The 72,089-nt window shown below is 42.9% G+C and overlaps 1 protein-coding gene across 1 annotated transcript; it reads left to right on the top strand.

The window, feature by feature from the left end:
- The first annotated feature begins 18,646 nt into the window (after window positions 1-18,646).
- On the top strand, window positions 18,647-42,140 carry LOC148521952 (protein kinase C delta type-like). The gene is made up of 9 exons (XM_088474317.1): window positions 18,647-19,040; window positions 34,240-34,340; window positions 35,188-35,358; window positions 35,552-35,643; window positions 36,478-36,540; window positions 36,754-36,892; window positions 37,334-37,606; window positions 38,925-39,324; window positions 41,889-42,140. Exons 1-8 carry the CDS (start codon window positions 18,647-18,649, stop codon window positions 39,201-39,203), a joined length of 1,512 nt encoding a protein of 503 aa, XP_088330443.1. The 3' UTR covers window positions 39,204-39,324; window positions 41,889-42,140.
- Window positions 42,141-72,089: the final 29,949 nt, after the last annotated feature.

Below are 72,089 nucleotides of genomic sequence, written 5' to 3'. Positions count from 1 at the left end.
TTTTTAAGCTGTAGAGAATTTGTATTTTTTTTAAGCTAAACAGTGTATAACACACACACAGGATCTGGTCTGTGATTGAACATGATCTTCGTGGGCTGTACCGGACAAAATGGACCCAGCAGGGATCTGTGTCGTGTACTATGTGTTTCCTGTAATGTGCTGGGGGATGGGGCTGGGAGCTGAAGTACTAAGAAGATTGTGGGGAACTGGCTGTGTGGGAAGGGACTGAAAATATCCTGGCTATGTACCAAGGGGAACTTCCAGGGACAGCGGGTTCGGTAACCACTGTCCCTGCGAGTTATATCCCCAGCATTAGGAGAAGTATTTCACTGAGGCTCCTTATATAAATAGCAGCACCATTACAATTATTATATATAATTTTTAATTAAATATATACAAATTTATATCCTTATGTCTTCTTTTTTGTAATCATATCAATTATTATATTTATGCTTAATTTTATTTATTTTTTTGTACATGCACCAGAGGTCTGAGATGGTAGTACATTTAAGGATTTTTTGGCCACTTTGTGAAGAGAATAATAATAATAATCATGTATTATTATTATTATATGCACTGGAGGGACAGAGCTTGAGTGATTACAATTGTCGTCATATTCTGCCCATCTTGTTTCCATCCTAGAGGCTTTTCACAATGCGTAGCACATGGCACTGTGGATTTATTCTTAAATATTGCATCCTTAGTAGCGCTCACATGCAAAGTTGCTCAGTTGTTCTACTACCTGACATACCTTTGTGCCAGATTACAACAAGTATATAGGGCATGTGGGTGGTCTCATGGCTTATGAGAGCTCAGAAGCATATATTGTAATGGGACCCAGAAATTGTGGAGTAGGACCCCAAATTTCTAAAGTGAGGGGTCCCTGGGACCCACATTTGTTTTCGCTCACCGCGATCACTGCTTAGGATGCTTTAGACATTCACACCGCTGCCCTTACAGCTCCCCAGAGCATCCTCAGGATGCTCCGGGCATTGCTGTAATCACCTGTGATTGTGGCCCCGCCCCATGTGACATTACGCGGAAGGGGCATGGCCTGCACCAGGTGCGCGAATAATGTTCTATATATTAAAATGGCCCTCGGCAGAAAAAAGGTTCCCCACCTCTGTTTTAAAACATCCAATGTAAAAATATTTTAGAGCTTTTTTGCTGTACTTACCTGAATTATAACGAGAACACACCGCATTTTGCTTTTGTAAGCTGCTGAACGTAACTTTTGAACGCTGAAATATGTTTCTGTATATTAACCACTTAACTGACAACTCTTTTTTCTAAAAAAAACGCTCAGAAATTGCCTTTTTTTATGAGTGAATTAGGTGAAGAACATGTATCTCAGCTTATCCAAAACAATTTCATTATTAAAAAAATATGTTTTTTCTTCTTTGTTTTCTTTTCGAATCGCCACTATCGGAACATCGAGAACATTGGGAACATCACGACCATCATGACTTTCCTTTTCCCAGTGGCTTCAGCCACCAGGAACACACTAGAGGGCTGAGCGGTGGTTAATTTACTTTTCCCCAGTGACTGCTAAACTCTGCAGCCACTGGGAGGGTCCTGCTGTGCTGACTGATCAGCAGCGATCGGCAGCAGGTCAGACACTGGGAGGTAGGGTGCAGGGAAGCAGAGGGACCAGAAGGTCCTTCTGAGAGCAGCAGCTGCAGAAAATGTCTTCTCCTGCAGCCGCCCACACTGTGTATCTGACTGGTTGTGTCGTTTGTGACCAGATCAGATAACGGACAGCCTGGTGTGGTCGCAAAGGATGCAACTATGCAAGGCAAGTGGTTGAAAGAGAATAATTAATATTAAGGTTGAGGGCCGGATACAATTAGCCATTTTCGCACTATTCACCAGTTTTGGTGCGATATTTACACGTATTTTCGCTATGCGCGGTCCCATTTTTCACCCTATCCAAATACAAAACACACAAAAACGCATATTTTCGATAATTGTGCATAGCGAAACTAGTGAAAAGTACAGCACATTTTGGGGAAATCAGTCTGTACCCCATAAAAAGCCTAACTGACATAGAAAATCAATATAGAAGTGTATTACTAGCCCTAATAAAAGTATTTTGGGTACTTAAATAGTGTGAAAAGGTTGTTATATGCATATTTGCATAAATGTGGAAAATTGATAAAAAGCAATATTTATGGGAGAAAATAATTACTGCAGTTAAATTGGAAGTACAATAAAATGGGTGTTAGTATATTTATGTGTCTATAAAGTGCAGTTTTAAAAAAAAGTTCAAAATACACCTTCTGCAGCAACCTGCAATCCTAAAAACACCTGTCCCATCCATACAGCCCCCCAAAATACCTGACCCAGTACTTTAAACCTATTTTCTAAAATTTTTTACATTTTCATTCCCAAAGAGTTCTGAATCAAGTCCCCACATTTTTTAGCCTAAAATAGGGATTTTGCACTTTTTTTCTGCTGCTCTGAGAGGGTGAAAACTTTTCACCTGTTTCGGTCTATGGAGTTTTCGCACATGCGTACACTTCGGGATTGGATAGCGCGATACGCACTTATATGCGAAAATTTCGCAACTGCGATCGCTTTTCACCAAAACGTGACTTTTCGCTTCTAATTAAATTCCCCTCTAAGTATTTATAGGAAAATGCACTAGGTGGATAATATTTAGGGTTTTATTTCCCATTACAGTCTGCCTGGTGATCATAAAGGTAATGAGCAGCTTTGATTGTCGTACACCTGTGAGAGGCTGATAAAATGGTGTGTCAGTGTGCTAGACTCCCACTACCTAGGGGAAGCAGGCTGGCAGGACTGCAGAGAGACACTGCTATTTGCATGTACATTCTGCTTTTTTTTGTGTAAGTGGAACATTAGGTCCTTCTACCTTAGAGAGGGAGTGCTCTGTTTAGTTTAGAGCTAGATAGGCCACGATTTATTTTCATGTTTTGTTTTTTTATGCTGCTAAATAAAACTAGGTGTGGGCTGGTGTGCTGTTGATTAGCACCCCTAACCTATTCTTGTGAATATAACAGTTCTTATACCCAAAGGTGTTTCAGTAGGATGAACTACTGACCTTAGGGGCATCAAGTTAATATGTCGCACCACAAGTAAGTGCAGCGATATGCCGCACTAACGGTACCTCCGGACAACTCACATCCCCAAAATGAAATAGCCAGCGCTCATAGTACTGCAACATTCTCAAACTTCTCAAGTCTCAGGGGGGTGAATCAATTAAGCGTGCTGTTGTTAGCGCCGGGAAGGAGTTCCCAGAGCTATTCAATTCAGTGCGCTGTTAGGCCGACTAAAGGATTTCTTCTTGCACCCTCCTGAGGGAGTGAGAAGAAATCCAACTAAAGTGCCGAGCGCTAGGCTGTTTGCCGGGCTTAGCGCAGCACTAACAGTCTCGTTGACGGCACCTTAAATGTAGAATGCAGGTTCTCGCAACTAAACACACAGGTTAAGTCACAAGAACCAGAATTCTCCAACCTATGTTGTAATAGTCAGACTAAACAACGCGCTGAATTGAATACTCTGGGACTAACTTCCTGGTGCTATTCACCTCGCGCTTAATTGAATCGCCCCTGATGTATATTATCATTGGAAGCAATTGTTTCCATATTTAGGCACCTTTTTGAGGATTGCACTAGCATTATAAAACTAGTGCAACACACAAAATTAACATCAGTGAGTATGAGTCCTTAAGCTGGGTACACACCTTATGACGGTGCAACCCAGCGATGCGGCGAGTGATGTAAAGCTAGAATGCAGGCGCCATGCACTCTGCATGATCCACAGTATGACAGCACAATGTATTCTTACATGTAACTACACAACGTCATTCATTGAATCATCCCTTCTTATGTGCAGCGTAGCAGATGGGATGATTCAATGAATGACAGCCGGGAACAACAGATCGGTCGTACATACTACAGGTTGAGTCTCCCATATCCAAAATGCTTGGGACCAGGGGTATTTTGGATAACGGAATATTCCGTATTTTGGAATATTTGCATATCATAATGAAATATCTTGGGAATGGGACCCCAATATACACACAGAATGCATTTATGTATTATATACACTTCATACACACAGCCTGCAGGTAATTTTATACAATATTTTCAATAATTTTGTGGCTCAAAGAAAGTTTGTGTACATACATGAAATTAATTTATGTTTCATATACACCTTTTACACAGCCTGAAGTTAATTTTATACAATAGTTTTAATAATGTTGAGCCTTAAACAAAGTTTGTGTACATTGAACCATCAAAAAACAAAGGTTTCAATATGTCAGATATGCTAAAAATATTCCGTATTTCGGAATATTCCGTAATTCGGAATATTTGGATATGGGAGACTCAACCTGTATATGATTTGTGCGATATATCATTCTGATCCGCGCTGGGACGATATATCATATGATGTATGTATCACATGGAGTGTACCCAGCTTTAGACTATACAATACCACTCCTATTTAGGTGAGCTTATAATGTTGGAAAATGGGTTAAGAGAGCAAATCCCATTTAGTATTACAGGAACAATGCTAAACTGAAAATGATTTCACCAACAAAAAAGGAGGAAAAACAATTGAATGAAAGAATTTGCTGGATAACGTGTGATCCGGGTTCTCAGAAGGTTCAGATGAAGTTTGATAAATGTGGTGGACCATGAAATGGATGCCAAAGATTCTGTTTCATGTACTTATGTTGGAATTACAAATAGCTTAATTTAAAAAAATTATATTTTAAATGAAGTAGATTGTTATCAAAGGTTGTTATACAACGAATATTTCCCCATGGTCCATGGTGACTGCTTGGGGGAAAAAAACAAACTAAAGACGAACTGTAAAGCGCAAATAATGAAAAAGAGAATGCAGCACATACTTGTCTACTTTTGTTTTCTCCTCCCGGGGAGGAGAAGCTCGGGGAGGAGAAGCAGGTCGGTTGCAACGGGGCAAGACGTCCCTCTTCACGGTAAATTGCCGCGATTGGTGCAAATTTAAATATTCCTGAAGAATCACGCCATTAAGCCCCGCCCCCTACATGGGGACCCTCGATTGCCACAGAAATTCTCCCCATTCTGCCCACTTCACTAGGAAGTGGGCAGAATGTGGAAGAAATGCCTCCTCTACCAGGGGTGCGGGGGGTTACTCCAAAAATCGGGAGCCTCCAGTGACTTTCGGGAGAGTAGGCATGTATAATGCAGCATTGAAAGCACGCCACCAAACTGTCCAGTCCCTTTTCACATTATTATTATTATTATGCCTTCCCCCAGTTTGACCCCACCCACCTAATACATTTGACCTGTTTAGATCACAGCCTTGACTATTATTTACCTTGCTGCTACTCCCACCAATAACCAGGGAGGAGGATCTGCAATGCAGCAGTCAGTCAGCAATAAGTAAATGCCATATGGCTGATGGGGCATACAGATAACTGACTGCCAGCACTCCTGCTAATCCTACAGCCGCTGACTCTCCAGTTTCCGTACTGTAGAGATTCTTCAATACGGCTTGCAGTGGCGTGACTTAATGTGTAGATTTAGAGAGCAGTGTTACACCCACAGGAATACAGTCAAGATAACAACATATTAGGGACATTTCCAATCTGGATGGGTATGAAGATATTAAGATTGCGATTGTGGATAACCTGGGGATTAGCTGGTATGTGGTTGGCTTCAATGAGTCCGCATCAATTCTAACAAAGCAAGGACAAGGCATGGTGGAATAGGGGGCCCGTGAAGTCCCATGAATGATGCCATATGGGACATCAGAGGCCGAAATTAAATGGTCTGGTTACTTACACTTACAGACCATTATATTGAGCGCACCTACCTAATACAGGCTTGGGAAGTTATAGATTGGTGGGCTGGACACACAAAGGAGTACATGCACTATACATATCACTTCTTGGTATGTACTAAAGGGTTTTCTCTGCCTTCTGCCTGCTAGAGTTAATAGCAGGCTACAATTTCGTGCTGCAAATGGGTCACTTAGCCCTGCCATAGGCACCTCATAGGAAGGGCTAAGTAAACCAGATGTTACTAAGGAGAGGTCACGGGATGCCGGCGGGCGAAATCCCAGTGCCGGAATCCCGAACCGTGACCAGAACCCCGGCGCCGGAAACCCGACATCACTTGATATGTCCACACCAGAATCCCGACAGCTGGCATATCGAACGTAAGTATAGCGAGGTGGGTTAGGTTTAGGTCGCGGGGGGGAGGGTCAGGTTTATGCACCACCGGGAAGGGGGGGTGTAGGGTTAGACTGTGGTGGGGAGGGATAGAGATAGACTGCGGGTGGGAGAGGGTTAAGTTTAGGCAACATCGGGGAGGCGGGTTAGGGTTAGGCACTAGGGGGAGGGTTAGGTTTAGGCACCAAGGGGAAAGGATAGGTTTAGGCACTAACGGGGAGGGTTAGACATAAGCTGGCCACACATCTAAAGATTATCTGTCCAACCAGCCAACTTGTTGATTGGTTGGAATGAAAATCTGGTAAGGTATTAAAGCAAATGACAATCAGCAATTTGCTCCCAAACGCTGGAAAATGGACCAAAACTGTTGTTTGTACAAATTGTTTAGATCAAACATTTAACAAACTTGTCTGACCGACCATTTTAATCTGTTTTCTGGCATTTAGGAGAAAATTGCTGATCATCATTTACTCCTATTCCTTACCAGATTTTTATTCCAACCAATTAACAAGTTGGCTGGTTGGATGTAAGTTGGTCTAGTGTGTGGCCAGCTTTAGCCTGCAGTGGGAGGAGGGTTAAGCTGGCCACACATCTAAAGATTATCTGTCCAACCAGCCAACTAGTTGATTGGTTGGAATGAAAATCTGGTAAGGAATGAAAGCAAATGACAATCAGCAATTTGCTCCCAAACGCTGGAAAATGGACCAAAACTGTTGTTTGAACAAATTGTTTAGATCAAACATTTAACAAACTTGTCTGAACGACCATTTTCATCTGTTTTCTGGCATTTAGGAGCAAATTTCTGATCATCAGTTACTCCCATACGTTACCAGATTTTCATTCCAACCAATCAACAAGTTGGCTGGTTGGATGTAAGTTGGTTTAGTGTGTGGCCAGCTTTAGGGTTAGACTGCGGGAGGAAAGGGTTAGGATGCAGGAAGGGATGGTTAGGGGGGAGGGTTAGGATACTTAGTGAGCCCGTCTGGATTCTGAGCATTGTGATGTCACTGTTGGTCTTCTGACTGCCGGCTGCTGGTCTCCTGTATGTATTCCAAGGTCACTATTACTGTCAGCTGTCTTCTCAAGCGGCACCTTTGTCACAGCTAGTTGCCAGTATCTGCTTCTCCACACCTGATAAGCAAGAAGAGAGCTCTTGTTAGTTTGGCCGCTTGATAATAAAGCTTTTACAAAAAAAAAGAACTGCAGTGCTGTAAGGCAGGGATAGCCAACCTCGTTCCTCTTGAGCTACCAACAGTTCACGTTTTCCAGACCACCTAGTAGGTGCACAGGTGTATTCATTACAAACTAACACATTTGAAAAGATCCACAGGTGGAGCTAATTATATCACTTGTGATTCTGTGAGAAGACTTACAAAACATGCACCAGTGGTAGCTCTTGAGGACCAGGGTTGGCTACCACTGCTGTAAGGGACTCAAGGGAGAGCAGAGGTGAGAGTCCACACGCTACGCTAGTATGCATCTGTGCAGTCACCACCGAGGGAGTGACTTTTCATTAGGGATGTTTTCCTTTCGAAGGTAGTGTTTTCACCAATGGTGTGGAAGAGATGACCATCCAATGTCAAAATAAAGCTGAACTCAGCTGTTTAACATGCGCAAACAGTGATATTAATATTTTTTTCCATTGAATTCTTGTGATGTGATGCTTTGTCTAAGGTGAAATCGAATCCCAACAAATAAACAGAGTAGTGGCAACCGACAGCACATGTGTCCACTTATAATGAATGTAGCTACACATCAGATGCATATAGCAATACTGGGCCTGATTCAGACCCGCTCGCAAGCGCTTGAGCGCTCGCGAGCGGGTCGATGGTGTGCGCAAGCCCGTCGCGAGAGAGAAAATCTATCGCTCCATGACTCACTACAAAAGGGGCGGCTGTTGATGTTGATTGATAGCTCGCCCCATTTTGTAGGCGTGGTGGGGGGGTGGCTTCACAAATGGAGGCGTTCCCAAGCGAACGCCTGCCGTTTGTGGGCGGCCCCACTGACATCACCAGTGATGTCAGTGAAAGAGCTTCAGGCTCTATTAGAGCCAGAAGCTCTCTGGGGCTTGTGGACACGAGACCCTACCACAAGGGTCTTGTCGCAAGCCCGATGGTCGCGATGGTCTTGACCATCACGACCATCATCCTGGCCGCTGGCAATAGCTGTGGGTGGTCCGTCTCTGAATCAGGGCCACAGTTTGACACATAATAAGTAAACTGACACTCTCTTCTGATGGGTATAACCAATTATAGGACCTGATTCAGGGATGTACATTCATCCAATGATAAACGTACATCTCTGATGGTTAGGGTTCTGCTCCTGCATGAGGCTTGTTCTCTGCACATGTACAGAATGGGTCCTGCGATTACGCTCGCAGACCCACCCCCCAAGCCGTAGCATGACTGACATATTTTCACTATCCCCAGCAATAGCTGGTTAGGATGGGATCCCAACATGCAACATTTTCCGAGAGGGACGAGGCCAGGGGCTGCATCGGCTGATGCTGCTTCCTGACCTCCGAAGTGAACAGCACCTGGTCAGGATGCTGCCGTTTGCCGATGCGGGTTTTGTATCGCGGCAGATATTTTAATTTTAAAGAAAATACTGCACTTCCGGGAGGGAGCTGTCGGGCAACCACACGAGGGGAGTCTCGCGGTAAAATGGGGCGTGTCACGGGAGAAAAGGGGCGTGGCTTGGATAATGACACGTCATTGGGGACGATGGCATTGTGATGCAGGGGGCGGGGCTACGATGACGCGGATTGCGTCACTGGCCCCGGGATTTATGCAGGCGGATCGCTGGGGCCGGGAGACTTGCCTGCCTTTCCAGGAGGGCCAGGAGTGGCACCGGATTTTCGGAAGGCTCCCGGCCAAGTCTGGAGGGTAGGTAAGTATGTCACATGGGGTTGGATATAGAGAAGCTGAATTTCTCACATTGGAGGCAATACGGATGATCTGCACCTAGCATAGGATGGTGAAAGCTCCAATAATGCAACCAATGGAGGTGTCTAAAGACTTACAGGGGTATTCAATATGGGAGCGATAACATCGTTTTTGCGTTAATATCGCAATTATGACATCATTATCGCAGGTTTTAGTTTTACACCCTATTCAATTTCAAAGACTTACCGCAGTTTTGACTAGTCTTTGATAAAAAACGGTGATAACTTTTCACCATTGCATAGGTGTCGAAAAAAAGTGCAGAATTGGGGTTTAGGGGTGCAGGCTTAAAAAAAATAGCCTGAACCCCTGAGATTGACATTTAAAAGAGAACTGTGTCAAAAAAAGTTTTTTTAAAAAATAGGGACACCCCAAAAAATGTATTTAAAAATTGGGGTGCAAAAAAAAAAATGTGAAAAAATGTTAAACAATAGGGAAATAGGTTCAGGGCTATTCTGCAAGTATGCGGCAGGTGTTTTGAAGAATAGAATTATAGCGGCAGGTGCACAAATGCAGAATTTTTAAAAACTTACTTTAGGGACATCAAAATATGCTAGTACCCATTTTCATGTACCCCAAATTTGATGGGACCACTTAAAAAAACGAAAAAAATAACCTAAGTGCTCTTCTGCATCACTTCTTCAATGTCGGGAAAAAAACACCTGCTGCGGCTATTTAAATCCCCGACTTTAAATTAAAGGCTAAAACGGGGATACCCATAGTGTTCCCCCTTGTTTTTACAACTTTAGGGGGGTCTTACAATTATTTTAAGGAAAAATTCGTAACTTTACGCAAATCCAACTTCGGAGTTTCCTGTTTTCGTTCATTTTATATTGATTACGGGGATAAGCGGGAGCGCGCACCAGACTTTAACGCAGGAAAAAACTCAGATATGAAACGTTAACTTCGACAGTGAAGTTAACGTTTCATATTGAATGCCCCTCTTACACTGACAGTGGGCGTCTCAGTACTTGCATATTCAGAGGCATATCTGTACACCAGGGAAGGGCATTGTAATGTCATTAGCCTAAAGTCACAGATGCAACGGCAGCAAAAGACACAAGGACAGCTGCAACTCAGGGGTAAATTTACTAAAGTGAGAGTTTTTAGAAGTGAGTTTTAGAAGTGATGTTGCCCATAGCAACCAATCAGATTCTAGCTATTATGTTCTAGAAGGTGCTAGTTAAATGTTAAGTAGAATCTGATTGGTTGCTATGGGCAGAATCAAGCCCCATGAGAATGGATCCCGCACCCCTTGACAGACCCCTCCTCTTCAACAGACCCCGTCCCTATTAGGGCTGCTTCCATAAATTTCCTGAGCTGGTTTTCCATCCCAATCCGCCCCTGCATCCATGCACTGTATTGCATCACATGAGTCCTAGTGCCACCAGAGAACTAACACTAGATGCTCTATTCATTTATAACGTTGGTCTTCCTGCAGGGACTTGAAGCAATTATCTTTGTGAAGACCAGCGTTTCTGCATGACAAAGTAAAGCTGGGTACACATTAGATGATTTTTTTAAACGATTTGGCTGATTCCGACGGATCAGAACGACAAATTGTTCAAATCGTCACCTGTATATGCACTATGCTCGCTCCTGTGGCGGCGGCCATCACATCTTCAGGTCACCCCTACGTGCAGCTCAATCTGACAATCTCGATTCCCCGCAAATTATGCAGTGTGTATGCACTACCGGACGACCAGGCGATATGTTAACATCATATAATTAACGATCTAACCATCAGACAATTAAAAATATCATTCAGTCGTTTGGTAGATTGCACAGTGTGTATGCACTATGGGCCTGATTCATTACGGATCGCAGTCTCACTGCGAAAATATGCTAATGATTGCAATCGTAATGCCGTCACAGCCAAACATTAGGATGCCCACTTTACCTTACACACATCCGTAATGCTTGGCAAGTCTGCGAAACCATCGAACTTCCAAACAGAAGATGTGACTGATCTGCGCACTGGCAGTGGCAATGCTTCTAAATAATAGTTTAAGCATCAATATGTGCTTCTCAGATAGGCTGAACACTACATACAACACCTAAATTACCATACTAGGTCATTAGCATATACCCAAATGTCATAGCTCATACTAAACTCAATCTCCTGTTACAGAACTTCAAGAATATGAACCTTCACGAAATGTTAGATCCTATACAGTTATAAAAACTACCACATTGTCCCCCAATAATACATTTCTATTTGATCATTCTATAATCATGTGAACACATGACACCATATTCAGACTCAATATACATACATAGAAGCAGGCCCGGCAACAGGGGGTACTAAGGGTACACCCGTACCGTGCCCTGAGGTTCAGAGGTGCAGAAAATGATGGGGCCACTGCAGCAACTAAATTTGATATACAGACTGACCACACTGGCCGGCCGCACAACTAAGCAAAATAAAGCCAGCCATGCATACCTCCCAACTGTCCCGCATTCAGTGGGACAGTCCTGTTTTTCTGGGACTGTCCCGCTGTCTCACCCGCGGGCCGCAGTGTCCTGCGGTGGGGGGGAAGTTGGGGAGAGCACATACCGATGCTCTGAATAGCAGCGGGTGTGCAGAAGGTGAACAGATGCCGCATCTGTTCACCTGTGTAGGGGGCTCCCCAGCATCTCGAAGACTGCTGGGCACGCCCCCTATAATGACATAAACGGGGTTTGCTGTGAGGCTCCGCCCCATTTCCAATAAACGCCACCCCTTTTTGTCGTAGCTCCGCCCACTTTTCACGCACGCGCCTAGGGTGCGCTAAGTGTCCCTCTCTGTGGAACACAAAAGTTGGAGGTATGAGCCATGGCACCATCTCTCAGCCCCCCTCCGAGTATCCTCATCACCTGGTTCATGCTGTGACTATTAATGAATGATGCAGCAGTGACATTACAGGCAATGCTGCCCCTCCCCCGGCAATTCTGTCCCTGCCTCCCTCACACGCAGGGGAGGGATGTGTTGGTGCTGGGTCAAGCGTGGTGGGTTCAGGGGTGGTGGTGTGTGCGTGTGTTCGAGGGGGGCTCCCCAGAGACATCAGTGTACTTGGCCCCAAGATTTCTGTTGCCGAACCTGCATACAAGATGTATAGTAGGTACAGTCAATAGGAAATTATACACAAGAATAATGTATTAGTGATTGTGTGGTTCTGTTCTAGTTTCTAAAGGTAATGCTGGAACCTGTAGTTCCACAAAGGCAAAAATAATGCTAGGCCTATCCCATCTAGAACAAGTAGATAGATAATTTCTGCTAAACTACAAGTTCCAGAGATATCTCAGCAGCGCAAGTCAGGTACAGTCCTATACATACAGTATATAAGCCCCATATCCCCAGCTTGCTGCACTATTACATACAGACTCTCACTATAATGCCCAGGTCGTTCTGATGTGTACCCTGCCTTAAGGCCCCCATACATCAGAGATTGATTGCAGCAATCGTGCAATTTGCAATCGATTGTGTATAAAAATATTTCCCTTTTTCAATCGATTGTGGCAATTCTGCAATCTGCAATCGATTGAAAAAGGGAAAGATTTTTTATACATAATCGATTGCAAATTGCACGATTGCTGCAATCAATCTCTGATGTATGGGGGCCTTTAGGCAGCTGCCTAAAAGTGCCAGCCCCTGGAGGGCGCTGCTGAGTCCACCAAACAAAAAAAGGATGTCTCTGAAATATACAACCTTCTGGTGACGGCTGCTGGTCTAATTAGCCGCCGCTATCTGCCCCAACTCCTGTATGACCTTTTCACTCCAGGCTGCCAGCAAGTCTCTGCCGTGCATCTATTTATGTATGTATGTGTGTATGTATGTATTTATGTATGTGTGCATGTATGTATGTGTGTATTTATGTATGTATGTATGTATGTATGTTAGGGATGTGCGCCGGACCATTTTTGCCGAATTTGGATTTGGTTCTAATTCGTCGTCCGGCTTTGGATTTGGATTTGCCAAACTGCGGTGACTGGCTTTGGATTTGGATTTGGATTTGGATTTGGATTTTTTTACAAAAATTGACAAAAAAAGCTAAAATCACATAAATTGGTCTTTTTTTTCTTCCTAGAGTATTATTAACCTCAATAACATTAATTTCCAGTCAATTTAGACCATATCACAGCTTATAATATTGTTTTCAACATTATTGGCCAAAGGTTGCAGTGAGCTGACTGGTTACTAAGCGACAAAGCAGCGGCACAACGACACAGACACCACAGTATAAAGCACATCTATGACACATTGCCACACAGCAGTGGCAGAAATGAAAAGTAGTGCACCCACCCAGTGGGGTACGGCCAGCAGAGTCACAGTACTTGTTTACAAAGTGGGCTACGGCCCTAGGAGTCACAGTGCACAATCTTATTAGCATTACACCGCACATAGGGCCTGATTCACATTACACCATAAAGTAGTGTCTCTTATTTATGTTACGACACACAGTAGTGCCCCTTTTACACAATGCCCACAGTAGTGACCCTTTTACACAATGCCCACAGTAGCGGTGTCCCTTACACAATGTCCCCCAGCAGTGGTGCCCCCTATGCAGTCCCCTTAGTAGTACGGTCCACTATGCAGTGCCCCCAGTTGAATGCTCCCCAGTAGTATGCCCCCCATTAGCAGGCCCCCCCAGTAGTATGTCCCCCATTAGCAGGCCCCCCCAGTAGTATGCCCCCCATTAGCATGCCACCCAGTAGTATGCCCCCCCAGTAGTATGGCTCCCCCAGTAGTAGGCTGCCCCAGTAGCAGGCCCCCCCAGTAGTAGGCTGCTCCAGTAGTAGCCCCCCCTGTAGTATGGGCCCCCCCTGTAGTATGGCCCCCCCTGTAGTAGGCCCCCCCAGTAGTATGGCCCCCCCCAGTAGCAGGCCCCTCAGTAGTATGGCCCCCCCAGTAGCAGACCCCCCCCAGTAGCAGGCCCCTCTGTAGTATGGCCCACCCAGTAGTATAGCCCTGCCCAGTAGCAGACCCCCCCAGTAGTGCAGACCCCCCCAGTAGTATAACCCCCCCCGGTAGCAGGCCCCTCTGTAGTATGGCCCCCCAATAGTGCAGATCCCCCCCAGTAGTATGGCCCCCCCAGTAGCAGACCCCCCCCAGTAGTATAGCCCTCCCCAGTAGCAGGCCCCTCTGTAGTATGGCCCCCCCAGTAGTATTGCCTCCCCCAGTAGCAGACCCCCCCAGTAGTGCAGACCCCCCCCCAGTAGTAAAGCCCCCCCAGTAGCAGGCCCCTCTGTAGTATGGCCCCCCCAGTAGTATAGCCCCCCCCAGTAGCAGACCCCCCCAGTAGTGCAGACCCCCCCCCCCCCAGTAGCGCCCCCGGACCTTTGACAAGTAAAAAAATAAAAAAAATAAAACTTACCTGTATCCCCGCTCCCGCGCCGTCCGCTCTGTCACACGCTGAGGAGGGAGCCGGAAGACGGAGCTCATGTGTGAGCTCCAGCCGGCTCCCTCCGTGCAGCAGCCAATGAGAGTCTGTGTGACTCTCATTGGCTGCTGTAACAAACACACAGCTGCCGCTGGCGGCTGTGTGTCTGTGTAGGGCAGAGCGCTATCACTGCGCTCTGCCCTACACGCGAGGAGACCTGATGTCGGATTCTCTAGTGAGAATCCGACATCAGGCGGCCGCCGTTCGGCCCCGAACGGGGATCCGAGTCAGGCGGTGAACACCCGAACAGGGTTCGGGTGGACTCGGATCCCCAATGTTCGGAGCGGTTCGGATTCCACAGAATCCGAACCGCTCATCTCTAATGTATGTATGTGTGTATGTATGTATTTATGTATGTATGTATAAAATACTTGCCTACCCTCCCGATTTTGGTCGGGAGCCCCCCGAAAATCAGGCAATCCTCCCGGTCCCCGGCGATGTGTCCGCACCCCCACAAAGCCAGCCAGTAACACCAATGACAGGGGTCCTTACCTTTCAGGGTGCTCCTCTACCAGCACCGTTTACACCTGGGCAACTGGTCTGCACACCTCCCCAGCCCGGGTCCGACATCCCCTCTGAGGCACAGTGAATGGAGAGTGGCTGTGGCGGGAGCAGTGTGTGATGGAGAGGGACTGGAGTGAGGCTGAATAAGCCAGGAACACAGAGCAATGAGCGGGCGGCAGCTGCAGAAGGCGCACACAGAGGGAGGAGGAGCCACAAGCGCCAGGGTGATTCTGGGAGCTGTAGTGAAGAGAATCTGCCGGCGGCGATTGGTTGAGAAGACGACACCGGCTGTTATTGGTTTCTGCGGCACTGCGTAAACAGCGCGTCCTGCAGGTCCCGGGTGGCAAGATAATTTTGCCGGGCAGACCGCCCTTTATATAGAGCCTTGGGAGAACATGGTTTTATATATATATATATGCATAAGTCTTGTAGCAAAGTGTAGTAAAGTGCTTTGTGAATAAAGGCCCTGATTCAGAGCTGAATGCTCTGAGCAGAACGCTTGCTCTGAATCAGGGCCGTCCTATTTAAATGTGGAGCGGCCTTATGGACGCTCGCATAGCTGTGGGTTACCACAGACCATCGCGACCATCGGGCTTGCGACGAGAACCTTGCGGTATGGTCTCGCTGCCGCAAGCCCAGGAGTGATTTTGGCTCTATCAGAGCCAAAGTCACTCTCACTGACATCATTACTGATGTCAGTGGGGCCGGACTCAGACGGTAGGCGTTCCCATGGGAACGCCTCCGTCTGGCTGCCACGCCCCCGGCACGCCCACCAAAGGGGGAATGCTATCAGTCACCATCGACAGCACGCCCCTTTGGTGCGAGACCCGGAGCGACGCATTTCTCGTCACTCACCTGGTCTCGCGCATGCGCACGACGGAGCTCCCTCCGTCGTGCGCATGCGCATTCTCACAACATCGACCCGTTTGCGAGCGAACTTTGCTCACGAGCGGGTCTGAGTGACCCCCAAAGTGCAGCGTGTGCAAAGTGTGCTACTAAAGTGTTGAAATTGCCAATAATTTAACCGATTAAAATATCCCATCAAAATGGGGTAACCAGGTGGATAATAAAGTGCAATGTATCCACCTGGTAACCCATTAAAGGTTGATTAGAGGTTGTGATCATTGCTAGGCTGTGTTTTGGATTTTTGCTCATGTATAAATAAATTGCTATATATATCTTTATTGCACTCTGTTCATATCACTGGTATATCTTTTGGTATTTATGAAGCACTTTACCATCCCCAGTTTGATGGGGTAATTTTAAATGGTTAAATTATTGGTCTATTTCAGCACTTTAGTAGCACACTTTGCACACACTGCACTTTTTTCACAAAGCACTTTACTACACTTTGCTACAAGATTTATGCACATATATAGATGAACACTACTGCACTTCATTCTTGACCCAGTGGGTTATAAAACGCCATTATACATAAGACACTCTAGTCGCTTGAATCAGTTTCACTTATCAAACTCATTTCTGTGCCATAGACCCCGATGCTATTATTTATATTGGTACAGATGACGTTTTCAGAATACAGAGAAGAGTGGTCTTTTCTAATAAGTAGGTCTGCTCCTGAATTGGGCCGTTCCATACACAGTTTACACACACGCATATATATATATTATATATATATATACACATATAACATATATATATACTGTATATATATATACACACACACATACATATAAATATTCATACACAGACATATATACATATATACACACATACATGTACAGTATATATTACACACACACACACATATAGTTATATATATATACACACATATATATATATATATATATTCAAACAGACATATATATATATATACAAACATACATATGTGTATACACACACGTGTACAGTGTATTACACATACACACATATATATCTAAACACAAACATGCATATGCATTACACACACACACACATACCTTGCAGCAGCTGTGGGTTGTAGATGAAGACAGGTCCAGGCACCATGTCATTAGGCTCCTCTCCCTAGCAGGAAAGGAATCACATCATATTGGTCCAGGGCTTAATAATATGATACCCGCTCTCGCGTCTTACAGTTTTGGGTGCTCATAAGCACCACCCTGCGTGTACCACTGGTAACTGAAGGTCAAATGTTTATGAGTAATATAATAACTACTGTATAGGCTATTTACAAAATAAACTGTTGTCATCAATATTAGAGGAAAAAGACCCTTGGGATGAGAAATGACTGCCGGGTAACCCTTTGTTTTCAAGAGTTTTTCAGGTGCAGCCAGCAGAATAATTTATCGCTGATGACGTAATTTCCGCCTGTTTCAATTATCCCAATATTAAATTTTAAAGACTTTTCGCAGGGCGAAAAGTCTTTGTAAAAAAAATGGGTATATGTTTTCTCCATGTAATACATGGTGAAAAACGTGCAGAATTGGGGTTTTGGGGTGCAGAATAAAAGAAAATAGCCTGAAGCCTTTTTAGTGTCCCCTAAAAGTCATCTGTGTCAAAAAACATTTTTAAAAAATCCTCAGGACACCCCAAAAAATGTACTTTCATTTTGGGGGTGAAAAAAAAAATATTGGGGAAAAAGTTTTAAACTACCAAAAATGAGTCAGGGGGGTTTCCCATGTATGCGGCTGGTAGCGGCAGGTGCATTTTTGAAGAATTTAAAAAAATAACTTTAGGGACTTAAAAATAAGCTTGTACCCATTTTCATGTACCCCAAATTTGATAGGCATTGTTATTTTTACTCCCCAAAAAGAGCTAAGTGCTATTCTTCACTAGTTCTTCACAGGCGCATTTATGCACCTGCCACGGCTATGTAAAAACCCAGACTATCTTCAGCAGGCCAAATCGGGGGTACCCAAAGCGATTCCCCATGTCAGAACATCTTTTGGGGGGTGACAGCGTGATTTCCCCAAAAACAAACAGCACTTTTCGATACTTACCTTTCCACCGGGTCCAGTTTTCTGCGGATCCAAATTGAATACGGGGATAAGCGGGCACATGCCCAATACGTTATCCCTGCAAAAAACGGCGATGATGGCGAAAAGTCCAACCTCTGACTTTTCTCTTCAAATTGAATATGGCCCTAAAGAGGACACTGTGACTGTGCGTCATGCTGTTGCTGATACGTATTTCTACTTAAGCCTCTATAATTTATTCAATTTCTAGGTCTGAAAGGTTAAATTCCTTACTATACAAGCTAGCCTTCTATAGTTAGTCAGCATGAAACAGCACCCATGATAAAAGATACAAGCGATACACCATCTGCGTCAGTCCAGCAAGGAGATTTGTCAGTGATGCCACAGAGGCCCTCTTCCAAGCTCAAAAATGTATATGAATTAATGTTTTTTTTAATTACCATGATTTGTAACTTCAAGCATTTGTCAACATCAATTGATTGTAATAGGAGAAGTAACAGTATCAGCTACAATGTAGCTACATGAGATGGGCATCATCTATGGTGATGGGCTGTCTGGTAAAGCATAGCTGGTGCCATCATCAGCTGCCATGCTGCTGTCACATGATCACCTGCTGCTGTTTACTTTCAAAACTCTGAGTGGCAGTTGGGAGTCAGAGACAGTTGGACTGTCGGCAGGATGGCGTCACATCTGGAGGAAGCCAGGAGCTCAGAGGATGAGGAGTTTTCTATCTACAAGAGAAGAAAGAAGATGATGGCTTTGAAGAAAAGAAAGATATCTGACAGTTTGGAGGAGTCTTGGGCGATCAAGAAGGCCAAAAAGAGGATTTCCACCGAGTCTCGCACGAAAGGAAGGAAGAAGTGCCTGCATGTGGAAAACAGCTCTGATGATGGGAGCCAGGAATTTTTTTCTATGGATTATACCAGCCAAAAGAGTGATAAGAGGAGGAAGAGAGAGGATCAGATAGAAGAAATTGGCATAGACAGTGGAATGATTGCAGACAGGAAGAGAAGGAAAACATCTGGGGAGGTCATTCGCTTTGGTGACTCTAGAAGGAGACAGGAACGAGCAGGTATGGCCGTATCAATATATTAGACATGACAACCAGTAGACTAGAATAATACAAACCTTACAAGAAAACAACAAAAACAATCTGGACAGTTTAGACCACTCCCATTATCCACAATTACCACACCCATTTCCTATGAGAATCACACATCCAACAAATTATGTACCTTTTGCCTGGTGGTAAATATGATAACCTTTATGAAGTAATTATTCAATATTATCTGAGGTAATCATTTATGGCCATCACATGCAGTATAACAATATTAGGATTTGCAGCTGAAATTATGAATATAATTAGAAATATGTGTTTAATTTGGCTAAAAGTCTTCTTTATCTGTTATTTTCCATCTCTTGGGTCTCTAACTGCTTGCTCAAGTTAGCATGGTCCAAACTACATCTACTGCCCCTAAAGGGAATGTAATCATGGGTCCCACTTAGGGGTAAGGCCAACCACTAGTGAGGTGATATACTGCCATTAGTGGGGTTGTGGTAATTCCAACGAGAATTTGCTTAAGTGTAGTATATAAAGAAAAAGAGTTTCATATATTCTATGAAAAAGAACCACAGTAATGAAATGTGCCTAATCAATAAACAACCTTAATTTATATGGATTAACATATGCATTAATAAATACCAAAAATTTACTTTGCTGTTCAAGGGACTACCTAGGACTGTCTGTTATTAGTCTTTTTTTTACGTAGATAATGATCTCTGTTGCTTTTCCTAAAAATATCACAGTTGGGGCTTTATTCAGCAAACAAATTTCTACTAAACAATGCGGATATGAGTGTTACCACATTTTTCAGTACTATTCCCAATATACAGCAAAGTGTTACCAGAGAAGATAACGCAATTATCTTCTCCATTAATACCAGCTCGCACAGTATCACACTGTAGAGCGGAAGCCATTGCTCCCTACAGCTCTTTAACATTTTTGCAACTCATCAAGCATCAAAACATTAAATAAAGGTGTAGACGCTTATTTTATATAATGTCATCTCAGAATAGTGTCATATGAAGAAAAATCCTTCTTTCAGCCTGAAAACAACCAGGATAGAGGGATCTTGTACAATCAGTCCCTGTAGCTGTTCCCAGCAGTATAATGACACAGATTTGTAAAAAATGCATTTATATATATATATATATATATATATATAGATATATATATATATAGCTCATCCCTGAGCTTTTTCATATTGCGCCTCTTTATACACTCCTCTATAGAAACTCCAATTTGGAGATGGAGGAGCATGTTGGGAAGGTAAGCAGTATGTATTCAAGCCAGAGAAGCACTGGGAAGGCTACAACTGGCAGAAAAATGGGCGTGGTCACTTAAAAACGGGGCATGTCAATATGACACACCCCTTTATCGTAACTCTGACCATTCCTTTGCATATGCACCTTAACCCCAGTAGTGCCCCTTATACAGTACCCCCAGTATACAATGTCCCCAGTTGTGGTCAATCTTATGCAGGCCCATAGTAGTGCCCCTTTTACAGTACCCCCAGTAGTGGTCCCCCTTAAGCAGCCCCCCATTAGTTCCCCTTATACAGTACCCCCAGTATGCAATGCCCCAGTAGTGGACCCCCTTATGCAGCCCCTTATTAGTTCCTCTTATTCAGTGCCCCCAGTAGTGGTTCCCCTTATGCAGGACCCAGCAGCGATCCCCCTATACAGGGCACCCTGTAGTGGTTCTCCCTAATTAGTGCCCCCAGTAGTGGTCCCCTAGTAGTAAGCCCCTTATATAGTGCCCCCAGTAGTAGTCCCCAGTAGAGGTTCACCCTCCCGATGCAGTGCCCCCAGTAGTAGCCCCCCAGTAATGGTGTCCCCAGTAGTAGCAGCTCCTCCCGAGCAATGGTGCCCCCAGGAGTAGTAGCTCCCCCCCAGTAATGGTGCCCCCAGTAGTAGTAGGTCCCCCCCAGTAATGGTGTCCCCAGTACTAGTAGCTCCCCCCCAGTAATGGTGTCCCCAGTAGTAGTAGTCCCCCCCAGTAATGGTGTCCCCAGTAGTAGTAGCTCCCCCCCAGTAATGGTGTCCTCAGTAGTAGTGGCTCCCCCCCAGTAATGGTGTCCCCAGTAGTAGTAGCTCCCCCCCAGTAATGGTGCCCCCAGTAGCAGCTGCCCCCCAGTAATGGTGTCCCCAGTAGTAGTAGTCCCCCACAGTAATGGTGTCCTCAGTAGTATTAGCTCCCCCCCAGTAATGGTGTCCCCAGTAGTAGTGGCTACCCCCCAGTAATGATGTCCCCAGTAGTAGTAGCCCCCCCCCAGTAATGGTGCCCCCACTAGTAGCTATCCCCCCAGTAATGGTGTCCAATGCAAAACTAATCCATATGCACTGTCCATATGCAGCCCTGCAGCACCTCCACTCCAGTCCCTCCACACTACAGAATCCTATCTATGACACTTATCTATGACACCTGACCTTCCCTGGCTGGCAGTCCCAACCAGTCCATAGCATCTGACAGTCACTGAATGGCAGCGCAGCAGCTGACTGAAACACGCACTAACTGTGAGATGCGGTAAGCAAAATCAATTAATTTAATTAGTTTTGCATTGGATTTACATGTAGAATATTATGGGATATTATTTAAAACAAAAACACTGTGCTGCTACTGCCAAATATATATAATATAAAAAAATGGGTATAAGCAGAGGGTGGCTTTAAAATGGTCTATCTATCTCATATCTATCTATCTATCTATCTATCTATCTCATATCTATCTATCTATCTATCTATCTATCTATCTATCTATCTATCTATCTATCTATCTATCTATCTATATATCTAACTATCTATCTCATACAGTCAGGTGCATAAATATTGGGACATTGACAGATTTTTCATATTTTGGCCTCTATTCACCACCACAATGGCTTTGAAATGAAACAAACAAGATGTGCTTTAACTGCAGACTTTCAGATTTAATTTGAGGGTAATTACATCCAAATCAGGTGAACGGTGTAGGAATTACAACGGTTTCTATATGTGCCTCCCACTTTTTAAGGGGCCAAAAGTAATGGGACAAACTAAACAATCCTAAATCTAACTTTTACTTTTTTATACTTTGTTGCAAATCCTTTGCAGGCAATTACAGCCTGAAGTCTGGAACGCATAGACGTCACCAGACGCTGGGTTTCATCCCTGGTGATGCTCTGCCACCTCTACTGCAAATGTCTTCAGTTCCTGCTTGTTCTTGGGGCATTTTCGTTTCAGTTTTGTCTTTATCAAGTGAATTGTATGCTCAATCGGATTCAGGTCAGGGGACTGATTTGGCCATTGCATAACATTCCACTTTTTAGCCTTAAAAAACTCTTTGGTTGCTTTTGCAGTATGCTTTGGGTCATTGTCCATCTGCACTGTGAAGCGCCGTCCAATGAGTTCTGAAGCATTTGACTGAATATGAGCATATAATATTGCCCGAAACACTCAGAATTCATTCTGCTGCTTTTGTCAGCAGTCACATCATCAATAAATACAAGGGAACCAGTTCCATTGGCAGTCATACATGCCCACGCCATGATACTAACACCACCATGCTTCACTGATGAGGTGGTATGTTTTGGATCATGAGAAGTTCCTTTCCTTCTCCATACTCTTCTCTTCCCATCACTCTGGTACAAGTTGATCTTTGTCTCATCTGTCCATAGGATGTTGTTCCAGAACTGTAATGGCTTTTTTAGATGTTGTTTGGCAAACTCTAATCTGGTCTTCCTGTTTTTGAGGCTCACCAATGGTTTACATCTTGTGGTAAACCCTCTATATACACTCTTGTGAAGTCTTCTCTTGATTGTTGACTTTGACACATATACACCTACCTCCTGGAGAGTGTTCTTGATTTGGCCAACTGTTGTGAAGGGGTTTTTCTTCACCAGGGAAATAATTCTTCTGTGATCCACTACAGTTGTTTTCCGTGGTCTTCCGGATCTTTTGGTGTTGCTGAGCTCTCCGGTGCGTTCTTTCTTTTTAAGAATGTTCCAAACAGTTGATTTGGCCACACCTAATGTTTTTGCTATCTCTCTGATGGGTTTGTTTTGATTTTTCAGCCTAATGATGGCTTGCTTCACTGATAGTGACAGCTCTTTGGATCTCATATTGAGAGTCGACAGCAACTGATTCCAAATGCAAATGTCACACCTAGAATCAACTCCAGACCTTTTACCTGCTTAATTGTTAATGAAATAACGAGGGAATAGCCCACACCTGTCGATAAAATAGCTTTTGAGTTGATAGTCCCATTACTTTTGGCCCCTTAAAAAGTGGGAGGCACATATAGAAGCCGTTGTAATTCCTACACTGTTCACCTGATTTGGATGTAATTACCCTCAAATTAAATCTGAAAGTCTGCAGTTAAAGCACATCTTGTTTGTTTCATTTCAAAGCCATTGTGGTGGTGAATAGAGGCCAAAATATGAAAACTCTGTCAATGTCCCAATATTTATGCACCTGACTGTATCTATCTGTCTCCTATATCTATCTATCTATCTATCTATCTATCTATCTATCTATCTTTCTATCTGTCTATCGTGGGGTCCTGGGCAAGTTATAGATGATAATGTGGTTACTTCTACAACATATGACTTGCAGTAGTATGTGGCAATACAGGGGTGACAAAGGCTGATTGTCTCTGTAATATGTATGGGGGTATCTCTGTTCAGTGTATAGCTAATATATATATGGGGGTATCTCTGTTCAATGTATAGCTGTAACACGTGTTTTGGGAAATGCAGGGGAGATATGTGTGGGTGAGGGGGGTCGAGGGGGGCCCCCAGAGATATCAGTGTACCAGGCCGCAAGATTTCTGTTGGCGGCCCTGCCCATGGCTCAACTGAAGATATACCCTTAGTGACCTTCTGTAGCTTCTTTTCTGCTGTCATGTCCCCTCAATCTGTATATCCTCCCCCTCAACCTGATGGCCTTAGGTTATACTGTAGGTATGTGATTTATCCCTATGTTATTCATCTGCAGTCCTTTCACCTCTGCAGCTGCCTAGCACCACCTAGCCTTAAATTGCCCCACCAGCCATAATGCAATCACTATGAGGGGTATTCAATATGGGTGCGATAACATCGTTTTTGCGTTAATATTGCAATGATGAAGTCATTATCGCAGGTTTTACTTTTACACCCTATTCAATTTCAAAGACCTATCGCAGTTTTGACAAGTCTTTGATAAAAAACGGTGATAACTTTTCACCATTGAATAGGTGTCGAAAAAAAGTGCAGAATTGGGGTTTAGGGGTGCAGGCTTAAAAAAAATAGCCTGCACCCCTGAGATTGACATTTAAAAAAAGAACTGTGTCAAAAAAAGTTAAAAAAAAAAAAACAGGGACACCCCAAAAAATGAATTTAAAAATTGGGTTGCAAAAAAAAAAAAAGGGAAACAATTGGGAAATAGGTTCAGGGCTATTCTGCAAGTATGCGGCAGGTGTTTTCTAGAATAGATTTATAGCGGCAGGTGCACAAATGCAGAATTTTAAAACAATTACTTTAGGGACACCAAAATTTGCTAGTACCCATTTTCATGTACCCCAAATTTGATGGGACAACTTAAAAAAATGAAAAAATATAACGTAAGTGCTCTTCTGCATCACTTCTTCAATGTCTGGAAAAAAACTCCTGCTGCGGCTATTTAAATCCCCGACTTTCAACTAATGGCTAAAACGGGGGTACCCATAGTGTTCCCCCATGTTTTTACAACTTTAGGGGGGTCTTACAATTATTTTAAGGAAAAATTCGTAACTTTACGCAAATCCAACTTGGGAGTTTCCCGTTTTCGTTAATTTTATTTTGAATACGGGGATAAGCGGGAGCGCGCACCATACCTTCACGCAGAAAAAAACTCCGATATGAAATGTTAACTTTGCCAGGGAAGTTAACCTTTCATATTGAATACCCCTCTAAGAGGGGTATTCAATATGAAACGTTAACTTCACTGCCGAAGTTAACGTTTCATATCGGAGTTTTTTTCTGCGTTAAAGTATCGGGCGCGCTCCCGCTTATCCCCATATTCAATATAAAATTATCGAAAACGGGAACCTCCGAAGTTGGATTTGCGTAAAGTTACGATTTTTTCCATAAAAAATTTGTAAGACCCCCCTAAAGTTGTAAAAACATGGGGGATCACTATGGGTACCCCCGTTTTAGCCTTTAAATGAAAGTCGGGGATTTAAATAGCCGCAGCAGGTGTTTTTTTCCCAACATTGAAGAAGTGTTGCAGAAGAGCACTTAGGTTATTTTTTTCATTTTTTTAAGTGGTCCCATCAAATTTGGGGTACATGAAAATGGGTACTAGCATATTTTGATGTCCCTAAAGTAAGTTTATTAAAAATTCTGCATTTGTGCACCTGCCGCTACTTTGCGCAATGAATAAAACACCTGCCCCATACTTGGGGACCCCACCAGAAATAATTTCGTTAGTTTGGTAATTTTTTTACATAATTTTTTTTTTTTTAACCCCCCCAAATTTTTTTTTTTTTTGTAATGGTGTCCCGATTTTATGGGGACATTTTTTTTTAACATTTCCTTTTAAGGGGACATTCCCAAAACTACAGGCTATTTTTTATAAGCCTACACCCCCAAACCCCTATTCTGCATTTTTTTCACTTGCTATAGTGATTTGAAAAATTATCCCTGTTTTTTTAAAAATGCCACTTGACCCCATTTAAGGAAAAAAACGGGAATTTTCGGGAAATATGCCTGGGACCCCTAATGATGTCCAGACATGGGGGATCACTATGGGTAACCCCGTTTTTGCCTGCAAAAGAAAGTCGTGTTTTTAAATAGCTTTGCCAGGTGTTTTTTCCTGTCGCGGCTATTAGAAACCCCAACTTCCTTCAGTAGTTAAAAATGGGGGTACCCTAAGTGATCCCCCATATCTAGACATCATTAGGGGGGTCCCTAGAATATTTCCCGAAAATTCCCATTTTTGTTAACCTGTAAAAAAAATCTGTAAAAATTTAGAAAAAAAATGACATAATGTCCCCCTCCAGTAGCTAAACCAGCCCCAGGCTTGCCAGCCAGTGGTGGTTTCTAAAAATACGGGGATCAAAATGTGTAGGGTTCCACCGTATTTAGAAACCAACACCAGACTGCAGGGACAAGTGTTGGTTTTAAATATAGGGGGCAAAAACGACGTGGGGTACCCCCTATATTTAAGACCAGCACCAGACCCAACCGACCGGGGTGCAATGCCACAGCCCGGAGACCCAAACACCGGGGCTCCAGGTCCAAAGCATTACACCCCAAGTCGGTCAGCGCAAGCCGGTGATCTCGGGGGAGTCGGGGACCCCCCAAAAAAGGGTCCCCCCTCTCCCGAGCACCACAGGCTTACGCTGAAGCCTGGGGCTCATCCCCATACCCCTGGAGCGGTGGGTTTGGGGGTAATAGGGGGGCCAAATAATGTAAGACTATTGTACTTTACAGTGGAACTACAAGTGCCAGCATGCCTGCCATTTTGCACTTGTGGAACTACAAGTGCCAGCAGACATGCGGCACCTGTAATTTCACTGTAAAATAAATAGTTAAAAAAAGACAAAACACACACACCGTGCCCAGTATAAGTTTATTACACACACCTACCCATTCACACATACTTACCTATACCAGAAGTTTCTGTCCCCTTGTCCAGTAGATCCTTACAACTTGGCCCTGCAAGGAAGATTTCATACTCACCTACATCCAGCGCTGGTCTCCGTAGTAGTCCATGGGATTTAAAAAAAAATAAATGAGTTACCCGATCCACGCTACTAGCTATGTGTATGTGTGTTGTCACACATACACATGGCTCCCGAATGGCCACTGCCGGCACCTCACGGGGCATTGCAGTCCCGTCAGCCAATCAGCGGCAGCGCTGACTGTAGAGCGCCCGCTGATTGGCTCCGGCAACTGACAGTTCCCACGTGGTGTGACTCGACCACGTGGGAACTGTCAGTAGCTGGAGCCTATCAGCGGCAGCGCTACAGTCAGCGCTGCCGCTGATTGGCTGACGGGACTGCAATGCCCCGTGAGGTGCCGGCAGTGGCCATTCGGGAGCCATGTGTATGTGTGACAACACACATACACATAGCTAGTAGCGTGGATCGGGTAACTCATTTATTTTTTTTTAAATCCCATGGACTACTACGGAGACCAGCGCTGGATGTAGGTGAGTATGAAATCTTCCTTGCAGGGCCAGCTACCATGGATCTCTACTTGGACAAGGGGACAGAAACTTCTGGTATAGGTAAGTATGTGTGAATGGGTAGGTGTGTGTAATAAACTTATACTGGGCACGGTGTGTGTGTTTTGTCTTTTTTTAACTATTTATTTTACAGTGAAATTACAGGTGCCGCATGTCTGCTGGCACTTGTAGTTCCACAAGTGCAAAATGGCAGGCATGCTGGCACTTGTAGTTCCACTGTAAAGTACAATAGTTTTACATTATTTGGCCCCCCTATTACCCCCATACCCACCGCTCCAGGGGTATGGGGATGAGCCCCAGGCTGCAGCGTAAGCCTGTGGTGCTCGGGAGAGGGGGGACCCTTTTTTGGGGGGTCCCAGACTCCCCCGAGATCACCGGCTTACGCTGACCGACTTGGGGTGTAATGCTTTGGACCTGGAGCCCCGGTGATTGGGTCTCCGGGCTGTGGCATTGCACCCCGGTCGGTTGGATCTGGTGCTGGTCTTAAATATAGGGGGTACCCCACGTCGTTTTTGCCCCCTATATTTAAAACCAGCACTTGTCCCTGCAGCCTGGTGTTGGTTTCTAAAATACGGTGGAACCCTACACATTTTGTTCCCCGTATTTTTAGAAACCACCACTGGCTGGCAAGCCTGGGGCTGGTTTGGCTTTTGGGGGGGGGACCTTATGTCATTTTTTTTCTAAATTTTTACACATTTTTTTAACAGGTTAACAAAAACGGGAATTTTCGGGAAATATTCTAGGGACCCCCCTAATGATGTGTAGACATGGGGGATCACTATGGGTACCCTCATTTTTAACTCCTAAAGGAAGTCTGGGTTTCTAATAGCAGCGGCAAGTGCATAAATGCGACTTTGAAGAAGGTGGTGCAGAAGAGCATTTAGAAATTTTTTTTGGGAAAAATAACTATGCCCAGCAAATTTGGGGTACTTGAAAATGGGGGTCAGCATATTTTAAAGTTGCTAAACATACTTGAAAAAATCGTGAAAAACCCACTTGCACAAGCAGCTGCAATGAAAAAAAACACCTGGGGCATACTTGGGGACCCCCCAGAGTCAAGTTCGCTTATTTTCAACTTTGTTCCCCAACATTTTTTTTTTGGCCCCCAAATTCCAAGTGCTTTTTTTGGGCTGTCCCGATTTTTTTTTTTTTTTTTACACAGATCGTTTCAAGGGGTCCTTCTGAAGGGTGCAGGCTATTTTTTTTAAGCCTGCACCCCTAAACCCCAATTCTGCACTTTTTTTCGACACCTATTCAATGGTGAAAACTTATCCCCGTTTTTTAACTTCGACTTTTCAAAAATGCGATGTCTCTGAAATTGAATACGGTGTAAAAGTAAAACCTGCGATAATGACGTCATACCTCCGATATTAACGCAAAAACGGACTTATCGGTCCCATATTGAATACCCCTGTATGTGTCCGAGGGAGGGGGTGATTAATCCTTCTAGATGGAAAATGCAGCATTTCCCTTTTATCATGCATTGTTAGGGGATATCGGGCATAGGGGACTAGATAATGATAACCACACCCAGTGCTGTTACATGGCTATGGAAATAGGATGCTTAATGTAAAGGGGCAGCAGGCATAATTACTATGAGAAAGAGATTGTGCTCTCCTGCATGGGCACCTTACAGCTGACTACAATAGGTATATGTTTACTACTGAAGAGTATGTGGTTTTATCCAGTTATTTACATATGGGGCAGGATTTAGTGCAGTAAATGGTTTGTCACAACTAAATCTCTGATATCTTGAATCATAGTTAACATGACCTATTCCATTAGATACAAAATGCTCTGCTCCTGGGGTCCCACCTAATGTATGATTGCAGTCACCTGTGCTGAACTAGGTAATTGATGAGACAGGTGTTTCAGCACAGGTGTCTGTAATCATAAATTAAGAGGGAAGTCCAGGAGCAGAGCATTTTATTCCTAATGGAATGGTCACTTTGGAGCATACTTACCGACTTTTCTGCAGGGGGCTTCGGGAGGGGGCTTCCAGGTCCGTCCAGCAGAGGGTGGGGGCGGTTTAGGTAGGCGGAGCGGGGGTGTGGCAACGCGATTGCATCATAGTGGCCCCAACCCCCACGCTTTAGAATGCTAATATTACTGGCATTATAAGGCAGGGGGCGGGGCTACGATGACGATGAGAATCGCATCATCGCACCCCCGGACTGCCCACTTTCGTGGGTTTGCGAGGTGCCGGAGGCCATTCCGGGGGACTTGCCTAGTCTTGCGGGGTGCCAGGAGCAGCACCCGATTATCGGGAGAGTTCCGGGAGAGTAGACAAGTATGCGTTGGAGGGTCTGAGTTAAGCTGTCAGTAACCCGGGTTATATGAATAAATAGCATAATACATTCTGTTTGCTGCAACAAACTTTGCTGCATCTGTAAAACCATAATCTTAGCATGATAACAGCTGACTGCATGCAGCTGGGTAATGATCATGTGTCTGGTTTTAAATGCAGAGTGCAATGCGAGTTGGCCATAATAGCTCCAGCATTGCATATATGGAACTAAGGGCCTGAAACAGCATGGATCGCAATTGCAACTGCATACGCATATCGGTCAATGGTGCATACTGCGCATGTGTATGCACCGCAGTGCGCATGTGAAGGTTAGCATTGCATTTACACACGCAGATAGAAAGCCATCGCAGAGTGAGTGATGGGATGTCAGTGTTTGGGGGTGGTGACGAGGGAGTGGTAAGAGAAACCCAGGTGTGCCTGTCCGTTTGAACGCCATTACATGGGTGTGCATACATTAGCTACTGTGACGACATATGCAGCCTGAGTACTCACTGCATGCAACGGAACCTGCAATTCCTGAGACAGGAAAGATTCAGTATATAGGAAAGATTCCTGGACTGCACACCCTGAATATATATATAATATGCAGCTGTGGCTGCTCTTAACTATTTCTTTTACACTTCACTTTTCCTATTATGGCAGTGCCCTAGGGTGGCTTAGCTGGGCTAGTTTGGGGGTGTCCTGCGCTCTGGATTTGACCCCTAGTATGTTAGGGACCTACCCTAAAGAGGTTACCTGGATGTGGAGGGTAGGCCCATAACCTTGGCCGTGATTATGCTAAAAACCTCTATCGATTGCAAAATTTGATAGGTCAGACCTGCTGTAATTCTGTGTGAGGGGCTGATGTTACTCATTGTTACCGATTTATACGCAGGACTGAGAGGTATTATGGATGTGAGAAAGCGGTAGTGGGCGTCTCTATGCTGGCTGAGTGGTTGCAAACATTAGCATATTTCGCAGCAGAACTGCATGCATTATCACAGCTACGATCGCAATAGCGATCTATAATGAATCAGGCCCTAAATACAGATATCACCCACACGCTGAGTTGTATGCATCCTTGTGACTGGACTGCTACAATCTGTATGCTTGGCGTCATAGATGTCATTATTTTCAGTTCTCACTTGTGTCAGCCCTTTCCCTGGTGCAAGAGATCCTCCTGAATATACAGGTGTATTTACACATATGCACAATCCCTGCATAGCCCACAATTATGTGGAGATGCTCCTAATAAGCTATATCTACTTGTTACTCATAGAGGAAACAATTCCATTGTAAGATGTTTCATTGTAGTTCCAGGGAGTATTTTAAATGTCAATACCCTTTAGCCACAACAAAATGGAGCACAGCATACAATCTGACCTCTACATTAATGAAATACATGGGGTATAACGGAATACTTTATAGCGTTTTTTATGTATTTAGGTCTGTTTACTGTAATATGCTCCAACTTGAGTTGCTGCAACTCCACATACTATTGCATGTTACCAGGGCCGGCTCGAGGAGGTGTCACGCCCTGTGTGGAGAGGGAATACGATGCCCCTCACCCTGCGCTCGGTGAAGTCGTGAGCGCCCAAAAAGGAGGCATGGCCTAATTATCATAGACCATGCCCCCTAAGTGACACTAATTGGGGACGTGCCTGTATGGCACTTCTCCCATTTAACGTCAGGCCGGGGGCAAGCCCAGCACTCGTTCAGTAGCTGGGCTGCCCCCAGCCCTCTTCCTGCACTGAATTGTCCATTACTTTTCTATGGGGCCGGCACAGCTGCGGCGGTGGGAGTGTCCAACCTCCCGACCACCAGCGGGACCCTTCGGCCCGCGGGTTGAACAGCAGGGCAGTGCCCAAAAAACGGGACTGTCCCGCTGAGAATCGGGAAGATTGGCAGGGGTACGCCCTCAATGGGGTGGCGCCCCTGTTTGACTGCAATGGTTGAACATGCCTCGTGCCAGCCCTGCATGTTGCTTTAGCCTTGACTTCTCATCTTGTGCTAATCCCTACTAACTACAATAGGTGCAAGGGGTACACCTGCTTTAGGACCCAGTGCTGAGGAGGGCTGATCTACCTTGTCAAAGTTATATGTGTTATATTTTTTACCATTGGGCAGTCTCGGACTGGAGCATGAAGGGCCCACCGGGGGAATGCAGTGATAGGGGCCCATATTTGGGGTTGTGGCCAGCCTCCACAGAGACTTGGCTAACCATTAAGAGTGCATGGTCTGGGTCCCTTGAATAATCTATATAGTAAATACTGCTAATGCATGCAAGATAATGTACAAGATTAATAACAGCAATGCATTGTAGAAAATACATCATAGTTCTGTGCAGTATAATTTAACATATGTATAATTAATAATTCAAGTGTACATTCTGGAACCTGAGCACTAGAGAAGAGGGTAGGCCCTTGGGCAGTGGGGCCCACCAGGGGTTTCCCCTGTACCCCTGGAGGCCAGTAATACACTGCCATTGGGTGCTACATAGGGGCCTTCTCAAACTTTTGCTATGGGGTCTTCAAATACCTACCTGACCCCACCTAGAGTTTATATGACGAAGGCCCCTGGCAAAATAAGGGACTAGCACTCCTCCCTCACAGTTATAGTACATTATTCCTACACAACATAATGTATAAAGTGCAATATAGCCCACAGGGGACAATTGTGCCTTCACATTGCCATTAATAAATAACACATATTCTAGAGACAACCAGGGTTACAGAGAGTTTTCAGGCATGCAGTTGTATGGGGATACGGGAAGTTACACACTGCGCAGCAGCACAGGCGCATTGTCAGGACTTGGGGCAGTCAGCACAGAATACCGGCGGTGCGAGTGATCACGGTATACAGCGCTCACTGCTCAGTCATTTCACATCTCCCATTCTGAGACCAACATAATAAACATAACCACTGTTGATCCCATGTAGCCATCCCCAATAAATAAATATACCTTCCATCCTATAAAGCCCATAATAACATCAATATTTAATAAATATCCCTCATCCCCACCTTAAATGAATAGACATTGCCAAGATGCCACTATTATATTAATATCCCTCATCATTAAATGAACAGTTCCCATCCACTGCTAAATGATTACCCCACCACACCAATAAATTAATAGCCCAGCCCACATCCCCATTACATTAAATAATAATATCTCCACACTAATAAATAGCCAAGTCCTCTATCCAATAACATTAAATTACTAACCCACATAATAATAATAAAATTAATAGCTCAGTCTCCTGCTTAAAAACAGTCTTCCTGCAGCCTGAGCTCAAGGGGCTCAGGGATGCTGTGTATTCTGGTCTCTCCCCATTTACATGCACTGCTCACCTGGCCAGCCCCGCAGGATTGCCCACTCACTGCTGCTGCTGGCTTTTTGCAGGGCTGATAAGTGTAAGTAAAATTATGTTTTGTACAGTTATAAAAATGGTGTATGTATATATATATATATATATATATATATTATATACACACACACTATATATCACTATAAAGTTTTTTTTACCTGTATAAAACTCTTCTTTTAAATTGTTCCAAAACTTATTGATTTATTAAATAATCAAATTATGTAAATAAGAACTATTACCCTTATTCAGTATAATGTCATTAATAATCTACATATTTATTAATTGTGTTTTACCAAATCAGGTGTAAATAGTTATTTACATAATTTGATCATTTAAAAAAAAAATCAACAATTTTGGGGTCATATTTGTAAAATATTAGCCAATTAAATTGTTAAGCAATGGGGCCCACTGAGGATATCCCAGATACACTGATGGTGAGCCCATCCAGCTATTATACAAATAATATTAAGCAACTGACCGGCACAAGGTGATGCAATATGACACCAGCCTGAGGTGCAAATACCCCTCCACAGCCCATCTCTGACCATTTTTCCAACAGTAGCAATTGATGACCCACTTTCCTCTGTATGGCTGAGTTTATGTGCTCTCTCTGTACACAACAGTATTCTGACTGCATTACAGTTACATAATGGTGTAATACAATACAATAATGTACATGCATTTTACATGTGCCTCTAAGAGCTCTATTTACTACAATCTGCATTGGGAATGCAGATTGTAGTGTGATATTACTCCGGTCAGCTGACATCCCATACTGCACTGGGACCCGGTCACCTGATGACTGGGCTGCAGTGCAGTAAGGGAGACCAGCTGACCGGAGGGAGGACATCACCGGAGCCCCGAACTCCGGTCCCTGGACTCAGGTAAGTACATTTTTTTATTTACTTTTTTTTTTTTGTAGTGTATCAGCGTGTGGTCTGTTTAGACCACACAGCTGATCACTGGGGCCGTCTCCGGGCTCTGCTCTGCATGTTAGAGCGGAGCAGGAGTCCGGTAACCGGAGGAGACCCTGGATAATGCCACCTCCAGGTGGCGTTATTATCACAGGGCCTCCCCAGGTATATTTTTCACAATTTATTTTTAGTAACTTGCACACAAAATCGCATTTCCCATTCCAATTATGGGAAATGCGATCTGATTACTAAAAATAAGTGATACGTAGGGGTTGGAGTAGAATTTTACGAATTGTACTCCAATTTCCCTGTAGTAACTTTAGGTGAAACTAAAATATTGTGAAAAGGGTGTGAAAACACCCTTTTTCACTTAATTTTAGTAAAACTAATGATAATAAATAGAGCCCTAACTCTGAATAGTAAATGTTACATTGTTCACTTTTTTATCCCTTTAAGGAGGAAGTGGTGTTCAGGAAGCTGCTCCTGGAGAAACAGTCTCTACATACATCAAGAGGCTGTCCTTCTGCCATCTACTGGGCCAGGGCAGCTTTGGGAAGGTAAGTCATGTGACTGTGGTTACATAACTCAGGTAACAACTGTGTGACTCAGACATTGTAGTAAAGGAGGCATCATGAATATATTATCATTGTCACTCCATGTACGTCATTAAGCATCACCATAAAGCAGTGTGGCAGGGCCAGATTAAGGCTTGTGGGGGCCCCTTAAATTGCGGGGGCCCCTTCAAGCCACATGGAGCTTCCCCCCTTCCCCCTAAGCCTCCTGCCCTCCTACCCCCAAAGACTCTGCCGCTGACTTATCTGAGTGACGGCGTGCGGGCGTGACCTCCTCCAGGCAGAGCTGCTGCCTGGTCCTCCAATCGACGTCACGAACGTAATGTGTCACGTGGCGCCGGTGAGAAGAAGACTCGGGAGCCACTTTGAGCTGTATGCAGCGGCACTGTCACTGGACACCTGTTCTCGGCAGGGTCACACTGATCCAGTGTAGGGGCCCCTCCGTGTGTGGGGCCCAGGGACAACCACCCCGTCACCCCCCCCCCCCTTAATCCGGCCCTGCAGTGGGGGCAGGACTTAATGGCACTATTACCCTCAGTCACATCATTAATCTGGGAATATTCTGGATTCTCATTCCAGGAAAGTAGCCGGGTAGGCCTTACTCCTGTGCTGGCTGACTGCATATTACTATTGTCATTTACAGAAACATCATCCACAGTCTACTCTTATAGAATCAAATAATATGTAAAAATGACATTTTTTTTTACTTTAATGACACTGGAAATACAATATACCGCTAACCTCTAAAGATATGGAGCTACCTGGATGCGTATGGAGGTAATAAAATGTAAGTAGAAATATGATTGTGTGTGTATGCCTCTATCACCTGTAGGTCCTGCTGGCTGAGGACTCTCTGACTGGTCAGCGATTGGCAGTGAAGGTCATCAGGAAGAGAAATCTGCTATTGAAGGACCCGGAGCTGGTGTTTGTGGAGCGCAGGGTGCTAGAGGTTGCGTCTGGTAGTGCCTTCCTCATCCATGGTCACCTTGCCTTCCAGACCACGGTACAGTGTATTTCTTATTAGTCAAGGATCATTAGTTGGGATTCTTTATTTATATTTACACATCTAACATATACAGGATTCATCTCTTCTTGGGTAATAATGTTACTATGAGCCAGTTCGCTCACTTGGAGTTGTTGCCATGTTCTCCTAATAAAATGTATTATATGACTATTGTGTGTGTCCAATGAAACAGAACCATCTATTTCTGGGTCTGGAATACGCGAGTGGCGGGGACTTATACCAGTTCCTGCAGAGGAAAGGCCGCTTGGACATCACCAGCGCAACGTAAGCACCTCAAATACAACAGACATGTACTGAAATGAACTGTAACAGTGTGTGCACAGATAGGGACAGTATAAGGGTTGTACACCTTTTGTAAATTCCCCTTAATATTTCCTACCCCTACACCTTTACCCAAAGCTGGGATGCTAGATGGCCCAGCAGCTAACATTACTGGGGTACCTTGTCCTTATCAATAGAGCTTGTTTAAGATAATAATACTCAGTTTTGAGCTGCATTACATCTGCATTGAAATGAGTTAGACTTAAATAAAATGCAGACTTTAATGTACATGCCCCCATCCCATACACCTGGGCCATCCTCTCCAGAGAATGGCAAATGTTCAATGTAATCTTTTCATTAAGGTACGGTCTGATCACCTTAATTAAGTCTTTATGTGGAATGTGAGTATGGATAGAATAACATGCAGGGGCACAGAGAGAAGGGGGAGCAGATACTAATTACCGGGACCTGGACTTGTTTGAGGGGCTTGGCAGGGTGCCTGGGCCAGCTGTCGAGGGGGATAAACACCCCCCTTTGCAGGTGCACATAGTATTTTCCACTAATTTTTTTCAGGGGGATTTGACCACACCCCCTATATATCACCTGGTCCCACCATTGTCTTGATAGCCCTGCTAACATATGGCCTATTAGATCATGGAATGTCTTGCATATATGTCAATGTGCTGATCATGTGGGGGCATAGTTGTGAGAATGTGTCAGTGATAATAGGGTGTCATGTGACAGGGGCAGTGTTATGACATGAGGGGGTAAGTGGGAATATCAGGTTTTCTACCTTTCTCTAATGTCAACAAGTTACAGTCATTTCCTCTCTTTAAGGTTCTACGCAGCTGAGATCACATGTGGTGTACAACACCTGCACTCTAAGGGTGTCATCCATCGGTAATTATACTAATAATTCCAATTTCATACATAATCAGGTCACAGTGATGTGCACTTTCTTATTATGCTTAAAGTAAGAACTGAAATCACTGTAATCACTAGGTGGCGCTGTCTGCAAAATGTGACTCCTGTAATACTACTGGTAATTCATGTACAGTATATATTTCTCACTAGACAAAACAGTTCTCATTTATTATAAATCTTTCTTTTTAGAGACCTAAAGCCAGATAACATCCTGATGGCAGAGTCTGGTCATCTGAAAATTGCTGATTTCGGCCTGGCAATCGATAACATCTTTGGTGACCAGACAGCCACAGCATACGCTGGAACCCCTGGATATATGGCACCAGAGGTGAGGGGTATAATATATTATTACTATCAGCAGCATATGCTCCGGCTTACGCCTGGCAGATGTCACATACACTTATTACATTATTAATCAATGTTTTTTGCCATTTGTTTTGACTGCAAAATACAGTGTATACATCACTTTTAGGCATAAAATGTAAAAATCTTTTCTAAAACATAGAAAAAACTCTCCATATGGAGAAAAAAATGGTTACACCACACACAAATAAAACATTATGACCATTCCTAGTCACGGTTGTGACGTTTTTAGCCACTTTAAGCAATTTGCGGCAAAGACTCAGCTAATAGAATGCTACCCAAAGTGTTACCTACTGACAGAGGTGGGATGATAATAGCAAAGAACTAGTGCCAATGAGACACAGACACATGCATATAGTAGATAATGATAGAGTAACAATGTGCTATAATATCTCTCTTATGGTAGATGCTGGCAGGAGAGGAGTACAACGCTGGAGTGGATTGGTATTCATTTGGTGTCATCATTAATGAAATGATTACCGGAACCCGTCGCTTCCATCCCAGACGGTTCCACGAGGCAGAAGCTGTGGCTAAAGACATCATTAAGCAGCTCCTGTGTAAAAATCCATCCAGGCGTTTGGGAGTCACCGGAAACATCCGCCAGCATCCTTTGTTCCAGCGTATGGATTGGGTCTCGCTGGAAGCCCTTAGACTCCCACCACCACATGTCCCTGACCCAGTAAGTATAGGAAAAAAAGCAGTTTTGCACAATTAATGCATTTAAAGATAATAAGGGTCATTTACAAATATAATAAAAAGATGAAAGTCAACTATCATTTTATGATGAGAGGACATCGCTCAGCCTATCCACATGGTGATCACTGTGGCATTACCTGCTTTATTTAGCTAGTGAAATAAATGCAATCACATTGCACCCATATGTAGTAAGTGATTTCATGTACATTATTATATTGAGTCCAGCCACTGCCAACATGGAACTCCGGAGAGCTAAGTATTGAACATGGGTGCAGGGTGTATGGTCAGGGTAGCTACTAGGGGGGCACGTGCCCTTGACGCTGGTCTTGGGGGCACTGAGAACAAGCTGTTGAGCGGGGGCCTAGGTACCTGGCTGTTAGTGTGGGTTTGGAGCCACACGCCAGGACTGGCAGGCAGCCGCCCGCTGCCCTGCAGAGACACAGAGCTGCAATCATTCTCTTGTAGCGCCAATTGAGAGCCAATCAGAACTCATGGGCCAGCTGCAAATCAGCAGCGGCTGCCAGTCTGCAAGTTCTAATTTGCCCGTGACCGGTATCGCATTAGAATGATGGTGGTGTTTGTCTCTCAAGGGCTGTGGACGGTTGCCTGCCAATGCAGGCATGTGGCCCCAAATCCTTAGCTGGAAAGCAAGCTTGCCAATGCGGCGTGCAGCTCCAAATTTTAGGGTGAGAGGCTTCAAATCCTGGGAACAAGGTGAGAGGCTTCGGGGAAGGAAGGGGGATATAAATGTGCAAGGTGCATTATGGTGGGTTAATGTGTAAAGGGTATTACTGTGGCATAATGTGTAAGAGGGTATTATTATGGCTTAATGTTTAAGGGGCATTACTGTGGCATAATGTGTAAGGGGCATTAGTGTGACATAATATGTTGTAAGGGACATTACTGTGGTATAATGTGTTGTGGGCGTTACTGTGTGGCGTAATGTAATACATGAAACAACACAATTTTTTCAGGAGTGCACATGCATTGCACGTAAAAAAATGTCTTCTTTGTTGTTTTTTTTGGGGGGAGGGGCCAAATTACTGCCTTCCCGCGGGTGTGAAAAATCCTAGTTTTTGGCCCTGGTATGGTTTGGGCGCCAGTAGACTTTGCAGCCTACAATATATGCACCGCACACCCCGCACCCTTTATAGAGAGGCAGAACCACACTACATTAGTCTGTGCTATCAGCGGATCCATAGATACATGTCACATCTTACTTTTTTCTAACACTTTTAGCTTTTATGAATTTGAAATCAGATTTGAGTACATGGATGTTTATTTGTCTCTTCTTCCTGTAGCCCACCATTGAACACAGCTCCAGAGGATGTAACATCGAGGAGATGGAAGCAGCAGAGGCTCAGATAACACCACTGAGCTCAATGGACCAGGAGCTGTTCAGAGGGTTCTCATATGTGGGCTCCAACTGGAGGACCATCCCCAGAACACCAGCCTTCCAACTGCATGGAGCGAGATGGCCTAACACCTGGAAGATGGTTATGGAACGAAGAGATGGTTTTAAGCTGATGGTTTTCGTATTCATGTTTATATTGTATGTGTATATTCTCTTTATAAGTTAAGAGTATAATTTTAACACATTTTCTTTTCTATTCTTCTGAGGTCACCTCTGAGGATGTGCTCTACAGATTATGCCACCACCTCCCAGCAGGAATAGTTTAGACTTCTCGCTGGATGAAGAAGGTAAATTCTAAGAGGGTGACTTATACATCTCAGGGCTCATGTCTGTCACTCAGCAAATCAGTTGATTGATGCTGGTGATAATATTGAACTTTGAGTTTTTATAGTCAGCTCCTCTATGAAAGTGTCTTAATTATTAGATTCATACACAGCCATGGTTGTTCATGAGATCTCTGTTGGCATTTTAATATAGAGTACCCCATACTTCAATCTCTGTAATTCAAAATCAGGCCCCATATCTCTGATGACATTATAATGTAAAATATTCCCCTCCTTACCAATCTCTGCAATAATGCTAAATGAGACCGTAGATCTCTAGCAGCACAATATAATATACATAATATAATACAGCATAATATAATTTAAATCTACCTTCTATATAATATAATATAAAATGAGATCTCTGAAGTAATTATGAGACTGAGCCAGCGCCGTTTCTAGAGAGGAGGGGGCCCGTGTGCAGTCTCCGACATAGGCCCCTTCCTCTCCGCCCGGCGGCCGGCAGTGCACTGAGCTGTGCGCGGCCAGCGCTGGAGGTATAGACTCTGGGCACTGCAGAGGCGGCCATTTTCCCTGTACTGCGCATGCGCAAACAACAGGAAAATGGCCACCGTGGTCGTTTTACAGCGCAGGACCCCCGCACTGATGTGCGACTCTGGAGAGGTACGTAATATTATGGGTGCAGGGTGTGCAGTGCGTTGCCCCCTTTGACCCAGGGGCCCATGTTCCCCGCACAGCCTGCACCCATTATAGATACGCCCCTGGACTGAGGGCCTGATTCAGAGCTGGAATTTGTGGACGGTCGTTCAGAAAAAGGGGCTGGCTATTTAAATTGAGCGCTCGCTCTTTGCGGTCTGTTGACGCCTCTATGTCTGAGCGAGCGAACAAAACATGCGCTCGCTATTTTGTAAAGACGCCCCTTGGCCGCTCGCATCATACGTCATCTCCGCTATTTATTAGATTAATCGAGTACATCGAAAGGCGTATGAACTGCTCGCTATTCTTCTGGTAGCATTTTCCTACCGCAATCATGCGAGCAGTTCAGACTAAAAGACAACCAAGTGACGTGGTCGATGACGCTGCTTTGTTAATTATGCACACCCTTAAAATGCCCGTTTTGACCATATGGCACGCCTGCGTTCGGATCTCCACTCCCAGTTTTCAAGCACCTTCCCCTGTTACCACCCACAAATGCCTCATCATGTCACTCAAATTAGCAGGCATTCGCTATTTTGTGAGCAGACGATTTCCGACCGCACTGACTGGTTGGCGCATGCGCATTACAACCCATATGCATGCGCAGATGTGCGAACATCACTCGGAGCGAACGAGCGCCCGCTTACGAGCGGCTCTGAATCAGGCCCTGAGCCCACTTCCAAAAGTTTATTGGTATAATTATTATGAAATTAGATCACATATCTGTAGGGTGAAACAATTAAATAACTTACCCCTCCTGTGGTGTCTTGCTGTCTGTCTGTGCACTGTACAGGCCATGTGACAGCAGCCTGCACTCTGATTAGTGGATAGTTTCAGACATTCACTAATTAAAGTATGGAGACCTCCAGCTACTCCATCTTGTGAATGACCAGCACCATCCACCAATCAGTTTGCTACTGTGTAAGAAGATCTCATACCCAGTTACTGTGCAGCCACACAATGTATGACTGAACTTGGGGAAGGGGATGGCCTATCCCATTTGGTAACGCGCCTGCTGTCTATGTGATATTAGGTAATGCAGGATAGGGAATATATTAACTCACATACTGATTAAATAAGTAAATGAACAATAACATCCTGTGCATCCCTTGTTTCATCATATAGGGGCCTATTCATCATCACTTAATTTCTATAAAAGCAGGGGAAAATGAAAATTTTCACCTGCAATTGTAGAAATTAAGTTATCGGGCCATTCATCAAGAAGGTATCCGTGATATCTCCTGCTTACCTTCCTCTCGCTGAATGGGCCACTGTCCCCATACACTAGTATGGGGTCAGAATTAATCAAGCTCCGAAAATACAATATTTTCAAGGCTTGAGTGCAGGAGTATTCGCCATCTTTAGATGACAAGTGCTCTGGCTCCGGGCTCGCAACCTACTCCTTCCTATGGGAAGGAGTCCCGTATAGCGAAGAGGGTTCTTTCGGATCCCTCCACCCCTGTCCGACTCCTTCCTCTAGACGACGGGGCTCTTGTGCGCATGCGTGACCTGTAGGTTACGCATGTGCACTTGTCTCACTGCTCTGAAAGGAACAGTGAAACAGTTCGGGGAGACAGCTGATTTTCGGATAAGCTGTCTCCACGCTTGCATCGAGTTAGAATGTTAATTATCGGGGTCGGAATCCCGATAATTAATATCATGAATAGTCACAATATGAGAGATCTAATGATGAGGGTGCTGGGTATAGAAATAAGACATATTGGCAGGAGATGACAATGCATGTTGGAGACCTTCTGCATCCATAGTGCAGGATCACACAGCAACAAACAGAATAAGATACTGTAGTGTGTGTGTTTTTTACCATAGAAAACACACATTAAAGTCTTACTTTTTTTTTTGTTATTACACAGCACTTCAGAACCATGATGAAGAAAAGAAGAACATGTTTATGTTTTTAGAATTTTTAAAACATGTTTATATTTTTTGTATTTTTACATTTTCTACAAATAATTTAGATACATTAGATGTTATTACTATTATTATTATTTAATTGTTATTACTATTATTATTCCTATTATTTTTATTATCATTTGAACTATTATTACTACTATTATTATTGCTAAGGGGAAGGGTTAAGGGGAGATTTAATCGGGGATAGATGAGTTAGGATGGAACTAATATTATTAATAATAATAATAATAATAATAATAATAATAAAAAAGAAACATCAAAGGTGTGTGACTGGCCGGCTATATAGGGGAGGTGGAGGCCGAGTTTTATTATTATTATTATTATTATTATTATTATTATTATCATTACTTCTACTACTATGGCTATTATTGCTAAAGGGAGGGCTTAAGGGGAGAGTTAATAGGGGAGAGAGGAGTTAGGGGAGACCAGGGGAGAAGAGAGATTATTTAAACTAATAACAATAATTATAATAATAATAAACATCAAAGGAGTGTGACAGGCCGGCTATTTAGGGGCGGTGGAGGCCGGGTTTTATTATTATTATTATTATTATTATTACTACTGCTAATTTTGCTATAGGGAGGGGTTAAGGGGAGAGTGAATAGGGGAGAGAGGAGTTAGGGGGGACCAGGGGAGAAGAGAGATTATTTAAACTAATATCAATGATTATAATAATAATAAACATCAAAGGAGTTTGACTTGCCGACTATTTAGGGGAGGTGGAGGCCGGGTTTTATTATTATTATTATCATTACTTCTACTACTATGGCTATTATTGCTAAAGGGAGGGCTTAAGGGGAGAGTTAATAGGGGAGAGAGGAGTTATGGGGGACCAGGGGAGAAGAGAGATTATTTAAACTAATCACAATAATAATAGTAAACATTAAAGGAGTGTGACTGGTCGGCTATATAGGGGTGGTGGAGACCGAGTTTTATTATTGTTATTATTTTAATTATTACTACTACTGCTATTATTGCTGAAGGAAGGGTTTAAGGAGAGAGTGAATAGTGGAGAGAGGAGGTAGGGGGGCCAGGGGAGAAGAGAGATTATTTAAACTAATAATAATTCTAATAATAATAAATATCAAAGGAGTGTGACTGGCCGGCTATTTAGGGGTGGTGGAGGCCGGGTTTTATTATTATTACTATTACTACTGCTATTATTGCTGAAGGAGGGGTTTAAGGGGAGAGTGAATAGGGGAGAGAGGAGTTAGGGGAGACCAGGGGAGGAGAGATTATTTAAGCTAATAATAATTATAATAATAATAATAAACATCAAAGGAGTGTGTGACAGGCCGGCTATTTAGGGGAGGTGGAGGCCGGGTTTTATTATTATTATTATTATTATTATTATTATTATTACTACTACTAATGCTATTATTGCTGAAGGGAGGGGTTAAAGGGAGAATAAATAGGGCAGAGAGAAGTTAGGGGGTCCAGGGGAGAAGAGAGATTATTTAAACTAATAACTATAATAATAATAATAATAATAATAATAATAATAAATATCAAAGGCGTGTGACTGGCCGGCTATTTAGGGGTGGTGGAGGCCGGGTTTTAACTAAAACATGGTAAATATGTGTCCATATAAAAATAAAACCTACAGTTTGTGTTTTAGTTATTTACAAAAAAAATTGACAGTACATATCTCTGTTACTGTCATTATTGTTATTACTATTATTATTGCAATTATTATTGTTAGCATATGAAAGAAATATGACCTAATGTTAAGGGTAGATTGAATAGGAGAGAGATGAGTTAGGGGGACCAAGGGAAAAGAGAGAAGAACTTGGATTTGTTCCCTATGATGGAGTAAAAGGAGTAATAGCTAGAGGGAGAAGAAGTAGGATAGGAGACAGGGTTAGAAGGTGGCAGGTAGAGATTTCCTATCTGATAGATTCTATGTTGGAGGTGAATAGATGACAAAGTCAGAGGCAGATAGAGGAGGAGATATAGGCAGATAGGGAAGGAGATATAGGAGTGGGGGAGGGCAGAGAAGGTGGTGATGAGACACTGGTAGTTGGAGGATTTGGAGGAGATGAAAGCCTTGAAGAACACACCATCACCTGGTTGAGTGAGTAGAAAAGAGGTCACCGTAGTAGAGAGCTTTTTGAGAAAGCCAGGTTTAGTGATGTTGAGGAGGAAGATGAATAGGTCATTAATGGGGGCCATTTTATTATTAACTACAAGTTTAAAATGTGTTATTTCCAGTATATAAACTTGCTATTAAAACTAATAATAATAATTATAATAATAATAACAGTATCAAAGGAGTGTGACTGGCCGGCTATTTAGGGGTGGTGGAGGCCGGATTAAATAAAACATGGTATTATAAAACAGTTTGTATTACACTTTTTTTTAATTGACAGTACAAATCAGTGTTACTGTTATTATTATTATTATTATTATTATTATTATTATTATTATTATCTGAAAGAAATATTACTTAACATTAAGGACCGTATTCAATTGCCGGCGAAAAGTCCCAGACTTTTGGCATGCCTGAGATTTCTCCGTCATCGCTTGCTTTGCCTCCGGAAAAGTATCGCGCTTGTTACCACTTTTCGCCCTATTCAATCGCAAAATATGCGAGAACGCATCCTGGCGAAACTCAAATCGTCGAAAAGTCCTTTCAGAAATGGGGAAATCATCCTGGCACCCCCCAAAAGATGCACTGACATGGGGGATCACTATGGATCCCCCCGAATAGCCCTGCTGAAGGTATTTGGAGTGCTTAAATGCTCTCAATTAGTGCTATTTAGCGTCTTTGCATAAGTGGTGAAGAATAGCATCATAAGGTTTTTAAGGAGAAAATAAGCAGTCCCTACAAATTTGGGGTACATGAAAATGGGTGCAAGCATGGTTAATAATCGCTAGAGTGCGTTTTTCAAAAAATATAAAAAATGCACCTTCAGCAAACACCTGCAATCCAAAAAACACATGGGGAATACTTGGGGGACCCCCTGGAGTCTATTACACTAGTTTTTAAGTTTGTCCCCCAAATTTAGTTTTTTTCGCCCCCAAAACAAAATAATTTTTAAGCTTTTTTGGACACAGTTTACCTTTGAGGGACTGTCCCAAGGCTGAAGGTGTGCTCCAGCAACTTTGCACCCCAAACCCCCAATTCTGCACTTTTTTCCGACTCCTTTCAGAGGCGAATCTTTCCCGCTGGTTACAAGGCACAGACTTTTCGCACCAGCAAAAAGTCTTTAGAATTGAATACAGGGAAAAGTTCTCGCCTGGCGAAATGAAATCACCAGTGAGAACATTTCGCCGATCTCGGCTTTTTGCCGGCAATTGAATACGACCCTAAGGGTAGATTGAATAGGGGAGAGATGAGTTAGGGGGACCAGGGGAGAAGAGAGAAGAACTTGGATTTGTTCCCTATGATGAGGATGACGGAGTAAAAGGAGTAATAGCTAGAGGGAGAAGAACTAGGATAGGAGACAGGGGCAGAAGGTGTCTGGCAGGTAGAGATTTCCTGTCTGATAGATTCTATTTTGGAGGTGAAAAGATGACAAAGTCAGAGGCAGATAGGGAAGGAGACATAGGCAGATAGGGAAGGAGATATAGGCAGATAGATAAGGAGATATAGGCAGATAGGGGAGGAGATATAGGCAGATAGGGAAGAAGATATAGGCAGATAGATAAGGAGATATAGGCAGATAGGGGAGGAGATATAGGCAGATAGGGAAGGAGTTATAGGCAAATAGGGGAGGAGATATAGGCAGATAGGGGAGGAGATATAGGCAGATAGCGGAGGAGATATAGGCAGACAGGGGAGGAGATATAGGCAGATAGGGAAGGTGATATAGGCAGATAGGGGAGGAGATATAGGCAGATAGGGAAGGAATATAGGCAGATAGGGAAGGAGATATAGGAGTGGAGGAGGGCAGAGAAGTTGGTGATGAGACACTGGTAGTTGGAGGATTTGGAGGAGATGAAAGCCTTGACGAACACACCATCACCTGTTGAGTGAGTAAAAAAGAGGTCACCATAGTAGAGAGCTGTGGGAGAAAGCCAGGTTTTAGTGATGCTGAGGAGGAAGATGAATAGGTCTTGAATGGGGGCCATTTTATTATTAGCTATAAGTTTAAACTGTGTTATTTCCAGTATATAAACCATATATGATCTCTATCCCTCTATAATTATATATATGTTTTCTTTTTTTTTATTATATTCTTTATTGGGGATTTCCCTCTCTATGGGTTATATGGACTTACCTTACTAACACTATTCTCTATTTATAGTCATGGTTACAGTTTAGTACAGTACTGTATAATTTAATACAAAAATAGCAGCATTCAATGTGACATTTTATTACCTCACATTTCCAACTTTGTATCACTTTTTTTACGTGTTTATATATTTTTTATATTTTAATGTGTATGATGTTTTATACTGTATCAATAAAGGTTATATTTTAAGAGGAATTTCTCTCCTTTTTTCCATTCAAGTGTTCACCAATATTAGACAATTCTTTTATTTTTCTTGTGTATTATGTTTCATATCTATGTTACTAATTAATGTACATATGCAAGTAATCTGCATTATGGAAGTCCTACAGAATGGCAATTACAAAAAAATGGTTGGTCTGGGATTGCTTGTTACATTATTTGGTGAATGGTAATAGTCAGGGTCTGGCAGCTTTTAGCCTGGGAGAAAATACAAGCAAGTGGCCCTGGCTTTTTACCAGTGTACGGCAAAAGAAATCTAGGCACAAACCAGGCATATGCAAGTGTAACAGACACAGGGTAGTACGCATTTCAAGTGAATCTCCACTAATGGCTGAGGAGGCATAACTGGGCTGTAATGAGCAATTTCATGTAGATAATGTTCAGTGAGGGCGTATTGATGGAACTGCAGCCACTGAGTTGTTCCTTAGTGTAAATACGCCTGGTGCATCTTCTGCAACAAGTGTAGTCTGATGTACGATGATGATAATTAGCAAAAGCTAAACATATGCTTAGTGGTCAGGTGTACCACAAGATGTACAACATACAAATGTGAGCGCTGGCACTGACACAAACCAGGACAAATCATAAATAATTAATAGTACGACTAATACATGGAGTTAGTAAAGTGCCACTCTATGGGTTCAATTCAAATAGTCGCAGGAGAAGAAAGCTTCAGTTGAAATGGTGTAGAAATGGCAGCAATGGCAGCTGAACTTGCCCAGTCCCGGCTCAATACCGCCCCAGACTTCAATTTTTTTGTACACAGCGCTGCAAACAAAAGCTGCGTGTTCAGAGCCACCGAAACTGCGTTATATAGCTGCACTTACTCGCGGGGCAAGCCACCTCATGGCTAATTGAATCGACCCCTATAGGTAAAAATAAATAAAAATATTACTGACTTGATATTAAAACATACATTTATATAACACAATACAAACAATTTGCTACATATACACCAAGCAACACAAGCAAAACAGTGACTACTTTATATTGGTAAAAGAAATAAATGATCATTCCCAATTTTTTATACATTAACAAGTAGATCCCAAATTTGACCCCACCCTTCCTCATTAAAAAATAGTTCCCAGATCTGACAGGTCAGTTCCCCTTCCTCTCTAGTTTAAAATCAGACCCCAGATCACACAGACTCCTTCAATTATGATCATACCCCATACCTGACAACCTCACCCGCTCCTCCAATTATAATCATACCCCAAACTTGACAACCCTCCTCCCTCAATTGCAAAATACCCTGTACCTGACAATCACCCCTCCTTCCTCAATTACTTTATAATCAGTCTCAAACTTGACAACTACCTCAATGTAAATAATACCCCAGAACTGCCCCCCAAGTCGAGCCCCGACCCATGTCATAGAACTGCCTCTCCTAAACCTGATAACCCCTCCTTTTACCGCAATTAAAATCATGTCCCAGAACTGCCCCTAAATCTAACAACCCCTTCCCCTAGAATTGCAATCATATTCTAGAACTGTCCCCCACCCCCTTGCAGACCTAACAACCTCCCCCTTCTCTGTCAATTGAAATCCTGTCAATTAACACCCCTAAAGAGTTTGGAGATAAGTTCCGACCAGGCAAAAAGCGTCTATATGCGAAACTTTTTCGCCTATTACGGCTTTTCGTCTCTAATTGAATACGGCTCATAAATTGTGTCTATTGCTGAATGCCGTCCAGGGACATACACATCATTTCTAGAGATTTTTTTGTGATGATTTGTTTGAGTCCTTGGGCTGTATTTACTAAGCTGATAATTTTCAAATATGCTGATTTGTGGCGGTTTTGCCATCAGAATATAAAATAACAATAATATTGTATGTAATGGTGAAAACACGCCATTACATTCTCTATTGGCTGAAAGATGTCATGTGTACATGTCATAAAGTCAAACAGCAATAAATAGTATACATAAAGATTTTTATAGTGGCTGATACAGCACAGCAAATGGGGTATATGTCAGGGGGAGTGGTGGGGGGTTGGGAGGAGGGAAATATGCTGGATGTGTATGTGTGTGAGTATAAACTGTATGTGTTACATGCAAGTCTGTAAAATTGCAGCCGTGTGAGAGTGCTGAAAAGAAATCGTGGCACTGTTATAGTGGGAAATTACTTATTATTGCCGAACCTTCAGAAATTGATTGGCAGGAAGTGCTGTTTGTGGGTGGTGACGGGGGGGTGGTCAGGCGAACGCAGGCATTATGACGCCGTTATAGGGGTGTGCATAATTAAGGTAGTATGGTGGCATATGCAGCCATACTGTAAGCTGTACACAGGAAGTGGCCAAAATCCTGCGGCACGTCAACCACTATTATGCTAATGGGTTGGATGGTTCTCAGTGTTACCGATGTTTACGCTATCTTGCGTGCTGATCAGTCTGTGAGTAAAGGGAGATGAGCGGCTTAATATGGGGCTGGGCGTCTGCATCTTGTGCTGCGGTCTCCGTGTGTATGCATTGATTAGCATATTCTCGCAGCGGACGGGTGCGTGCATCTGCTAGCGTGCCTTCCTGGCTGAATCAGGCCCTTTGCACGCTACATGCACCAGAATTGTTACTAATATGAAAAAAAAAGGTTTTTTCTTTGGTGAACTATAAGTCCCATCATGGCTCAATTGCCAAAAATGGCCATCAGGGCATGCTAACTCTTGGAGAACCACAAGTGTCACCTTGCATAGTACCTGGGACCCTGGCACCTGTATTGCACTAGTGAAAAATGAAAATAAAACACAGAAACAAGTTTATTAACAAACACATATAATAATAAAGATACCCCAAGACCCCTTTTAAGAATTCATCTGTTAATCCAATTAGGGTTTATAAAACAAAATACGCTCCCCAAAAAATTAAACTGTACTACACGGAGTGTCCTGAAATAATGTAAGAGGATCTGGGAGGCATGTGGGTAGGTCTGAAGAGCATATCGGGAGTCATATATATATTATGGCAGGAGGTCTGTGTGGCATGTGTGGAGAACTAGTTGAGATGTGGGGTTGTGCGGGGTGGTCTCAGGGGAAAACGCAGGATTTCTAGAGGGGGGTTTCCAAATGCTTGATTTTAAAGCAAGTGTGCCCAGTCCATGAAGAGGGTATACTAAGCACTTAGCAGCTATAATATGTGTCATACAAAGTGTATTGTGTGTCATAATTCCAGCATATAGGGACCAGCGATCACAGTAAGCCATTAAATGCGGCAGTAGGGCCATCCTGCCAGAGCTGAATGTTTTTATTACAGATGTGGGCTCCATTCCAGATCATTTGAGCAAGTTCGGGAGTCTGGGGGAGCAGCACAAGAACCTAGCACTGCCCTAGACATAGATGTACAGATTGGTCTCCTTATGCACTGCACTGTATAGTGTATTATTATTAGAGATGTGCGCCGACCCCCGTATTTTGGTTTTGGATCTGTATCTCCTTGGTGTTTTGTTTTTAGGTTTTGGATCTGTATTTTTTCCCCAAAATTATATAAACAGCTAAAACCACATAATTTGGGCCTGTTTTTGTTCCTACAGTATTATTAACCTTAATAACAATGATTTTCAGTCATTTCCATGCATTTTCAACCTCCTCACAGCTCACAATATTGATTTCACTATTTTTCACCAATACAGGCCAAAGGCTGCAGCGAGCTGGCTGGCTAAAGTAAGCAACAGAGCAGCGGCACAAACGCAGGGGAATTTAAAAAAAATATAGGACATCTATGAAACATTGCCACACAGCAGTGCCAGACAGGATGGCAGTTTAATTAACTATAATAATGTCAGTTGGCAATGGGCCAAATTGTGCAAAATGTAAAGAAAAGAGGTGCAAGATGGAATTGTCCCTCCTACCCACTCTTATGTGGAATTAATTAAAAAGGACATGCACAGTTTAATAAACCAAGCACTTTAGCCAGTAGGACTGACACTATAGTGGCTGAACTCCTTGGTTTGTATGGGCCCCCACAAAACATCTTTTGGAAGGACTACCTTCAATTATTAAGGGGGAGGTTGATGATGAAGGTGTTGGTGGTGGAGATTGCATCTGCTAGTCCAAACTGCTGGTAGTTGATACTGGACTGGATAATTTTGTTAGATAAATTGCATGAACTCGCTGCAAATGACGTAACAGGGAGAAGGTGCTTAGATGGTTAATGTCCCTTCTTCTGCTAACTTTGGCTTTACAAATGGAACAGATGCCTTCAAAACATAATTCTTCATCAGGCCCACATATAAATTGTGCAGTGTGTAAGACACGATACAGTCTGTAAGCACGGTACATATAATTCTGCATCAGACCCACATATACCATGTGCAGTGTGTAAGACACGATACAGTATGTAAGCAGGTGTACATATAATTCTGCATCAGGCCCACATATACCATGTGTAGTGTGTAAGACACGATACAGTCTGTAAGCAGGTGTACATATAATTCTGCATCAGGCCCACATATACCATGTGCAGTGTGTAAGACACCATACAGTCTGTAAGCAGGTGTACATATAATTCTGCATCAGGCCCACATATACCATGTGCAGTGTGTAAAACATGATACCATCTGTAAATAGGTGTACATATAATTCTGCATCAGGCCCAGATATACCATGTGCAGTGTGTAAAACATGATACCATCTGTAAGTAGGTGTACATATAATTCTGCATCAGGCCCACATACACCATGTGCAGTGTGTAAGACACAATACAGTCTGTAAGCACGGTACATATAATTCTGCATCAGGCCTACATATACCATGTGCAGTGTGTAAAACATGATACAGTCTGTAAGCTTCTAAGCACGTGTACATATAATTCTGCATCAGGTCCACATATACCATGTGCAGTGTGTAAGACACGATACAGTCTGTAAGCAGGTGTACATATAATTCTGCATCAGGCCCACATATACCATGTGCAGTGTGTAAGACACAATACAGTCTGTAAGCAGGTGTACATATAATACTGCATCAGGCCCACATATACCATGTGCAGTGTGTAAGACACGATACAGTCTGTAAGCAGGTGTACATATAATTCAGCATCAGGCCCACATATACCATGTGCAGTGTGTAAGACACGATACAGTCTGTAAGCAGGTGTACATATAATTCTGCATCAGGCCCTCATATACCATGTGCAGTGTGTAAGACACGAAACAGTCTGTAAGTAGGTGTACATATAATTCTGCATCAGGCCCACATATACCATCTGCAGTGTGTAAGACACAATACAGTCTGTAAGCACGGTACATATAATTCTGCATCAGGCCCACATATACCATGTGCAGTGTGTAAGACACGATACAGTCTGTAAGTAGGTGTACATAGAATTCTACATCAGGCGGACATATACCATGTGCAGTGTGTAAGACACGATACAGTATGTAAGCAGGTGTACATATAATTCTGCATCAGGCCCACATATACCATGTGCAGTGTGTAAGACACAATACAGTCTGTAAGCTCATGTACATATAATTCTGCATCAGGCCCACATATACCATGTGCAGTGTGTAAGACACGATACAGTCTGTAAGTAGGTGTACATATAATTCTGCATCAGGCCCACATACACCATGTGCAGTGTGTAAGACACAATACAATCTGTAAGCACGGTACATATAATTCTGCATCAGGCCTACATATACCATGTGCAGTGTGTAAAAAATGATACAGTCTGTAAGCTACTAAGCACGTGTACATATAATTCTGCATCAGGCCCACATATACCATGTGCAGTGTATAAGACACTATACAGTCTGTAAGCAGGTGTATATATAATTCTACATCAGGCCCACATATACCATGTGCAGTGTGTAAGACACGATACAGTCTGTAAACAGGTGTACATATAATTCTTCATCAGGCCCACATAACCATGTGCAGTGTGTAAGACACAATACAGTCTGTAAGCAGGTGTACATATAATTCTGCATCAGGCCCACATATACCATGTGCAGTGTGTAAGACACGATACAGTCTGTAAGCACGGTACATATAATTCTGCATCAGACCCACATATACCATGTGCAGTGTGTAAGACACGATACAGTATGTAAGCAGGTGTACATATAATTCTGCATCAGGCCCACATATACCATGTGCAGTGTGTCAGACAGAATACAGTCTGTAAGCAGGTGTACATATAATTCTGCATCAGGTCCACATAACCATGTGCAGTGTGTAAGACACGATACAGTCTGTAAGTAGGTGTACATATAATTCTGCATTAGGCCCACATATACCATGTGCAGTGTGTAAGACACAATACAGTCTGTAAGCACGGTACGTATAATTCTGCATCAGGCCCACATATACCATGTGCAGTGTGTAAGACACGATACAGCCTGTAAGCAGGTGTACATATAAGTCTGCATCAGGACCACATATACCATGTGCAGTGTGTAAGACACAATACAGTCTGTAAGAAGGTGTACATATAATTCTGCATCAGGCCCACATATACCATGTGCAGTGTGTAAGACACAATACAGTCTGTAAGCAGGTGTACATATAATTCTGCATCAGGCCCACATATACCATGTGCAGTGTGTAAGACACGATACAGTCTATAAGCAGGTGTACATATAAGTCTGCATCAGGACCACATATACCATGTGCAGTGTGTAAGACACAATACAGTCTGTAAGAAGGTGTACATATAATTCTGCATCAGGCCCACATATACCATGTGCAGTGTGTAAGACACAATACAGTCTGTAAGCAGGTGTACATATAATTCTGCATCAGGCCCACATATACCATGTGCAATGTGTAAGACATGATACAGTCTGTAAGTAGGTGTACATATAATTCTGGATCAGGCCCACATATACCATGTGCAGTGTGTAAGACACAATACGATCTGTAAGCACGGTACATATAATTCTGCATCAGGCCCACATATACCATGTGTAGTGTGTAAGAGACACGATACAGTCTGTAAGCATGTGTACATATAATTCTGCATCAGGCCCACATATACCATGTGCAGTGTGTAAGACACGATACAGTCTGTAAGCAGGTGTACATATAATTCTGCATCAGGCCCACATATACCATGTGCAGTGTGTAAGACACAATTCAGCCTGTAAGAATGTGTACATATAATTCTGCTTCAGGCCCACATATACCATGTGCAGTGTGTAAGACACAATACAGTCTGTAAGCAGGTATACATATAATTCTGCATCAGGCCCACATATACCATGTGCAGTGTGTAAGACACAATACAGTCTGTAATCACGTGTATATATAATTCTGCATCAGGCCCACATATACCATGTGCAGTGTGTAAATCATGATACAGTCTGTAAGCACGATACATATAATTCTGCATCAGGCCCACATATACTATGTGTAGTGTGTAAGACACGATAAAGTCTGTAAGCAGGTGTACATATAATTCTGCATCAGGCCCACATATACCATGTGCAGTGTGTAGGACACGATACAGTCTGTAAGCAGGTGTACATATAATTCTGCATTAGGCCCACATATACCATGTGCAGTGTGTAAAAGACGATACAGTCTGTAAGCAGGTGTACATATAATTCAGCATCAGGCCCACATATACCATGTGCAGTGTGTAAGACACGATACAGTCTATAAGCAGGTGTATAAATAATTCTGCATCAGGCCCACATATACCATGTGCAGTGTGTAAGACACGATACATTATGTAAGCAGGTGTACATATAATTCAGCATCAGGCCCACATATACCATGTACAGTATGTAAGACACAATACAGTCTGTAAGCAGGTGTACATATAATTCTGCATCAGGGCCACATATACCATGTGCAGTGTGTAAGACACGATACAGTCTGTAAGTAGGTGTACATATAATTCTGCATCAGGCCCACATATACCATGTGCAGTGTGTAAGACACAATACAGTCTGTAAGCACGGTACATATAATTCTGCATCAGGCCCACATATACCATGTGCAGTGAGTAAGATATGATACAGTCAGTAAGTAGGTGTACATATAATTCTGCATCAGGCCCACATATACCATGTGCAGTGTGTAAGACACGATACAGTATGTAAGCAGGTGTACATATAATTCTGCATCAGGCCCACATATACCATGTGCAGTGTGTAAGACACAATACAGTCTGTAAGCAGGTGTACATATAATTCTGCATCAGGCCCACATATACCATGTGCAGTGTGTAAGACACGATACTATCTGTAAGTAGGTGTACATATAATTCTGCATCAGGCCCACATATACCATGTGCCGTGTGTAAGACACAATACAATCTGTAAGCACGGAACACATAATTCTGCATCAGGCCCACATATACCTTGTGCTGTGTGTAAGACACGATACAGTCTGTAAGCAGGTGTACATATAATTCTGCATCAGGCCCACATATACCATGTGCAGTGTGTAAGACACGATAAAGTCTGTAAGCAGGTGTACATATAATTCTGCATCAGGCCCACATATACCATGTGCAGTGTGTAAGACACGATACTATCTGTAAGTAGGTGTACATATAATTCTGCATCAGGCCCACATATACCATGTGCCGTGTGTAAGACACAATACAATCTGTAAGCACGGAACACATAATTCTGCATCAGGCCCACATATACCTTGTGCTGTGTGTAAGACACGATACAGTCTGTAAGCAGGTGTACATATAATTCTGCATCAGGCCCACATATACCATGTGCAGTGTGTAAGACACGATAAAGTCTGTAAGCAGGTGTACATATAATTCTGCATCAGACCCACATTTCCCATGTGCTCTGTGTAAGACACGGTACAGTCTGTAAGCAGGTGTACATATAATTCTGCATCAGGCCCACATATACCATGTGCAGTGTGTAAAACACGATACAGTCTGTAAGCACGGTACATATAATTCTGCATCAGGCCCACATATACCATGTACAGTGTGTAAAACATGATACAGTATGTAAGAAGGTGTACATATAATTCTGCATCAGGCCCACATATACCATGTGCAGTGTGTAAGACACAATACAGTCTGGAAGCAGGTGTACATATAATTCTGCATCAATCCCACATATACCATGTGCAGTGTGTAAGACACGATACAGTTAGTAAGCAGGTGTACATATAATTCTGCATCAGGCCCACATATACCATGTGCAGTGTGTAAAACACGATACAGTCTATAAGCAGGTGTACATATAATTCTGCATCAGGCCCACATATACCATGTGCAGTGTGTAAGACACAATACAGTCTGTAAGCACGATACATATAATTCTGCATCAGGCCCACATATACCATGTGCAGTGTGTAAGACACGATACAGTATGTAAGCAGGTGTTCATATAATTCTGCATCAGGCCCACATATACCATGTGCAGTGTGTAAGACGCAATACAGTCTGTAAGCAGGTGTAGATATAATTCTTCATCAGTCCCACATAACCATGTGCAGTGTGTAAGACACGATACAGTCTGTAAGTAGGTGTACATATAATTCTGCATCAGGCCCACATATACCATGTGTAGTGTGTAAGACACAATACAGTCTGTAAGCACGGTACGTATAATTCTGCATCAGGCCCACATATACCATGTGCAGTGTGTAAGACGCGATACAGTCTGTAAGCACGTGTACATATAATTCTGCATCAGGCCCACATATGCCATGTGCAGTGTGTAAGACACAATACAATCTGTAAGAAGGTGTACATATAATTCTGCATCACGCCCACATATACCATGTGCAGTGTGTAAGACACAATACAGTCTATAAGCAGGTGTACATATAATTCTGCATCAGGCCCACATATACCATGTGCAGTGTGTAAGACACGATACAGTCTGTAAGTAGGTGTACATATAATTCTGCATCAGGCCCACATATACCATGTGCAGTGTGTAAGACACAGTACAATCTGTAAGCACGGTACATATAATTCTGCATCAGGCCCACATATACCATGTGTAGTGTGTAAGACACGATACAGTCTTTAAGCAGGTGTACATATAATTCTGCATCAGGCCCACATATACCATGTGCAGTGTGTAAGACACAATACAGTCTGTAAGCAGGTGTACTTATAATTCTGCATCAGGCCCACATATACCATGTGCAGTGTGTAAGACACGATACAGTCTGTAAGCACGTGTAAATATAATTCTGCATCAGGCCCACATATACCATGTGCAGTGTGTAAATCATGATACAGTCTGTAAGCACGACACATATAATTCTGCATCAGGCCCACATATACCATGTGCAGTGTGTAAGACACGATACAGTCTGTAAGCAGGTGTACATATAATTCTGCATCATGCCCATATATACCATCTGCAGTGTGTAAAACACGATACAGTCTGTAAGCAAGTGTACATATAATTCAGCATCAGGCCCACATATACCATGTGCAGTATGTAAGACACAATACAGTCTATAAGCAGGTGTACATAGAATTCTGCATCAGGCCCACATATACCATGTACAGTGTGTAAGACACAATACAGTCTGTAAGCAGGTGTACATATAATTCTGCATCAGGCCCACATATACCATGTGTAGTGTGTAAGACACGATACAGTCTGTAAGTAGGTGTAAATATAATTCTGCATCAGGCCCACATATACCATGTGCAGTGAGTAAGATATGATACAGTCTGTAAGTAGGTGTACATATAATTCTGCATCAGGCCCACATATACCATGTGCAGTGTGTAAGACACGATACAGTATGTAAGCAGGTGTACATATAATTCTGCATCAGGCCCACATATACCATGTGCAGTGTGTAAGACACAAAACAGTCTTTAAGCAGGTGTACATATAATTCTGCATCAGGCCCACATATACCATGTGCAGTGTGTAAGACACTATACTGTCTGTAAGCAGGTGTACATATAATTCAGCATCAGGCCCACATATACCATGTGCAGTGTGTAAGACACGATACAGTCTGTAAGCAGGTGTACATATAATTCTGCATCAGTCCCACATATACCATGTGCAGTGTGTAAGACACAATACAGTCTGTAAGCAGGTGTACATATAATTCTGCATCAGGCCCACATATACCATGTGCAGTGTGTAAGACACGATACAGTCTGTAAGTAGGTGTACATATAATTCTGCATCAGGCCCACATATACCATCTGCAGTGTGTAAGACAGAATACAGTCTGTAAGCACGGTACATATAATTCTGCATCAGGCCCACATATACCATGTGCAGTGTGTAAGACACGATACAGTCTGTAAGTAGGTGTACATATAATTCTACATCAGGCGCACATATACCATGTGCAGTGTGTAAGACACGATACAGTATGTAAGCAGGTGTACATATAATTCTGCATCAGGCCCACATATACCATGTGCAGTGTGTAAGACACAATACAGTCTGTAAGCTGGTGTACATATAATTCTGCATCAGGCCCACATATACCATGTGCAGTGTGTAAGACACGATACAGTCTGTAAGTAGGTGTACATATAATTCTGCATCAGGCCCACATACACCATGTGCAGTGTGTAAGACACAATACAATCTGTAAGCACGGTACATATAATTCTGCATCAGGCCTACATATACCATGTGCAGTGTGTAAAAAAAGATACAGTCTGTAAGCTACTAAGCACGTGTACATACAATTCTGCATCAGGCCCACATATACCATGTGCAGTGTATAAGACACTATACAGTCTGTAAGCAGGTGTATATATAATTCTGCATCAGGTCCACAAATACCATGTGCAGTGTGTAAGACACGATACAGTCTGTAAACAGGTGTACATATAATTCTGCATCAGGCCCACATAACCATGTGCAGTGTGTAAGACACAATACAGTCTGTAAGCAGGTGTACATATAATTCTGCATCAGGCCCACATATACCATGTGCAGTGTGTAAGACACGATACAGTCTGTAAGCAGGTTTACATACAATTCTACATCAGGCCCACATATACCATGTGCAGTGTGTCAGACAGAATACAGTCTGTAAGCAGGTGTACATATAATTCTGCATCAGGCCCACATAACCATGTGCAGTGTGTAAGACACGATACAGTCTGTAAGTAGGTGTACATATAATTCTGCATTAGGCCCACATATACCATGTGCAGTGTGTAAGACACAATACAGTCTGTAAGCACGGTACGTATAATTCTGCATCAGGCCCACATATACCATGTGCAGTGTGTCAGACAGAATACAGTCTGTAAGCAGGTGTACATATAATTCTGCATCAGGCCCACATAACCATGTGCAGTGTGTAAGACACGATACAGTCTGTAAGCAGGTGTACATATAATTCTGCATCAGGCCCACATATACCATGTGCAGTGTGTAAGACACGATACAGTCTGTAAGCAGGTGTACATATAATTCTGCATCAGGCCCACATATACCATGTGCAGTGTGTAAGACACAATACAGTCTGTAAGCAGGTGTACATATAATTCTGCATCAGGCCCACATATACCATGTGCAGTGTGTAAGACACGATACAGTCTGTAAGCAGGTGTACATATAATTCAGCATCAGGCCCACATATACCATGTGCAGTGTGTAAGACACGATACAGTCTGTAAGCAGGTGTACATATAATTCTGCATCAGTCCCACATATACCATGTGCAGTGTGTAAGACACAATACAGTCTGTAAGCAGGTGTACATATAATTCTGCATCAGGCCCACATATACCATGTGCAGTGTGTAAGACACGATACAGTCTGTAAGTAGGTGTACATATAATTCTGCATCAGGCCCACATATACCATCTGCAGTGTGTAAGACAGAATACAGTCTGTAAGCACGGTACATATAATTCTGCACCAGGCCCACATATACCATGTGCAGTGTGTAAGACACGATACAGTCTGTAAGTAGGTGTACATATAATTCTACATCAGGCGCACATATACCATGTGCAGTGTGTAAGACACGATACAGTATGTAAGCAGGTGTACATATAATTCTGCATCAGGCCCACATATACCATGTGCAGTGTGTAAGACACAATACAGTCTGTAGGCTGGTGTACATAAAATTCTGCATCAGGCCCACATATACCATGTGCAGTGTGTAAGACACGATACAGTCTGTAAGTAGGTGTACATATAATTCTGCATCAGGCCCACATACACCATGTGCAGTGTGTAAGACACAATACAATCTGTAAGCACGGTACATATAATTCTGCATCAGGCCTACATATACCATGTGCAGTGTGTAAAAAAAGATACAGTCTGTAAGCTACTAAGCACGTGTACATACAATTCTGCATCAGGCCCACATATACCATGTGCAGTGTGTCAGACAGAATACAGTCTGTAAGCAGGTGTACATATAATTCTGCAACAGGCCCACATAACCATGTGCAGTGTGTAAGACACGATACAGTCTGTAAGCAGGTGTACATATAATTCTGCATCAGGACCACATATACCATGTGCAGTGTGTAAGACACAATACAGTCTGTAAGAAGGTGTACATATAATTCTGGATCAGGCCCACATATACCATGTGCAGTGTGTAAGACACAATACAGTCTGTAAGCAGGTGTACATATAATTCTGCATCAGGCCCACATATACCATGTGCAATGTGTAAGACACGATACAGTCTGTAAGTAGGTGTACATATAATTCTGCATCAGGCCCACATATACCATGTGCAGTGTGTAAGACACAATACAGTCTGTAAGCAGGTATACATATAATTCTGCATCAGGCCCACATATACCATGTGCAGTGTATAAGACACGATACAGTCTGTAAGCAGGTGTACATATAATTCTGCATCAGGCCCACATATACCATGTGCAGTGTGTAAGACACGATACAGTCTGTAAGCACGTGTAAATATAATTCTGCATCAGGCCCACATATACCATGTGCAGTGTGTAAATCATGATACAGTCTGTAAGCACTATACATATAATTCTGCATCAGGCCCACATATACCATGTGCAGTGTGTAAGACACGATACAGTCTGTAAGCAGGTGTACATATAATTCTGCATCATGCCCACATATACCATGTGCAGTGTGTAAAACACGATCCAGTCTGTAAGCAAGTGTACATATAATTCAGCATCAGGCCCACATATACCATGTGCAGTATGTAAGACACAATACAGTCTATAAGCAGGTGTACATATAATTCTGCATCAGGCCCACATATACCATATACAGTGTGTAAGACACAATACAGTCTGTAAGCAGGTGTTCATATAATTCTGCATCAGGCCCACATATACCATGTGTAGTGTGTAAGACACGATACAGTCTGTAAGTAGGTGTACATATAATTCTGCATCAGGCCCACATATACCATGTGCAGTGAGTAAGATATGATACAGTCTGTAAGTAGGTGTACATATAATTCTGCATCAGGCCCACATATACCATGTGCAGTGTGTAAGACACGATACAGTATGTAAGCAGGTGTACATATAATTCTGCATCAGGCCCACATATACCATGTGCAGTGTGTAAGACACAATACAGTCTGTAAGCCGGTGTACATATAATTCTGCATCAGGCCCACATATACCATGTGCAGTGTGTAAGACACAATACAATCTGTAAGCACGGTACATATAATTCTGCATCAGGCCCACATATGCCATGTGTAGTGTGTAAGACACGATACAGTCTGTAAGCAGGTGTACATTTAATTCTGCATCAGGCCCACATATACCATGTGCAGTGTGTAAGACATCATACAGTCTGTAAGCAGGTGTACATATAATTCTGCATCAGGCCCACATATACCATGTGCAGTGTGTAAAACATGATACCATCTGTAAATAGGTGTACATATACCATGTGCAGAGTGTAAAACATGATACCATCTGTAAGTAGGTGTACATATAATTCTGCATCAGGCCCACATACACCATGTGCAGTGTGTAAGACACAATACAGTCTGTAAGCAGGTGTACATATAATTCTGCATCAGGCCCACATATACCATGTGCAGTGTGTAAGACACAATACAATCTGTAAGCACGGTACATATAATTCTGCATCAGGTCCACATATACCATGTGCAGTGTGTAAGACACGATACAGTCTGTAAGCAGGTGTACATATAATTCTGCATCAGGCCCACATATACCATGTGCAGTGTGTAAGACACCATACAGTCTGTAAGCAGGTGTACATATAATTCTGCATCAGGCCCACATATACCATGTGCAGTGTGTAAAACATGATACCATCTGTAAATAGGTGTACATATAATTCTGCATCAGGCCCACATATACCATGTGCAGAGTGTAAAACATGATACCATCTGTAAGTAGGTGTACATATAATTCTGTATCAGGCCCACATACACCATGTGCAGTGTGTAAGACACAATACAGTCTGTAAGCACGGTACATATAATTCTGCATCAGGCCTACATATACCATGTGCAGTGTGTAAAACATGATACAGTCTGTAAGCTTCTAAGCACGTGTACATATAATTCTGCATCAGGTCCACATATACCATGTGCAGTGTATAAGACACGATACAGTCTGTAAGCAGGTGTACATATAATTCTGCATCAGGCCCACATATACCATGTGCAGTGTGTAAGACACGATACAGTCTGTAAGCAGGTGTACATATAATTCTGCATCAGGCCCACATATACCATGTGCAGTGTGTAAGACACAATACAGTCTGTAAGCAGGTGTACATATAATTCTGCATCAGGCCCACATATACCATGTGCAGTGTGTAAGACACGATACAGTCTGTAAGCAGGTGTACATATAATTCAGCATCGGGCCCACATATACCATGTGCAGTGTGTAAGACACGATACAGTCTGTAAGCAGGTGTACATATAATTCTGCATCAGTCCCACATATACCATGTGCAGTGTGTAAGACACAATACAGTCTGTAAGCAGGTGTACATATAATTCTGCATCAGGCCCACATATACCATGTGCAGTGTGTAAGACACGATACAGTCTGTAAGCAGGTGTACATATAATTCTGCATCAGGCCCTCATATACCATGTGCAGTGTGTAAGACACGAAACAGTCTGTAAGTAGGTGTACATATAATTCTGCATCAGGCCCACATATACCATCTGCAGTGTGTAAGACACAATACAGTCTGTAAGCACGGTACATATAATTCTGCATCAGGCCCACATATACCATGTGCAGTGTGTAAGACACGATACAGTCTGTAAGTAGGTGTACATAGAATTCTACATCAGGCGGACATATACCATGTGCAGTGTGTAAGACACGATACAGTATGTAAGCAGGTGTACATATAATTCTGCATCAGGCCCACATATACCATGTGCAGTGTGTAAGACACAATACAGTCTGTAAGCTCATGTACATATAATTCTGCATCAGGCCCACATATACCATGTGCAGTGTGTAAGACACGATACAGTCTGTAAGTAGGTGTACATATAATTCTGCATCAGGCCCACATACACCATGTGCAGTGTGTAAGACACAATACAATCTGTAAGCACGGTACATATAATTCTGCATCAGGCCTACATATACCATGTGCAGTGTGTAAAAAATGATACAGTCTGTAAGCTACTAAGCACGTGTACATATAATTCTGCATCAGGCCCACATATACCATGTGCAGTGTATAAGACACTATACAGTCTGTAAGCAGGTGTATATATAATTCTACATCAGGCCCACATATACCATGTGCAGTGTGTAAGACACGATACAGTCTGTAAACAGGTGTACATATAATTCTTCATCAGGCCCACATATACCATGTGCAGTGTGTAAGACACCATACAGTCTGTAAGCAGGTGTACATATAATTCTGCATCAGGCCCACATATACCATGTGCAGTGTGTAAAACATGATACCATCTGTAAATAGGTGTACATATAATTCTGCATCAGGCCCACATATACCATGTGCAGAGTGTAAAACATGATACCATCTGTAAGTAGGTGTACATATAATTCTGTATCAGGCCCACATACACCATGTGCAGTGTGTAAGACACAATACAGTCTGTAAGCACGGTACATATAATTCTGCATCAGGCCTACATATACCATGTGCAGTGTGTAAAACATGATACAGTCTGTAAGCTTCTAAGCACGTGTACATATAATTCTGCATCAGGTCCACATATACCATGTGCAGTGTATAAGACACGATACAGTCTGTAAGCAGGTGTACATATAATTCTGCATCAGGCCCACATATACCATGTGCAGTGTGTAAGACACGATACAGTCTGTAAGCAGGTGTACATATAATTCTGCATCAGGCCCACATATACCATGTGCAGTGTGTAAGACACAATACAGTCTGTAAGCAGGTGTACATATAATTCTGCATCAGGCACACATATACCATGTGCAGTGTGTAAGACACGATACAGTCTGTAAGCAGGTGTACATATAATTCAGCATCAGGCCCACATATACCATGTGCAGTGTGTAAGACACGATACAGTCTGTAAGCAGGTGTACATATAATTCTGCATCAGTCCCACATATACCATGTGCAGTGTGTAAGACACAATACAGTCTGTAAGCAGGTGTACATATAATTCTGCATCAGGCCCACATATACCATGTGCAGTGTGTAAGACACGATACAGTCTGTAAGCAGGTGTACATATAATTCTGCATCAGGCCCTCATATACCATGTGCAGTGTGTAAGACACGAAACAGTCTGTAAGTAGGTGTACATATAATTCTGCATCAGGCCCACATATACCATCTGCAGTGTGTAAGACACAATACAGTCTGTAAGCACGGTACATATAATTCTGCATCAGGCCCACATATACCATGTGCAGTGTGTAAGACACGATACAGTCTGTAAGTAGGTGTACATAGAATTCTACATCAGGCGGACATATACCATGTGCAGTGTGTAAGACACGATACAGTATGTAAGCAGGTGTACATATAATTCTGCATCAGGCCCACATATACCATGTGCAGTGTGTAAGACACAATACAGTCTGTAAGCTCATGTACATATAATTCTGCATCAGGCCCACATATACCATGTGCAGTGTGTAAGACACGATACAGTCTGTAAGTAGGTGTACATATAATTCTGCATCAGGCCCACATACACCATGTGCAGTGTGTAAGACACAATACAATCTGTAAGCACGGTACATATAATTCTGCATCAGGCCTACATATACCATGTGCAGTGTGTAAAAAATGATACAGTCTGTAAGCTACTAAGCACGTGTACATATAATTCTGCATCAGGCCCACATATACCATGTGCAGTGTATAAGACACTATACAGTCTGTAAGCAGGTGTATATATAATTCTACATCAGGCCCACATATACCATGTGCAGTGTGTAAGACACGATACAGTCTGTAAACAGGTGTACATATAATTCTTCATCAGGCCCACATAACCATGTGCAGTGTGTAAGACACAATACAGTCTGTAAGCAGGTGTACATATAATTCTGCATCAGGCCCACATATACCATGTGCAGTGTGTAAGACACGATACAGTCTGTAAGCACGGTACATATAATTCTGCATCAGACCCACATATACCATGTGCAGTGTGTAAGACACGATACAGTATGTAAGCAGGTGTACATATAATTCTGCATCAGGCCCACATATACCATGTGCAGTGTGTCAGACAGAATACAGTCTGTAAGCAGGTGTACATATAATTCTGCATCAGGTCCACATAACCATGTGCAGTGTGTAAGACACGATACAGTCTGTAAGTAGGTGTACATATAATTCTGCATTAGGCCCACATATACCATGTGCAGTGTGTAAGACACAATACAGTCTGTAAGCACGGTACGTATAATTCTGCATCAGGCCCACATATACCATGTGCAGTGTGTAAGACACGATACAGCCTGTAAGCAGGTGTACATATAAGTCTGCATCAGGACCACATATACCATGTGCAGTGTGTAAGACACAATACAGTCTGTAAGAAGGTGTACATATAATTCTGCATCAGGCCCACATATACCATGTGCAGTGTGTAAGACACAATACAGTCTGTAAGCAGGTGTACATATAATTCTGCATCAGGCCCACATATACCATGTGCAGTGTGTAAGACACGATACAGTCTATAAGCAGGTGTACATATAAGTCTGCATCAGGACCACATATACCATGTGCAGTGTGTAAGACACAATACAGTCTGTAAGAAGGTGTACATATAATTCTGCATCAGGCCCACATATACCATGTGCAGTGTGTAAGACACAATACAGTCTGTAAGCAGGTGTACATATAATTCTGCATCAGGCCCACATATACCATGTGCAATGTGTAAGACACGATACAGTCTGTAAGTAGGTGTACATATAATTCTGGATCAGGCCCACATATACCATGTGCAGTGTGTAAGACACAATACGATCTGTAAGCACGGTACATATAATTCTGCATCAGGCCCACATATACCATGTGTAGTGTGTAAGAGACACGATACAGTCTGTAAGCAGGTGTACATATAATTCTGCATCAGGCCCACATATACCATGTGCAGTGTGTAAGACACGATACAGTCTGTAAGCAGGTGTACATATAATTCTGCATCAGGCCCACATATACCATGTGCAGTGTGTAAGACACAATTCAGCCTGTAAGAATGTGTACATATAATTCTGCTTCAGGCCCACATATACCATGTGCAGTGTGTAAGACACAATACAGTCTGTAAGCAGGTATACATATAATTCTGCATCAGGCCCACATATACCATGTGCAGTGTGTAAGACACAATACAGTCTGTAATCACGTGTATATATAATTCTGCATCAGGCCCACATATACCATGTGCAGTGTGTAAATCATGATACAGTCTGTAAGCACGATACATATAATTCTGCATCAGGCCCACATATACTATGTGTAGTGTGTAAGACACGATAAAGTCTGTAAGCAGGTGTACATATAATTCTGCATCAGGCCCACATATACCATGTGCAGTGTGTAGGACACGATACAGTCTGTAAGCAGGTGTACATATAATTCTGCATTAGGCCCACATATACCATGTGCAGTGTGTAAAAGACGATACAGTCTGTAAGCAGGTGTACATATAATTCAGCATCAGGCCCACATATACCATGTGCAGTGTGTAAGACACGATACAGTCTATAAGCAGGTGTATAAATAATTCTGCATCAGGCCCACATATACCATGTGCAGTGTGTAAGACACGATACATTATGTAAGCAGGTGTACATATAATTCAGCATCAGGCCCACATATACCATGTACAGTATGTAAGACACAATACAGTCTGTAAGCAGGTGTACATATAATTCTGCATCAGGGCCACATATACCATGTGCAGTGTGTAAGACACGATACAGTCTGTAAGTAGGTGTACATATAATTCTGCATCAGGCCCACATATACCATGTGCAGTGTGTAAGACACAATACAGTCTGTAAGCACGGTACATATAATTCTGCATCAGGCCCACATATACCATGTGCAGTGAGTAAGATATGATACAGTCAGTAAGTAGGTGTACATATAATTCTGCATCAGGCCCACATATACCATGTGCAGTGTGTAAGACACGATACAGTATGTAAGCAGGTGTACATATAATTCTGCATCAGGCCCACATATACCATGTGCAGTGTGTAAGACACAATACAGTCTGTAAGCAGGTGTACATATAATTCTGCATCAGGCCCACATATACCATGTGCAGTGTGTAAGACACGATACTATCTGTAAGTAGGTGTACATATAATTCTGCATCAGGCCCACATATACCATGTGCCGTGTGTAAGACACAATACAATCTGTAAGCACGGAACACATAATTCTGCATCAGGCCCACATATACCTTGTGCTGTGTGTAAGACACGATACAGTCTGTAAGCAGGTGTACATATAATTCTGCATCAGGCCCACATATACCATGTGCAGTGTGTAAGACACGATAAAGTCTGTAAGCAGGTGTACATATAATTCTGCATCAGGCCCACATATACCATGTGCAGTGTGTAAGACACGATACTATCTGTAAGTAGGTGTACATATAATTCTGCATCAGGCCCACATATACCATGTGCCGTGTGTAAGACACAATACAATCTGTAAGCACGGAACACATAATTCTGCATCAGGCCCACATATACCTTGTGCTGTGTGTAAGACACGATACAGTCTGTAAGCAGGTGTACATATAATTCTGCATCAGGCCCACATATACCATGTGCAGTGTGTAAGACACGATAAAGTCTGTAAGCAGGTGTACATATAATTCTGCATCAGACCCACATTTCCCATGTGCTCTGTGTAAGACACGGTACAGTCTGTAAGCAGGTGTACATATAATTCTGCATCAGGCCCACATATACCATGTGCAGTGTGTAAAACACGATACAGTCTGTAAGCACGGTACATATAATTCTGCATCAGGCCCACATATACCATGTACAGTGTGTAAAACATGATACAGTATGTAAGAAGGTGTACATATAATTCTGCATCAGGCCCACATATACCATGTGCAGTGTGTAAGACACAATACAGCCTGGAAGCAGGTGTACATATAATTCTGCATCAATCCCACATATACCATGTGCAGTGTGTAAGTCACGATACAGTTAGTAAGCAGGTGTACATATAATTCTGCATCAGGCCCACATATACCATGTGCAGTGTGTAAAACACGATACAGTCTATAAGCAGGTGTACATATAATTCTGCATCAGGCCCACATATACCATGTGCAGTGTGTAAGACACAATACAGTCTGTAAGCACGATACATATAATTCTGCATCAGGCCCACATATACCATGTGCAGTGTGTAAGACACGATACAGTATGTAAGCAGGTGTTCATATAATTCTGCATCAGGCCCACATATACCATGTGCAGTGTGTAAGACGCAATACAGTCTGTAAGCAGGTGTAGATATAATTCTTCATCAGTCCCACATAACCATGTGCAGTGTGTAAGACACGATACAGTCTGTAAGTAGGTGTACATATAATTCTGCATCAGGCCCACATATACCATGTGCAGTGTGTAAGACACAATACAGTCTGGAAGCAGGTGTACATATAATTCTGCATCAATCCCACATATACCATGTGCAGTGTGTAAGACACGATACAGTTAGTAAGCAGGTGTACATATAATTCTGCATCAGGCCCACATATACCATGTGCAGTGTGTAAAACACGATACAGTCTATAAGCAGGTGTACATATAATTCTGCATCAGGCCCACATATACCATGTGCAGTGTGTAAGACACAATACAGTCTGTAAGCACGATACATATAATTCTGCATCAGGCCCACATATACCATGTGCAGTGTGTAAGACACGATACAGTATGTAAGCAGGTGTTCATATAATTCTGCATCAGGCCCACATATACCATGTGCAGTGTGTAAGACGCAATACAGTCTGTAAGCAGGTGTAGATATAATTCTTCATCAGTCCCACATAACCATGTGCAGTGTGTAAGACACGATACAGTCTGTAAGTAGGTGTACATATAATTCTGCATCAGGCCCACATATACCATGTGCAGTGTGTAAGACACAATACAGTCTGTAAGCACGGTACGTATAATTCTGCATCAGGCCCACATATACCATGTGCAGTGTGTAAGACGCGATACAGTCTGTAAGCACGTGTACATATAATTCTGCATCAGGCCCACATATGCCATGTGCAGTGTGTAAGACACAATACAATCTGTAAGAAGGTGTACATATAATTCTGCATCACGCCCACATATACCATGTGCAGTGTGTAAGACACAATACAGTCTATAAGCAGGTGTACATATAATTCTGCATCAGGCCCACATATACCATGTGCAGTGTGTAAGACACGATACAGTCTGTAAGTAGGTGTACATATAATTCTGCATCAGGCCCACATATACCATGTGCAGTGTGTAAGACACAGTACAATCTGTAAGCACGGTACATATAATTCTGCATCAGGCCCACATATACCATGTGTAGTGTGTAAGACACGATACAGTCTGTAAGCAGGTGTACATATAATTCTGCATCAGGCCCACATATACCATGTGCAGTGTGTAAGACACAATACAGTCTGTAAGCAGGTGTACTTATAATTCTGCATCAGGCCCACATATACCATGTGCAGTGTGTAAGACACGATACAGTCTGTAAGCACGTGTAAATATAATTCTGCATCAGGCCCACATATACCATGTGCAGTGTGTAAATCATGATACAGTCTGTAAGCACGACACATATAATTCTGCATCAGGCCCACATATACCATGTGCAGTGTGTAAGACACGATACAGTCTGTAAGCAGGTGTACATATAATTCTGCATCATGCCCATATATACCATCTGCAGTGTGTAAAACACGATACAGTCTGTAAGCAAGTGTACATATAATTCAGCATCAGGCCCACATATACCATGTGCAGTATGTAAGACACAATACAGTCTATAAGCAGGTGTACATAGAATTCTGCATCAGGCCCACATATACCATGTGCAGTGTGTAAGACACAATACAGTCTGTAAGCAGGTGTACATATAATTCTGCATCAGGCCCACATATACCATGTGTAGTGTGTAAGACACGATACAGTCTGTAAGTAGGTGTACATATAATTCTGCATCAGGCCCACATATACCATGTGCAGTGAGTAAGATATGATACAGTCTGTAAGTAGGTGTACATATAATTCTGCATCAGGCCCACATATACCATGTGCAGTGTGTAAGACACGATACAGTATGTAAGCAGGTGTACATATAATTCTGCATCAGGCCCACATATACCATGTGCAGTGTGTAAGACACGATACAGTATGTAAGCAGGTGTTCATATAATTCTGCATCAGGCCCACATATACCATGTGCAGTGTGTAAGACGCAATACAGTCTGTAAGCAGGTGTAGATATAATTCTTCATCAGTCCCACATAACCATGTGCAGTGTGTAAGACACGATACAGTCTGTAAGTAGGTGTACATATAATTCTGCATCAGGCCCACATATACCATGTGCAGTGTGTAAGACACAATACAGTCTGGAAGCAGGTGTACATATAATTCTGCATCAATCCCACATATACCATGTGCAGTGTGTAAGACACGATACAGTTAGTAAGCAGGTGTACATATAATTCTGCATCAGGCCCACATATACCATGTGCAGTGTGTAAAACACGATACAGTCTATAAGCAGGTGTACATATAATTCTGCATCAGGCCCACATATACCATGTGCAGTGTGTAAGACACAATACAGTCTGTAAGCACGATACATATAATTCTGCATCAGGCCCACATATACCATGTGCAGTGTGTAAGACACGATACAGTATGTAAGCAGGTGTTCATATAATTCTGCATCAGGCCCACATATACCATGTGCAGTGTGTAAGACGCAATACAGTCTGTAAGCAGGTGTAGATATAATTCTTCATCAGTCCCACATAACCATGTGCAGTGTGTAAGACACGATACAGTCTGTAAGTAGGTGTACATATAATTCTGCATCAGGCCCACATATACCATGTGCAGTGTGTAAGACACAATACAGTCTGTAAGCACGGTACGTATAATTCTGCATCAGGCCCACATATACCATGTGCAGTGTGTAAGACGCGATACAGTCTGTAAGCACGTGTACATATAATTCTGCATCAGGCCCACATATGCCATGTGCAGTGTGTAAGACACAATACAATCTGTAAGAAGGTGTACATATAATTCTGCATCACGCCCACATATACCATGTGCAGTGTGTAAGACACAATACAGTCTATAAGCAGGTGTACATATAATTCTGCATCAGGCCCACATATACCATGTGCAGTGTGTAAGACACGATACAGTCTGTAAGTAGGTGTACATATAATTCTGCATCAGGCCCACATATACCATGTGCAGTGTGTAAGACACAGTACAATCTGTAAGCACGGTACATATAATTCTGCATCAGGCCCACATATACCATGTGTAGTGTGTAAGACACGATACAGTCTGTAAGCAGGTGTACATATAATTCTGCATCAGGCCCACATATACCATGTGCAGTGTGTAAGACACAATACAGTCTGTAAGCAGGTGTACTTATAATTCTGCATCAGGCCCACATATACCATGTGCAGTGTGTAAGACACGATACAGTCTGTAAGCACGTGTAAATATAATTCTGCATCAGGCCCACATATACCATGTGCAGTGTGTAAATCATGATACAGTCTGTAAGCACGACACATATAATTCTGCATCAGGCCCACATATACCATGTGCAGTGTGTAAGACACGATACAGTCTGTAAGCAGGTGTACATATAATTCTGCATCATGCCCATATATACCATCTGCAGTGTGTAAAACACGATACAGTCTGTAAGCAAGTGTACATATAATTCAGCATCAGGCCCACATATACCATGTGCAGTATGTAAGACACAATACAGTCTATAAGCAGGTGTACATAGAATTCTGCATCAGGCCCACATATACCATGTACAGTGTGTAAGACACAATACAGTCTGTAAGCAGGTGTACATATAATTCTGCATCAGGCCCACATATACCATGTGTAGTGTGTAAGACACGATACAGTCTGTAAGTAGGTGTACATATAATTCTGCATCAGGCCCACATATACCATGTGCAGTGAGTAAGATATGATACAGTCTGTAAGTAGGTGTACATATAATTCTGCATCAGGCCCACATATACCATGTGTAGTGTGTA

Source organism: Taudactylus pleione, unplaced genomic scaffold (genome assembly GCF_031769625.1).
Source record: "Taudactylus pleione unplaced genomic scaffold, aTauple2 ptg000154l, whole genome shotgun sequence".
NCBI lineage: Eukaryota > Metazoa > Chordata > Amphibia > Anura > Myobatrachidae > Taudactylus > Taudactylus pleione.
This window is presented reverse-complemented; position numbering and strand designations above follow the sequence as displayed.

Excerpts from the sequence above, each read along its gene's own strand:
- LOC148521952 (XM_088474317.1), top strand. The coding sequence starts at position 18,647 with ATGGCGTCACATCTGGAGGAAGCCAGGAGCTCAGAGGATGAGGAGTTT. Across the intron at positions 35,359-35,551 it reads ACCTTGCCTTCCAGACCACG|AACCATCTATTTCTGGGTCT; the intron begins GTACAGTGTATT and ends CCAATGAAACAG. Across the intron at positions 35,644-36,477 it reads TTGGACATCACCAGCGCAAC|GTTCTACGCAGCTGAGATCA; the intron begins GTAAGCACCTCA and ends CCTCTCTTTAAG.